This window comes from Ctenopharyngodon idella, chromosome 22 (assembly GCF_019924925.1).
Source record: "Ctenopharyngodon idella isolate HZGC_01 chromosome 22, HZGC01, whole genome shotgun sequence".
Taxonomy (NCBI): Eukaryota; Metazoa; Chordata; class Actinopteri; order Cypriniformes; family Xenocyprididae; genus Ctenopharyngodon; species Ctenopharyngodon idella.
The window spans coordinates 23,568,523-23,640,611 of record NC_067241.1 but is presented as its reverse complement, the minus strand read 5'-3'; the positions used below and the strand labels follow the sequence as shown (position 1 = coordinate 23,640,611).

The 72,089-nt window shown below is 37.1% G+C and overlaps 1 protein-coding gene across 5 annotated transcripts; it reads left to right on the top strand.

The window, feature by feature from the left end:
* The first annotated feature begins 25,635 nt into the window (after positions 1–25,635).
* slco4a1 (solute carrier organic anion transporter family, member 4A1) lies at positions 25,636–71,001 on the top strand. 5 transcript variants are annotated; one of them, XM_051880045.1, is made up of 13 exons: positions 25,670–25,835; positions 52,834–52,872; positions 57,537–58,130; positions 58,222–58,594; positions 60,027–60,117; positions 60,929–61,050; positions 61,145–61,256; positions 63,707–63,861; positions 63,979–64,231; positions 65,738–65,900; positions 66,280–66,455; positions 67,834–68,047; positions 69,207–71,001. In XM_051880045.1, the coding sequence occupies exons 3-13, from the start codon at positions 57,723–57,725 to the stop codon at positions 69,366–69,368; spliced, it is 2,229 nt and encodes a 742-aa protein (XP_051736005.1). In that variant the 5' UTR covers positions 25,670–25,835; positions 52,834–52,872; positions 57,537–57,722; the 3' UTR covers positions 69,369–71,001. The 5 variants fall into 5 exon arrangements, with proteins under 5 accessions (XP_051736006.1, XP_051736005.1, XP_051736007.1 ...); XM_051880046.1 differs by lacking the exon at positions 52,834–52,872 and having other exon boundaries at positions 25,636–25,835; XM_051880047.1 differs by lacking the exons at positions 25,670–25,835; positions 52,834–52,872 and adding an exon at positions 38,016–38,394.
* The last annotated feature ends 1,088 nt before the right edge of the window (positions 71,002–72,089 follow it).

Below are 72,089 nucleotides of genomic sequence, written 5' to 3'. Positions count from 1 at the left end.
ACAATACAGGGCAAATTTCATTGCTTTCTTTAATAAAGACTTTAACATGCCCTTTTAATGATTTGAAAAAAACAATTGTTTTTCAAAAACGTTATTTCTGTAATATTTAATAACAGAAAGAGAGATATAAACAGCATTTTCCCAATAAAAACCTTTAAAATAACTACTATGTCAAGAGGGAAGCATTTTTCCTATCTACAGAGTGATAAAGTGAAATGCTGGCACTGAGTTGAGTGGATATTTAAAAGGGTTTTGATGATTTTCCTCCAGCACTGCAAAATAAAATTTAGCAAGTACTTTACTATAGCAGGGTTTCCTCAACCCTGGCTGTAATTTTCAAGAAAACACAAAGAACTTGATTAGTTGATTCAGGTGCTTTGAATTAGAATCAGAACTAAGGGGCCATTTACACGACACCGTTTTCAAAATGGAAAACTTTTTATGCATTTTGGTCATTCGTTTACACTACATCGGCATTTTGGTGGCCTGAAAACGCAAAAACGGGTTTCAGAGTGTAAGTTTTTGAAAACGGCAAACAACAAAAACGTGTATCTGTGAAAACGATGACGTCATGCAAATGCGTATTACATGTTCAATCTGTAGTATTTCATCGCCACCTAATGGCCTGCCAGCAGAATACAGCATTTTTAGACGTTTTCATGGATTCGTATGAATGAGGATCATTTTGACAATGGTGTCGTCTATACGCGGAAAACTCAAAAGAAAAACTTCTCCATTTTAAGCATATCGTTGTCGTGTAAACATACCCTAAAAGGTGCGTTCATGTCCTTGTAGTCATTACAACTTGTAAGCTGGGAATTTTCTGAGAGCTACTTGTACCACCTGACTGCTGCAAATTCATTTAGGCGTTGATAGTGTTGCCAAAGAAATGCATAATTCAGCTCAGAGTAGAACATCACATGCTATCATCTTGAATTTACGGTAATTACATGGCGTGAACGCAGCAGGAAAATGGCTCTCCAGGACGAGGAGTGAGGAACTCTGGGATATCAAGTTTGAGATCAGGATCATGTAAAAGAATTAAGTTCAAGTCAAGTAAAGCCAACCTGTTTAATCCCCTCACAGATCCCAACCCAAGACTATAAAAGAAATTTAAACTGACAGTTCATCCTTTACTTCCAATTTCCATGAGAAACTTCTAATTATTACAGTACCCATTTACTATTAGACACCAGTGATCGATCACAGACTTACAAAACCAAACTGATGAAGGCAGCCATATACCTTCTTTCCTTAATATTGATCATTACCTTCAAGGAAACACCCAGATCAAGAGGTCCGCACTTTCTCCTTCAGATTCCTCTGTGTAATGGCTTTGAGAACTGCTGATTTTATTAGCCGTGATCGGCTCACCCACTCTGAAAATTACCAATTGAGTTTCTCCAGACCTGGGCAGGGATTCAAACCCGCAGCGGGTCATGGTGTGTGTTTAAACTTTGTCACCCATGCGCATCACAATCACTAATCTAATGATAAATTAATCAAGATTTTAAACTGACCCACTATTTTAGCAGTTTTACCACAAGACTGCTGACACGGACGCTTTAACAGGCTCCACTTTCTTCCATCAGGGAACAGGCCTATTACTGAACCTTTTCTTTTTGAGACAATTAACACGATAAATTAACTTAATGCTCACGTCAGCCTGTTTTACAACTTCCTCACACCCTCATTGTCTTTTCCCTTCGGCTCATGTCAACACACCCATAACCAGGAGATGTCTTGTATGTTAGCGGTTTTCTTGCCATGCAACTGTAAGAGGACAGGGGAAGGAGAGAAGCAGAAATCGATAGGGAGCCAAATTGGAGAAATTCCTCCCATTACTCTCCCTGTTTCCCATTCCATACACCGCATCACAGATACAGCATCTGCCGTTGCTCTGGTCGCAGTTCATCCTCTTCAGACACACACAAGCACACACTCACTGACAGGTGGTACACACAAACAGGCAGTTCGCATTGATATGTTGTCTCTTTTCTTTTCTTGTACTGTGATTGTATTTAGGTTTTTTATGTTTGTGTGACAAAAAACATCATGATTTATTTTTTATCATAGTTCTCTCTTTCTCTCTCCAACAGACATCAATTGAGTTTGAACCTGCCGTAAAGCCACAATGATGTGGTTCATACTGAGATTTATGACTTCAGCTTGTCCGCATGCTCACCCACAGCAGTTTGACTCCATCAGTCAGCCAGAACAATTCTAAAGCTCATCAATTTCAATCTGGATAGATCTCCAGCACCAAATTTAATACATTATGTGAGTTCGATAATGCAGAGACTCCAGCTTCGCATTAACATGGGCCTAATGATGCTGATGAATTTAGCGAGTACACATAAACAATATGAAAGGAGGAAGTCATAAGTGATTGAATCGACGAGGCTGCTATTATGTGGATGATGCACAAGTTAAGGGCTTTAACACCGGGTTACCGGTAGCACACTGTGCTTAATCCCGGGTTACTGTTGTTCTAAACCTCGCTTTAACCCCGGGTAAAGGAATGTAATTTAGAAGTGGGGTTAGCACCACTTTTTACCCAGGGGTTATGAAACACTGCTCCAGAGCAGGGCTAGCACTGTTAACCCCGCATTGCGATGCCAAACGTGTGTAGTGTGAAAGGTTGCGGTGTTACTAGATGCTTAACAATCGACAACCAATCAAATGCCTCATATTCGCATGGTTTAGACAGTCATTGAAACACCACACGTTTTATAAACAGTATCAGCGTTTGAGGGGAAAAAATGTCAAATAGTGATAGAAAACGTGACAATTGAAGTGAAGAAACCATTTCATTCTTACCTTTAAAGTCCATTCAGGATAAATTTAATAGTACAGTCAGCAATAGGGGTGTAGTAACGAAACAATAATGTCATGATTCAAAACAAATCGAGATACTGAACTCACATTACTATTGTGATATTTTAAGCCAAAATAAAGAGTTTTTTATTATTATTACCAAAATTAATTTTATTATTTTATTATTATCAGGACCCACAAATATTCCCCCATTGCATTATTATTATACATTATTTTCAACATTATATATAGTAGTTTAATGTAGTACTGACACTGAAACTCCCTTGATGAGTGACAGTAATGTTTGTGCTGGACTTTTGTGAAAGTTATATTAAACTGTCTGAAAACAAATCATTGTTCACAAACTGTCTAAATATGTTCACCATGGTCCATTTCTGTATATAATAAAGGGTATAAACTACAACCCGAATTCCGGACGTTTTTTAAATTTGAATAAAATGAAAACTAAAAGACTTTCAAATCACATGAGCCAATATTTTATACAAATGTTTAAACTGAGAAATTTTACAATTTTATGCCCAAAATGAGCTCATTCCAAATTTGATGCCTGCTACAGGTCTCAAAATAGTTGGGACGGGGGCATGTTCATCATGGTGTAGCATCTCCTCTTCTTTTCAAAACAGTGTGAAGATGTCTGGGAATTGAGGTTATGAGTTTCTGGAGTTTTGGTGTTGAAATTTGGTCCCATTCTTGCCTGATATAGGTTTCCAGCTGCTGAAGAGTACGTGGTCGTCTTTGACGTATTTTTCTCTATAGGTGAAAGATCTGGACTGCAGGCAGGCCAATTCAGCACCCGGACTCTTCTACAACGAAGCCATGCTGTTGTAATAGCTGCAGTATGTGGTTTTGCATTGTCCTGCTGAAATACACAAGGCCTTCCCTGGAATAGACATCGTCTGGAGGGGAGCATATGTTGCTCTGAAACCTTTATATAACTTTCAGCATTCATAGTGCTTTCCAAAACATGGAAGCTGCCCATATCGTATGCACTTATGCACCCCCATACCATCAGAGATGCTGGTTTTTGAACTGAATGCTGATAACACTCTGGAAGGTATCCCTCCTCTTTAGCCTGGAGGACACGGCATTTCGTGATTTGTCAAATTTGGACTCGTCTGACCATAGAACACTTTTCCACTTTGAAACAGTCCATTTTAAATGAGCCTTAGCCCACAGGACACAACAGCACTTCTGGACCATGTTCACATATGGCTTCCTTTTTGCACGATAGAGCTTTAGTTGGCATCTGCAGATGGCACGGCGGATTGTGTTTACCGACAGTGGTTTCTGGAAGTATTCCTGGGCTCATTTAGTAATGTCATTGACACAATCATGCCGACGAGTGATGCAGTGTCGTCTGAGGGCCTGAAGACCACGGGCATCCAACAAAGGTCTTCGGCCTTGTCTCTTACGCACAGAGATTACCAGTTTCTCTGAATCTTCTGATGATGTTATGCACTGAAGATGATGAGATTTGCAAAGCCTTTGCAATTTGACATTGTGGAATACTTTAAAAACAATGTTCCTCAGTCTTTTTACGCACTCTTTCACAGCTCTGCCCATCTTTACTTCTGAGAGACTCTGCCTCTCGAAGACATCCCTTTTATAGCTAATCATGTTACAGACCAATTAACTTAGTTGCTAGATGTTCTCCCAGCTGAATCTTTTCAAAATTTCTTGCTTTTTCAGCCATTTGTTGCCCCTGTCCCAACTTTTTTGAGACTTGTAGCAGGCATCAAATTTGAAATAAGCTCATTTAGTGGATAAAAGTGTAAAATTTCTCAGTTTAAACATATGTTATGTTATCTATGTTCTATTGTGAATAAATATTGGGTCATGTAATTTGAAAGTCTTTTAGTTTTAATTTTATTCAAATTTAAAAAACGTCCCCAACATTTCCAGAATTCGGGTTGTACATATAATCACATCTTAGTCAGATATAAGTCAACATTTGAACCACTTTAAAGTTTTTTTTTTTATTATTATTTTTACATTTTGATCATTAGATATTAGGTTGAAACCCAATAGTTACGTTTAAAAGTGTAATTCGGAAAAAATCCTGTCGTCACAAAAATGTAAATTCTGTATGTACTCACTCTCATGTTGTTTTCATGCATCACGCAAACATTTGAACGTCTATGTTTACTACAGTATGCACGTAGTTGTAAATCTGTTCATAATATAAAGCCATCATGTATCTTCATAAGACTTGGATTTACATTAGTCCACTCGATTGATTATTTTTAAGATGCCTTTATGGATTTTAAATAAAGGGACAGAAATCTCTTCAGTTGTGTTTGGAAGTTGAATGAAAATCTTATAGGCATGAGGGTGAATAAATGATGACAGAATTTACATTTTAGGGCGAATTAAACCTTATAAATACAGTAAGCTGAGTCTTGGATAAAACTAACTCTATATCGTGAATCACATCGTTTACATCATAAATATCGTCGCTTTTTTATATCGCGATATCTTGATATAACGATGTATTGTTACACCCCTAGTCGGCAATATATAACATGCACAATTCTAGAGCCTTTGTGTTAACATGTTGCATGCGGCGTTTGTACACTCAATGAAACTGACACTGTAAATATGCAAATAAGTATGTTAACCTTTTAATTATTATTTGTTTGCACAGAGGGCAGAATCTGAGTAAATTTCCATTTACTCAACCCAATCTCGTGAGAAAATGTAACCATTTTTTCGTTGGTGGCGAATTTATATGAATTTGTACGAGTATATTCATACAAAAACATACAATTTTTAGAACAAAGTAAACAAAGATCCATCCCTAAACCCAACCATCAGTGGGGCATAAGCAGATCATACAAAAATAATTTTGTGTTGATTTACTTAATTGTGCCTAGAGGACAACTTTAGTAAAAGTGGCACATCTTACCCCATTCTCACTATATGCCATGTTTGAGAGCAGCCACTTCCACTCATCCATCCGGGAGACGACTGTGGCCATCTGCCTATTAGTTCAGCCTGAGGACAAGAAGAACTAAAAAAAAGAGAGAGAATTAATATTTAATTTGCAACTCCTGCAAACACATTATCAATACAGTTAAAAATATGCAAATATATTCATGTTTATTTAACAAAATATAATTTGAATACCACAGAGCAATTTTGCTCTTTTTGTGTTTTGCTATAAAGTCTCATGAACAGGATCAACTTCATGTTTGTGAAGCTTTCTATTGATGTTAAGAGGAATGTCACATCAATCGTGCCATTTCAAAAGGACTGCTCCACTGAGCCTTTCTTATTTGGGAATCCAATCTACTTCTTAAAAAGGCTAATGTGTCCACTGGAACAAAGTGAGCAGGGTTTTCCAATTCAGGTATACAGTAAGGACAGTGGGATTGAAAGCTGAGCACAGCAGAGCAAGCAGTGTGAATGGTTTGAGTTTCTTCTGCAGCAGTACACTTTCTTCATTTACAATAGAACATAACCATAATTTCAGAACATTGGCAGCATTTTGTGAATTACTAGAAGAGAAAGAAAGATGACAATGATGTTTTGAGACAAATTCAATAAACACGTGTTGCTTGTGTGTGATATTTCAGCACAAGTTGCACTCAGAAGCGATTTACAAGATAAATTGTGCAGTGCAAATTGAATTCAGTTTTTGGTCATGTTTACTGCTGATTTACCTAATTCTTTTAGTGAATAAGGTGCTGAAGCAACAGAGACATCACGAATAAACAATGCTATCAGTGGGCACAATTCATAGTGATTTACCCCTGTCTGAACGCCAAAGAGAGAAAGAAAAGAGGTTAAAAAAAAGGAAAGGGAAGAAAAGTCAACTGGATTATGGAAAATTCAGCAAGAGAGGCTAATTTTGGAAACACTTGATGGTAAAGTCACTGGGCGCTGATCCAAACTCACAACAACTCTGCCAACTAGATGACAAAGTGTTGCATTCCTCTCCTCCATTCTTTCACTTTCTTTCTAGAAAAAATTTAAGTAATATTCTGTGCTAAAATACAATTTAAAGCACACAGAATATAATTTCAAACCTTAAAACCCATTAAAAATGTTTACTATGAAAATGTGTAAGCCAATAATATTAGAGGTTTAAAGAAAACTTTGTTTTGTCTTAAGATGCACACCAGTAATGTTTTTTTTTTTCTAAGGCACATTTATGAAACTTAAATGTCCTAATTGAACTAAGACCTAATCTAAGCCCTGTCTGTGAAACCAGGCCCTTAAGATCACTACTATTTGAGTAGTTTAATTTTCTTTTAAGCTGGGACAAGTTAAGTTCATATTATATACAAATGTGACGAACAAAAAAGACAATTTCAAAACAGTAAAGGATCATGGTAACTCTTATGTTTCTTTTGTTAAAACTAGTTAAAAACATTAGTTAGCATCATCTAAGAATGAACAATACAGTATTTATAGTTAATGTTAGTTTATGTAAATGTTAACATTTTTAAAATCAAAAGTTATATCTGTTAACATTAGTTCATGTACTGTCATGCACAAAATGAGGAATTGTATTTTTTATTAAGTAACATGAACAAAGATTAATAAAAAATATTGCTCAGTGCTCAGTTCATGTTAGTTAATACATTAACCAATGTTAACAAATGAGACCTTACTGTAAAGTGTTACCAAGACTGTATTTCAGGATAACCTTATTAATATTCATGAGCTGTGAGCCAGGCAACATCACATCCAGCATGTTTCAGAACTTTTTCAGGAGCCACTGTTACTTTTTAAACCCTAAACGCTATGGAAAAAAAATAAATAAATAAATATATATATATATATATATATATATATACTATTATGAAATATATATGTCATATTTCAGCTCACACACAACAAAACACAGAGAAAGTAGAATCTAATAAAATCATTTAGTAATAATAATTGTTTCATTTGCACTATCGGCAGGAACATAAATGTGTGTGAACAGACTTGAATTAGCACAGGATCAATGAGCCTGGACCATGAATTAATTAAACCAGCTCAGCCTACATTCCCACACACACACACACACACACACACACACACACACACACACACACACACACACACACCTGATTTATTCACAAATACATGGATGGACAGTTATAGAATTACAAGACAAACACACATGCTACACAGTGTCCTTCAAACCGCTCTCGGAGTGTAACACATTAGTTTTAGGAAATGACAGGGGCAATAATCAGACAGGTGGATGTTTGTGCTGACGGTGCTGTCCTAAAGGTCACAGTGTACTCACACACTCAGACAAATCAACATGCTGTTAGAGCTAAATAACATCTAAATGCCTTTGTCTTTATAGAGAGAAGTGTTTACACTCAACTACAGTACATTGGTTAATTTACAAAACAAATAGTTTCAACTAAAATGTGTTCAAAGCCTTTGAAACAGCAGCAGCACACACACACGCACGCACACACACAAACACACTAGATTAATGTTCCAAGATGCTGCAATCTGCAAAAACACTGCAAACAACCAACAGTTCTACTAATGATTGTCAGTTTTTACTGTATTTTTGTTCAAATAAATGCTGCCTTAGTGAGCAGAAGAGACTTCTTTCAGAAAAAATCTTGCTGACCCCAAACTTTTGAATAGTAATTTAATAGCCAGTGCTGATATTAATATCCAGAGAGCTGGGAGACAAATGGCTAATATAATGTTAACACAAACCAACAATAACTAAATGTATTTATTTATTAAACTTATTTTACACAACATTGACACAAAATTCATTCAAAAAATGTTAAATTATGATTATCATTACTGATAAATGTTATTATTTACCATTAGTGTCTTTAATAATATTTTTATTTATTTATTTATTTATTTAATATTGCATTTTATTTAGTTATTATTATTTTTATTTATTTATTTTTTTTTTCTTGTTCTAGACATCAAAATGTAAGCTTCTCATGCAGAGATTGTGGTCAAGATTATCAGTGATGGCATGAGGATAAAAAACACCATGAGGATGAGTAAATAATGACAAAAAATTCTGTTTCTGGTGGACAATCCAAAACGCAAAATACAAAGCTTTTGTCTGATTATTCTGCTTCTTTTTAGTCTGCTGAGCATTTATGCTTAAGGTCACTGTACAATAGTGTTACTGTTTCACTACATCCACACAAATTACTACTGGTACACTGCTGCCATAACCAGCAAATGCATTATTCACTTAGTTAGTCTGTCAGTGTATTTGAGAGTGTTTAGTGTTTGCATGTGTGAGTATGTTTGTGTCATCCTGCTCTTTATAGAGCCCAGTGTAATCTTTTGATTTGCTGGATTGACCCCACTTAATTCAATGGAACAGAATTGCTGTGACAGCAGCACTGAATGGATTTTCAATGCACTGCACCTGCACTAATAAGTTTAAGGATAACCTCCTTCTTTCAGTGCAGAGAGACCGGGAAAGACAGAGAGAGAGAGAGAGAGAGAGAGAGAGAGAGAGAGAGAGAGAGAAGAGAGAGAAAGAGAGAGAGAGAGAGAGAGAGAGAGAGAGAGAAAGAGAAAGAGAAAGCAACAGCGGGACAAGACAAATTAGCTCACAAGTCACTAACACACTTTACATAAGCAAGGGTAACACATGCTTCAAAGAGAAACAATTGAATTTATCCATGCAAAGACTCTGAGTCCCACACTCATACACTGGTCAACATACACTTCTAGAGGCCAGGACATAAATTCTGATGTAAAGGCAAACACAGTTCTCTCAATATGTGTTACTGAGGGCCTATCAGTTTAAAAGACTGCAGCAGAGCTCTGGATCAATGTCTGCCTTTAGCGGCCTGTCTGCATACCGTCTGGCCTGGGAGAGGACAATGTATGCTTCTAGCACACCCGCCTAGTCTGTAAATGAGAAAGCGATAGACAAATACAAAAATACAACAGCCGAGCTGAGCACAGACAATGCAATCCGAACACAAAAACGTGTGATTTGTCACGGTATACGATGTCATACTCCAATTACTCCAATGTGATATACTACCATATATGCAGTACAGTAACAGTAATATTATATTATAATTATTATTATTAAGCATATTTCTCAATGTTTAAAAAATATTTTATGGATAATATTATAAAAAATAAAACGAATTATTAAAGGATTAGTTCACTTTCAAATGAAAATTAGCCCAAGCTTTACTCACCCTCAAGCCATCCTAGGTGTATATGACTTTCTTCATTCTGATGAAGACAATCAGAGAAATATTAATAAATATCCTGACACATCCAAGCTTCATAATGGCAGTAATGCGCTACCAAACGAGTATGAGCTGAAGAAAGTGTCTCCATCCACATCCATCCATCATAAACGTATTCCACACGGCTCTGGGGGTTTAATAAAGGCCTTCTAAAGCGAAGCGATGCATTTGTGTAAAAAAAAAAAAAACATCCATATTTAGCAAGTTATGAAGTAAAATATGTAGCTTCCGCCAGGCCGTCTTCCGTATTCTTCAAAAAGCTTATGCTGTATGTCTTACGCCTTCCCTATTCAACATATGGAACTGACACAATGTCAGTTCCGCTTTTTCTGTAATCTGAATACGGAAGGCGGTCAGGATATTTATTAATATTTCTCTGATTGTGTTCATCAGAAAGAAGAAAGTCATATACACCTAGGATGGTTTGAGAGGGTGAGTAAAGCTTGGGCTAATTTTAATTTGAAAGTGAACTAATCCTTTAAACACAGGGTTTCTACTACAGTCCATTCAGAAAGTAGATAAACATCATTCCAATCGAAGGAGTCACTGTTATTACATAATATCACCAATGTTGTTATTGTTAGAAGTAAAACTATTAAAAATCGTTATTGTAAGTGACATTAAGTTGATATATAGGCTATATAAGTACTAAAATTAGCCTACTAAAACTGAAGAAATAAAGCTAATTAGAAATATTAAAAATTATACAGTATAAATAACAAAAGTATATAACAAAATTACTAAAACTTAAATTAAAATAAAAATTGAAACAAAAAAATAAAGGCCAATTCAAAATAATACCAAAAAAAGATGGATGACGCACCTTCACTCTCTTCCATTGTAGTACATGAAGCCACCAGTGTGCCAATATGGCGCTGACATCTTGAGTCTGCGCAGTAGTGAGTGAGTGGAGCTCCACTCTCGAACAGGAAATACGTCACCTCCACCTCCACTTGAATAAATTTGTCTCAGCATAACAATTAATAATATTACTACTTATCAGATTTTGTTTTACTAACGTCTACACCTACACCTACCACAACCCTAAACCTACCCTTACAATAAAGCAAATACAGTAATTAAATGACGAAATATTGATGTACGCATGCCCAGTGGTCTAGCTCCACTAGTGGAGGTGACGTATTTCCTGTTCGAGAGTGGAGCTTAAGTCTGCAGCCAGACCCTATTGCCAATAGTGAGCGCGTGGAGCCGCGATATCAAGGTCCCGCCTACACTCCCGCAAAATCGGTTAATACAGTTTACTGCAGAACAACACATTATGTCGGTGTGAAATAAACAGTTCTGGAAATGTAGAAATTAAAGTTAAAGCTCCAATCTCCTCCCAAAGATCCAGAAAAAAGTCAGTTGGTGCTTCAGTGACTACAGAGAAGCTGTCAATCTCAGCTGTCAATCATGACGTCAAAACTCACGTTTTTATAGCATCAAATAACTAACGTCAGTGTGATTAAAAACTGCCTAAAATGACAGAAACCATCTTTGGAAAAATATATTTGACGTGTAATTTAATTGTTTAGTTTGTCCCTCGTCCCACATTAGATGGAGAGGGCGGGGTTTATGACCTATACTGCATCCAGCCACCTGTGGGCAATCGAGACGCTTTGGCTTCATTTGGCACGCTTGATTAATATATAAGGTAATAGCAGACCTATATATAAATAATACTAAAATAAATAATAACTTACTATAATAGATCTTATAGGTCAATAGTTCAACACTACCTGTAAACAAATGATGATCAATTATAAAATAAATTAAATGTCACAAATGGTTCTCACAGCTTTTTATTTAGTTCTAAGCTGAGCAAATCAGCAGACCATGTGGTTTAATTTCCCAAGCTTCTTTAGAGTGGTTGAAAACGCACTGCGATTGTATCATTCATGCTGTTTGAAATGCTCTGAGAGTCTGTGCAACTGCATTTTGGCATTCAGTTGGTGTTAAGCAGGAGTTTATTAGCATGACTGGCAACCCCTCAATCTTCTATTAGTTTATCACAATGACCTGGGTTCATTTCGGCCTCTAGTTAGTAATGCAGCCACTTTCTTTTTACACAGATCAACTCCACAACAGTGTTCCTTCTACTCAAAACCTACGTGCAATTTAAAGATGGATTTCTGAAAATACTCACAAGTCATCAGCTATGCACATCTTCCATCCAGTAGCAGCGTAATGGGCAATGGAGTGTGCCCTCTAGTGGTAAATAGAAAATACAACACAACAAGGTCACAGGTCACAGGCAGACTGCAAACTACTGCTGAAAGCGGTTATTCATACATATTATTAGACATATTTGGTGGCAGATATAAGATATGTTTAACTGCGACTAATGTCTTGTACAAGAAAACAAACAAACAAATGAATAAATATTAGATAACAAGCCGCTTGTCCTTAATAACATATTGATCAGACAGAATAACATTTAATGTGACCAGTCCTAAATGCTCCCAAGTTCATTCCTGGCTCTCTATTCACATTTAATTTCAGAATCCAGAGACGTATTAAGTATTTATACAAGTAATACACATTAATTAATACACATAGGCTATTCCAGAACACAGGTCGTTTTATATAAACATCAAATGCCAGCACTAGCAAACTGACAATCCCGTGCTGATAACACCCTCTAGTGGTGAATAGGTGAAGCGCAATATCACTCATCTAAAGATCATCTCGGTGACTCAGGTACAGGTACTGGTCATATAATTAGAATTTCATCAAAAAGTTGATTTATTTCACTAATTCCATTCAAAAAGTGAAACTTGTATATTATATTCATTCATTACACACAGACTGACATATTTCAAATGTTTATTTCTTTTAATTTTGATGATTATAACTGACAACTAAGGAAAATCCCAAATTCAGTATCTCAGAAAATTAGAATATTACTTAAGACCAATACAAAGAAAGGATTTTTAGAAATCTTGGCCAACTGAAAAGTATGAACATGAAAAGTATGAGCATGTACAGCACTCAATACTTAGTTGGGGCTCCTTTTGCCTGAATTACTGCAGCAATGCGGCGTGGCATGGAGTCGATCAGTCTGTGGCACTGCTCAGGTGTTATAAGAGCCCAGGTTGCTCTGATAGTGGCCTTCAGCTCTTCTGCATTGTTGGGTCTGGCATATCGCATCTTCCTCTTCACAATACCCCATAGATTTTCTATGGGGTTAAGGTCAGGCGAGTTTGCTGGCCAATTAAGAACAGGGATACCATGGTCCTTAAACCAGGTACTGGTAGCTTTGGCATTGTGTGCAGGTGCCAAGTCCTGTTGGAAAATGAAATCTGCATCTCCATAAAGTTGGTCAGCAGCAGGAAGCATGAAGTGCTCTAAAACTTCCTGGTATACGGCTGCGTTGACTTTGGACCTCAGAAAACACAGTGGACCAACACCAGCAGATGACATGGCACCCCAAACCATCACTGACTGTGGAAACTTTACACTGGACCTCAAGCAATGTGGACTATGTGCCTCTCCTCTCTTCCTCCAGACTCTGGGACCCTGATTTCCAAAGGAAATGCAAAATTTTCTTTCATCAGAGAACATAACTTTGGACCACTCAGCAGCAGTCCAGTCCTTTTTGTCTTTAGCCCAGGCGAGACGCTTCTGACGCTGTCTGTTGTTCAAGAGTGGCTTGACACAAGGAATGCGACAGCTGAAACCCATGTCTTGCATACGTCTGTGCGTAGTGGTTCTTGAAGCACTGACTCCAGCTGCAGTCCACTCTTTGTGAATCTCCCCCACATTTTTGAATGGGTTTTGTTTCACAATCCTCTCCAGGGTGCGGTTATCCCTATTGCTTGTACACTTTTTTCTACCACATCTTTTCCTTCCCTTCGCCTCTCTATTAATGTGCTTGGACACAGAGCTCTGTGAACAGCCAGCCTCTTTTGCAATGACCTTTTGTGTCTTGCCCTCCTTGTGCAAGGTGTCAATGGTCGTGTTTTGGACAACTGTCAAGTCAGCAGTCTTCCCCATGATTGTGTAGCCTACAGAACTAGACTGAGAGACCATTTAAAGGCCTTTGCAGGTGTTTTGAGTTAATTAGCTGATTAGAGTGTGGCACCAGGTGTCTTCAATATTGAACCTTTTCACAATATTCTAATTTTCTGAGATACTGAATTTGGGATTTTCCTTAGTTGTCAGTTATAATCATCAAAATTAAAAGAAATAAACATTTGATATATATTAGTCTGTGTGTAATGAATGAATATAATATGCAAGTTTCACTTTTTGAATGGAATTAGTGAAATAAATCAACTTTTTGATGATATTCTAATTATATGACCAGCACCTGTATATCTCACTCTCTCTCTAACTCATCTAAAAACAGGCTTTGGCATTGTGTTTTGCATAGTTTTACATTTAACTGAGGACTTACCATTAAATTCAGCTACCTATATATGAGCTCGACCTTATTTAATCCTGCAAATGTCAACACATCGTTTGTGAAATGAGATCAACAAACTGAAAGTCAATCACTTAGCGTATAAGAGCTCCACAAAAAGAAACAAAGCAATCCATGAGGACAGCAGACTTATGTTCATTAGCAAAAGTTTCGTTGTGTGCACTAAATTAAAAAAGTTTAATAAATGTTTTACAATTAAATCTTACCGTTTGTTTGGTGATGGGTTGTTTGCGCAGAGTTTGCGCGGTTTGATTGATGATGATGTCATAAGATGGAGACATTAACACGTTTATTAAAAAAAAATAAGTAAATACATAAAAATGACAAATTTCATAAAGCTTCTTATACTGATGGACAGCGTACTGATTCATTACGCTCCGAAGCTTCCTGAAGCAGTGTTTTGAAATCGGCCATCACTAAATAAGTCGTTATTTTGTTTTGTTTTTTTGGCGCACCAAAACTATTCTCGTCGCTTTATAATATTAATATTGAACCACTGTACTCACATGAACTGATTTAAATATGTTTTTAGTACCTTTATGGATCTTGAGAGAGGAAATGTCATTGCTCCCTATGTAGGCCTCACGGAGCCATTGGATTTAAACAAAAATATCTTAATTTGTGTTCCGAAGATCAACGAAGGTCTTACGGGTGTAAAACGGCACGAGGGTGAGTAATTAATGACAGAATTTTCATTTTTGGGTGAACTAACCCTTTAAGGTTGTAGATGCTATGCAGTCTAGACCATGTGTCTTGTGTAAGTTAGAATAACTGAAGTACTGAAATTGTACAGCAATTTCAAGTTGCATGTGTGACTGGGTTGAATTTGTTTGTCTCCAAAGTGGAACACTCTGCTATTTTCCATATAGCTGCAGTTAGACCATGTACAGGAACATAGAACTGTCATAAGGCTACAATGTGGTTCACGATTGCATTTAACATAAATTGTTAAGAAAGAAAAATGGAAGGAAAAAAAAAAAAATCAAACTTCTTTATCTTCTCTCTGTGCAAGAATCTTCAATGAGAAAAATTATAATGCCCAGTATTTACCAACTAAAATGATCAACCTGAATGTCACATCTTGAATAGGCTAAATCCATTCAAGATCAAAACATGATTTAAATATGATCTCATTGATCTGCAACCCAGTCACAAGGGTTGATTTTCCCTTGCAACAAAACCATAAACAAAGTGGCGCAAGTGTTAGCAAACTCCTCTCTGGGAGAGCTAGATCACATGGGATCTGATCAAGTTATTTTACTGGACACATAATGAAAGTTGTGTGCAACGTTAATATCACGCAGAAACTCTATAGTCTTTACAGACCACAGAGATCCAAATGGTCGAGTGTTTGAATGGCACCATAAATACCAATTGCTAAACAAACAACACAGCACCACAAATGGTGACCTGATGCTCTGATCACAGATCTGGCTAGTGTAAACAGCATCATTTAAAGAGATTTCCCCAGCAGACCTGGGTGTCATAATGCTCACAACACAACAGACTGTGTAAGCACCACTGCAACAGTCAGGCTAAAATTATTCACATCTTCACATCATGCAAATCTAGCATACATCATTCACCTTCATACATATAGTACAAGGGAAATGATTTCTTTTCAACTGTGTCAAACAATTTTAAAGTGTTACAATCTTGTCAACTTCCTGTATGTAAACATTGTAAGTGCATAGGACATGTGCATGGCTATAATTACATCAATTAATTTCCAAGCATTCAAATTCCACATTCAAAATCTAAATGAGACCTGTTCAGCAATGCAACTGGTCTCTTTGGACACAATGTTTATTACATCCAGTCAGTCCTTAGCATTGTTGCAAACTAGGAGGGCCCCCTAGTTTCCAACATATGACTAATGACACATTTGTCTAAACAGTTAGAACTGAAATGCAGGCATTTCTGTAAATCAGTTACACAATTCCCAGTCAGACCTGCAGTATTGCGTGTGACTTTCTGTAAACATGACGATTGTAAAAGCTACACTAGAGATTTTAAATCTCTGTTTCTGTAAATCTCATTCTCTAATTGACCTGATTTAAACCTTATGTTTGTATTAAGGATTTCCAGTTAAATCCTTCACCTATGGAGATTTGACATGGCCGGCAAACCTTTGACGTGGCCGGCAACCAAACCTTCTACTTGAAGGTGACCGAGGACTTCTCAGAGGGTCAACTGAACATCCTGGGGAGGACACAGATGTTTCTGCAAAGTATAATGAGACTTTCCACTGACGCTTTCTGCTCATGCTGACCAACACAACAGACTTAGTACAACCAGTCATTCTACAGACTGAATACCACTACAACCAAGTGCAGGTGCAAGCAAACCTGACCAAGAGGATCACAGACATCATGTCCAGCTGCTACAGCATCCACTCAAGCACAGTAAACCTACACCTAAAAGGACTGTGTGTCACAGAGGTGCATTCTGCAGTACTTTCATCTTAATGTTCAACCTGCCTTAATGTTGTTATTTCAGGTGACGACTTGACTCCTGCACCCATCGACTAGCACTGCTAGCTACAGCCAGCCCTATGAACACTCCACCTCAACCCACCTCACCCCTTTCCCCATGGCTCAAGTCACTGAAAGTTCTCTAAGAATGCTTATGTACTATGTATGATGTATCTTGTGAATCTATTGTTTTTTCACTTTCATGTTTGGTATCATTTTAAATGTCTCAGTGCGATTGGTAAAATGGTTTCAATTTCACAGCAGTCACTTGTATTATGAGAAAGATTGAAAACTTGTGAGAATTCTGTTATCCTTTTTGGGTGTTGTCCTTTCAAGATATCTGATAACCCACTCCTCTCCCCCAAAAACAGGCATCAATGTAGTAAATATTCTGGGTATTTAAGGGAAAGTGCAGAACAGCCATTTGGGACATTCTGTAGCCAGAGACCCCCACGCAGTGATGTGTCAGTGTCTTAAAAACACTAACCACTGTGTGTATATGCATTTCTTACTCTTAGAGTCATCTTTGAGCAACTGATGTTATGTATTTATTATTTCTGAATTGGCTTATCATTGTCTAATTGTCTAATTGGTAATGATACAAACCTGATTCCAAAAAAGTTGGGACACTGTACAAATTCTGAATAAAAAAGGAATGCAATGATGTGGAAGTTTCAAATTTCAATATTTTATTCAGAATACAACATAGATGACATATCAAATGTTTAAACTGAGAAAACGTATTTTAAGGGAAAAATAGGTTGATTTTAAATTTCATGGCATCAACACATCTCAAAAAAGTTGGGACAAGGCCATGTTTACCTCTGTGTGGCATCCCCTCTCTTTTTATAACAGTCTGCAAACGTCTGGGGACTGAGGAGACAAGTTGCTCAAGTTTAGGAATAGGAATGTTGTCCCATTCTTGTCTAATACAGGCTTCTAGTTGCTCAACTGTCTTAGGTCTTCTTTGTTGCATCTTCCTCTTTATGATGCACCAAATGTTTTCTATGGGTGAAAGATCTGGACCGCAGGCTGGCCATTTCAGTACCCGGATCCTTCTTCTATGCAGCCATGATGTTGTAATTGATGCAGTATGTGGTCTGGCATTGTCATGTTGGAAAATGCAAGGTCTTCCCTGAAAGAGACGACATCTGGATGGGAGCATATGTTGTTCTAGAACTTGGATATACCTTTCAGCATTGATGGTGCCTTTCCAGATGTGTAAGCTGCGCATGCCACATGCACTCATGCAACCCCATACCATCAGAGATGCAGGCTTCTGAACTGAGCGCTGATAACAACTTGGGTTGTCCTTGTCCTCTTTAGTCCGGATGACATGGCGTCCCAGTTTTCCAAAAAGAACTTCAAATTTTGATTCGTCTGACCACAGAACAGTTTTCCACTTTGCCACAGTCCATTTTAAATGAGCCTTGGCCCAGAGAAAACGCCTGCGCTTCTGGATCATGTTTAGATATGGCTTCTTTTTTGACCTATAGAGTTTTAGCCGGCAACGGCGAATGACACGGTGGATTGTATTCACTGACAATGTTTTCTGGAAGTATTCCTGAGCCCATGTTGTGATTTCCATTACAGTAGCATTCCTGTATGTGATGCAGTGCCATCTAAGGGCCCGAAGATCACGGGCATCCAGTATGGTTTTCCAGCCTTGACCCTTACGCACAGAGATTGTTCTAGATTCTCTGAATCTTTGGATGATATTATGCACTGTAGATGATGATAACTTCAAACTCTTTGCAATTTTTCTCTGAGAAACTCCTTTCTGATATTGCTCCACTATTTTTCGCCGCAGCATTGGGGGAATTGGTGATCCTCTGCCCATCTTGACTTCTGAGAGACACTGCCACTCTGAGAGGCTCTTTTTATACCCAATCATGTTGCCAATTGACCTAAGAAGTTGCAAATTGGTCCTCCAGCTGTTCCTTATATGTACATTTAACTTTTCCGGCCTCTTATTGCTACCTGTCCCAACTTTTTTGGAATGTGTAGCTCTCATGAAATCCAAAATGATCCAATATTTGGCATGACATTACAAAATGACTTTCAACATTTGATATGTTATCTATATTCTATTGTGAATAAAATAGAAGTTTATGAGATTTGTAAATTATTGCATTCCTTTGTTATTCACAATTTGTACAGTGTCCCAACTTTTTTGGAATCAGGTTTGTACATTTTTACCTGAAAAATAAAATGTTATATTTGATTCATTCTGGATTCTTCTGAAATCATTATGACCAGTAGATTATGAGGAGGCTGATGCTACCGCAAATCTGTGTTCAGGATAGGTCATACGAAAGGCTCAATGAATGGAGCAGTAGGCACGTCATCTGAAGACCTTTTGATTTCTGTCTATCACTGGTTTAGCAAGATGTGTGGAAGTGGCTAAACAAACTACACTTTTTGTACGAGTGAGCAGTAGGCAACCAACTAAAACGTATTGGCTAACCCTACAACCTCTGACGAAGATCAGACTGGCAAATTTGTGTCCGTGAGATTATCGCAAACCTGGGGCGTGTATCTCTGTGCGGCATCGGGTCCCTAATGAGCAAATAATTGAAAGTACAGGATACCCAGGATAATCAAATATCTAAATGGATACATAACCAATAGTTATGATTAATTTCTAATTGGAAACACGATCTAAAAGTAATAATAATTTGAAATTGGAGTCAGATTAAGCGAGCAGCTAAAGTAAAATTTAAACTAAATTCTAAAAATTAAGTGAACTTCACAGGTGCACTGAAAAGACATACACACATTATACTTTCGCCCAGGCTGTTGGATTCCGTTCTTTGGGCCGACGGGTGGTCCTTACATAGGGTAGATCATCCCATTTAACAACGCTCGGTTCGACCTTCATAGTCTTCGAAGGCATGGACTTTGAAGTCCCCATCCTTCGAGGGATGCAGCCTCTGAATTGGGACACAGCTCATGTCTACATGCCTAAATGCATGAAGTTGCTGCCATGTGATTTTTCTTACAAAAACCCATCACTTCGCTTCAGAAGGCATTTATTAACCAACTGGAGTGATATGGATTATGAAAAGGAGTAAGGGTGAATGCTTAGGTAAGAACAGGTCCAGTCTAGTCAACTCAACTGTGTGTGTGTGTGTGTGTGTGTGTGTGTGTGTGTGTGTGTGTGTAGTTTCTGCAAGGGAACAGAGAAATCCTAATAAACGACAAATCAGGTACAAGGTAACTACCAATGCTACATTGAATTCACAGGCAATAAATTAATTTAAACAATACACAAGGCTATCTACTCATACTATAAGTCTACGTTCACACTGCAGGTAAATGTGGCCAAATCTGATTTTTTTTTTTGCCCACATGTGACTCATATGTGTTTTCTCATGACAGTGTGAACAGTACAAACCACATGGAATCTGATCTTTTCAACTCTGATTTGTGCCACTTCCATTTGTGGTACTAAATCCGATACAGGTCAGATGTTTTTAATGCGTTGGCAGTGTGAACAATCATATCAGAATTCATGTGATTTTTACATCACTCGAGATCAACATTCGTCACGATTCTGCACTCATGGGAGTTTATTCAAAGATTTTACATAACCAACGTTATCAAGACAGTTGTGAAAGGTAGTCAGTAGAAGGGCAGTGATGTGTCAGAACTTGTAGGTATTACAGAGACATCTCTATAATACAAGCAAAACATTAGAGCTCGTATCATAAAAGTTTTAAAACTCTGCTCTCTTTTGTCACATTGTCTTTATTTTTTATATTGTCTGCGCATAATTTCGGTGGCTTCTACGGCAGATCAAACTATAAATATTGCATACTTTAATGCCCTCCATGTTTACTTCCACAGCACGCTATGTGTGTTGCCAAGTCTGCAATTTTCCCGCAGAATTGGGTTACTTTTTCACTGTTGCCGTGGGTTGTTTTGCAACTCCGTGGGTTGAAGCGTCGCACCAATGTGATACTAAACCCCTCGAAAATGCAGTTTGTGTATCTTTTGTGCATGTAGGTCAGTTCAGAACCATTATCTGTTCACACTGGAAATCTGATATTGGCAACATTTAAAACAACAATGTGAACAGCTATACAAAAAAAAAAAGATCTGAGCAAAAATAGGAATTGAGCATTAAGGCTCGCAGTGTGAACGTAGCCTTAGTCCTCTGCATGGTACAGCCACATGCAACACAAAAGGAAGAAGCTGTGGGCACAGGTGCAGCTAATAAAGCCTGAGAGGGTCCTAAGTGGTGTGAGATTGGGTGGGTGGAGCTTAGGGCTAACAGGAAAATAAACAAGCCAAAAGGGGTGTGGCTCTTTCAGCTTAGGGACAAAAAAAAACAAAAAAACTTCCCAAAAGAATATGTTTACAATAGATGGATGCATTTTTTGGAACTTTAAAAACTCGAGCACCATTCAATCCCATTACAAAGCTGGGAAGAGCCAGGATACATTTTAACATAACTCCTATTGTGTTTGGCTAAAAGAAGAAGGGGATATACACCTAGAATGGCTTGAGGGTGAATAAATTATGGGATCATTTTCATTTTTTGGTGAACTATCCCTTTAAACTTGCACTTTGCTCACCAAAAAATGGTAAGGTATTGTCTCCTCTTTTTATGACAGTCTTGAATTCATATATTCATATATATATATATATATATATATATATATATATATATATATTAATAAATAAAAATCATATAGGCGTAAATAATAAGCTAATTCTAAACCACTTAAAGGGGGGGTTGATTATGATTTCACTTTTTTAACTTTAGTTAGTGTGTAATGTTGCTGTTAGAGCATAAACAACATCTGCAAAGTTACGACCCTCAAAGTTCAATGCAAAGGGAGATATTTTCTTTTAAAGAATTTGCTGCTTAAGGACTACAACAAATGGCTGGTAGGGGACTACAACGAGCTTCTTCCTGGGTTAGTGACATCACTAGCCCTAAAATTTACATAAACTCTGCCCCCGAGAACACACAACAAAGGGGGTGAGGTCTTGTCGGGCTGCTTTAGAGAAGAGGAAGAGTTGTTGTAGTAGAGTGTTGTTGCCATGCCGTCATTTTACGCCGGACTGCTTCACAAATGAGGGTCAATTCAACGCTGAATTTGCACAAAAGATTAACATGACGGCACATGCTAGTCGATGAGTTGAATCAACTCCACAGCAACTACATAAATTTATCCACTAACCATTTAGTTGCATTCTAAAAGTTGTAACTTCTTCCTGAGTCTCTCCATCAGTGTCCGACTCCGGTTTGAACAATGTAAGGCTGAACACCTTTACTGACAATCCTCGTTTTGGCTGCGTGAGATTCTCCAGCTTTGTTGTTGTTGAGCAACCGAAGCGTGAGCAGTTAAAGCTCCGCCTTTTTCTGGAAAGGGGACCGGGAGCAGCAGCTCATTTGCCTTTAAAGGGACACATACAAAAAGCGTGTTTATGCTCAAACCCAAATAGGAGCAAATTTGACAAGCTATAATAAATAATCTGTGGGGTATTTTGAGCTGAAACTTCAGACACATTCTGGAGACACCAGAGACTTATATTACATCTTGTAAAAGGGGCATTATAGGACCCCTTTAACAAATACACTCACTGGCCACTTTATTAGGTACACCGTGCTAGTACCGGGTTGGACCCCCTTTTGCCTCAGAACTACCTTAATTCTTTGTAGCATAGATTTAACTAGATTTTGGTCCATACTGTCAAGATAGCATCACACAGTTGCTGCAGATTTGTTGGATGCACATCCATGATGCAAATCTCCCATTCCACCACAAAGGTGCTCTATTGGTTTGAGATCTGGTGAATGTGGAGGTTGTGATCTGGTGACTACTCAATTGCGTAACCTGTTTTAAGAAAACAGTTTGAAATGATTTTAGCTTTGTGACATGGCACATTATCCTGCTGGAAGTAGCCATCAGAAGATGGGTACACTGTGGTCATAAAAGGATGGACACAGTCAGCAACAATACTCAGGTAGGCTGTAGCGTTGTTTAGTTGGGGCAATGTTTAGTTGGTACTAAGGGGCCCAAAGTGCATATCCCCCACACCATTACACCAGCAGCAGCCTGAACTATTGATACAAGGCAGCATGTTTTTATGTTCATGTCAAATTCTGACCCTTCTTATCTGAATGTTGCAGCAGAAATCAGAACTCATAAGACCAGACAGTGTTTTTCCATTATACTATCAGCTCAAACAATTCTGTCCATTCTCCTCTGCCTCATAAACAAGGCATTTTCACCCACAGAACTGCTGCTCACTGGATATTTTCTCTTTCCATTTACAGTAAACAATAGAGATTTTTGCTCTTCAAAATCCCAGTAGATCAGCAGTTTCTGAAATACTCAAGCCAAAACAAGCCAGTCTGGAACCAACAACCATGCCACATTCAAAGTCACTTAAATGACCTTTCTTCTCCATTCTATGTCCCAATTCAGAGGCTGCATCCTTCGAAGACTGCATTTAAAGGCAGAATGCATCAGAAGAATGCCTTAATGCATTCTTTGTTTCCTGGGCTGTAAAGGATAGAATGAGTGGATGATTAATCTAGCATTTTCACTTTTACTAAAACGGCTATCACACTTGAACGGAATGAGATAATTTCACCAAACTTGGTACACCTATGTACAGGCTCAGTCTGTGGTCGTGTGAAAAAGGATACGGCGACTGGCCACTTGGTGGTGCTATAAAATGAAAAAAGCTTGAAAACTGCTATAGCTATGCAACAAGTCAGTCTGACTGACTTGAAAACTGGCATGTAGTGTCTTTTTCCAAGGTGCCATGATTGTCTATGAGGACATTTGCGGATCTCGAAAAACACGGCTGCCATCGGCCAATGAAGTTTGAGCACCTATCTGACAAGGTCAGCAGAGGCCGATCGGAACGAAACTCACTGGTCCTGTTTGACTCACAGCCCTACAGGTCGAAAGAAATCAGCCACCGGGGGGCACCATCGCGTTTTTCAGGTGTGTAAATGATTGTATATTTCGTGATTTTTCACACATGCACACAATATTCATACCATATGATAAAACTCCTCATTCTGAGCAAATTTGCCCTAGGACCACTGCTGTCAAAAAACTACTTTTGTGAACTAGTCCTAGGTTTTTTGCTCAACTTCAATAAAACTACTTCAGTAATTCTCTGGACTCTCTAGGTCAATAATTATCAAAAAATGTTGAACTTTACCCTTTGGATAGCTATAACACAGGTCACATTTAACAATGGGTATGGCAAAATACACCCCAAAGCCTATAATTCCTAAACAAAAACTAAAAACTTCACAAAATCAGGGTGAGCATATGCAATATATCAGGGGTGGCTAATGTCGGTCCTGGAGAGCCACAGTCCTGCAGAGTTCAGCTCCAACCCTAATCAAACACACCTGAACAAGCTAATCAAGATCTGAAGGGTTGCTAGAAAGCTATAGGCAGGTGAGTTTTTATCAGGGTTGGAGCTAAATTGGGACAGCCTTTGTCATGCCACTGCAACGCAATCGGCCTTCGAAAGGATGCAAACTCTGAATTGGGACGCAGCTTATATGTTTCATGCTGAAAGAAACTACCAAAATCAAATGTTTTAGCTCTTTTTGTCAACATATATTATGAATATTTTGATTTTTAAGCCACATACAAACCCATAGTTTTTGTTGTCCTATCAGCGGGGGTGCACTACGCGCTTTGGTTTTAGTTTGTATGACTGTATCATTAATGTTAATGGTCATGGGCCCATATGTTTTTCAGCTAACAATTTGCATAGGCATATCCTGTATTTGCAATTTGCACCCCTGCTTGTCAGTGGTACAAAGCTGTTATTGCTAATAAAAGTCTAATCAGCCCCATGGTAAACCAGACATTCTTTTCCTCCCTTTGCAATGCAAACTAGATATTGACAGGAAATACTCAGACAGCATTCTCCAACCAGCATTCCAACCTTCACCTGCTTGACTTAAGTCATACTGGTTATATAAACACTGAGAATAGCTCACTTCCTGGCAAAAGCAACACCTAGAGACAGAAGCAGTGAAACCACTAAAGACTATAGTCAGACATCTCTTAGACCACATATACAGGTCATGAACCCACAAAAAATGAGCAACATTTTGAGTTACAACTGAACATTAAAATTAACAGGAAGCAAAGGCCACCAATGAGAAATGCAATCTGCTACTGCAAAGTAAATGTACATGGGATATTATTAAATGGTTTAGATTAGCATACTACTTTTCAAATGAGGATACAAAAACATTTTGAACAATTTATTTTAAGGAGGCATTAAGATATTAATGTACAGCAGATGGATGAATATAGTTCAAATATCCATTAACTGTTGCCAAAAATAATGCAACACAATAAAGACACGTTAAAAGAAAAACATACATTGACTTATAAATTATAATAAAAAGCCTACTTTTCTCCATACATTATAATGCCATTATATTTGTATATTACATGTCATTATATTTCTATATTATATGTCCTAATATTCTACTTTTTATTTATTTTATTTTTTTTTTACTGTCTAAACTTGACTAATTTTACATTTAAAACATGAATAACATGGAAACTTGCGATACGTGCATCAGCCAAACCATAAACCTTCTTGTTAACTGAGGATGCTGCTTAAGCGCGGCAAAGACAGTGTCACACGCGCAGCCGTTAGAACGGATGACACCTATTGGTCCAGCAGCATAACGCCATGGGGGCGGATTCTCATTGGATGAAACCTGCTTAATCCGAGAGCTGAACATTTTATAACATCTACAGCATAAGCGTTTATTCATGGATTTACGGAGGGAGAAACAATACACGCGAACTTAAAATGCAATGACAGATCTGTCGGAAATGGAGGAGTCATCTATATCCTCAGTAGCGTGACAACGTGAGTAGCTTTCATGACATTTCCATGTTGAGACAGTGATGAATGAACACCACATGTGAGAGTAATGATAACTGGGTATAATAGGATACAGTAAAGCAGCACTGGGCAGACAGTGTCCTAAACCACAGCGAGACATATAGCTGATGAGACGCTCGCTTATGTCTGCTTATTGTGTACTAAACGCTCAGACATCAAGTGCAGTGCAGACGACAAAGACTCATAAATGAGTCTGGACTGCGTATTTCCTCCACCTGTTTCCAGTATGCCAGTGGAGACACATGCTCATATAAACACAAACCGCGGGTCACTTCATGAGAGAATAAGGGCGTCCCATCCTAAAATATAGCTATTATTGTTAATAGCGTTTTACAGTATCTGTCTGTTCTGTCACGAAACATACGGTAAATGGCAGATTGTCTAATCATTAATAGCGTGGTTTATCCTCAACAAGCTCCAGTAAGGGCGCTGTACACAATATGTTTCTAACCGTTTGTTCCTCTAAACAGCACAACCATGCTCGGTTATTTGAGGACAACATTTTGCGATGTCCGAATCAAAACGTTATTTTAAGTCGAATCTTGGCTCATTATAGCCGCTCGATCGTTTTTGAAATGAACTGTTCGAAAGAATCGATTCGCTGAGATGAGATGAGCCGGAATTCTCATCACTATTCTGCTTTCCGGTGTGCTCGCGAACAACGACGTAACGTGAAAAACTCCGTGTTATGACTTATTTGTTCTTCTGTTATATTAAAACGACACTCTAGCGCAGTACTGTAACATGACTGGTGATTGGTTTATAAGTATTCTCAAATTCAGGTATGACTATGGCCCTGCGTGGATCAATGAAGGCGTAGCAGTTTTTTTTTTTTTTTTTTTCACAGGGCCCTGAAAAATGTATACATATGTGTATGTTAAAACACATGGAAAAATAGAGGAAATGTAGAATGTCCTGGAAAATTGTTTTGTTATCCTGGATTTTTTATTTATATTTTTTATAATTGTTCTGTTTTCCTTTAGCTAAGAAAGAAGAGTTTATCATAAAACAATAAATAATAAGTGAAGTAGCAGAAAGTACTATGATCAGGGATACTGAGTTTTTTTTTGTTTGTTTTTTTGACATGTGAGAGAAGTATCTTGAATGATGATAGTGTTGGCCCTTGCAGCAGTTAACTGCACAAATGTTTACTCACCCTCAAGCCATCCTAGGTGTATATGACTATCTTCTCTCAGACTAACACAATCTAAGATATATTTATCCTTGCTCTTCCAAGCTTTGTAACGGTATAAAAAATAATCCATATGGCTCCAGGGGTTTAATAAAGGCCTTTTGAAGTGAAGCAAAGCGTTTTTGTAAGGAAAATATCTAATTATAGAAAATATCATATTTAAAACTTTATAAATTCAAATAACTAGCTTCCGGCAGACAACCGTATACATAATGTGCAAGTCGACTTGCGACAAATGAGTAACCCCCTAACGCGATGTATGACGTAGCCTGTAGGAGTAAGCTTAGACACCCCTCGCGGTTTAAACAAATAGAGCTGTGCAACAAACTCAAGCTCCTCTTCTCATATCGAAATCCTCTGACTTTTCTCTTTAAAAATAATCGTTTGAGACTTCTAATTGGTGACTGGTGTTTTGTTTTGTTCTATCCTCTGTGCTTCCGCGTTCGTCATTGCGTCATGCGTCGGTCAGAGGTAGGGCTGCACGATTAATCGTAATCGAATCGAAATCGCGATTTAGCTTAGTGCGATTATGATATCGCAAAGGCTGCGATTTTTAATTTTATAAATATGTACACAGCATGTTAGTGAAGATCTGCTCTGTGATCAGTAGTAAACAACGCTCCATCTGAGAGCACTGCATTAGAAAAAGCAACACACGTCAAATATACAAACTTTCCAAACATGAGAAGCCTTTATGAACTTCTTTTCTAACAAAAGACAACATTTAATGTGTTTTTTTACTCCAAACTCTCTTCATAACATCAGTTATCGTTCAGTGTTTGAAATAGCATTTTGATTAGCATTGGATTATAAATATACTTTATTATTACGGAAATACCCGAGAAAGCCTTTTCCACAGCCGAGATGCATAAGAGGCACGTAGTTCATATTAAATACATGGACTCCATTTTTGATTTTGCATACCTCCATACAAAAATAAAGAAATTATTGAGACAGATTTTTATCATAATAATATAATATTTGATAATAAATCCTTAGACCTTTCTAATGATTTATAGACATACTGCTTGCATGTTAACAGGTAACCCCACATTTTGTCATACAAGTTTTAAATATTATTTTCTAATTATTATAGTTATATTTAAAATTAAATACTAATGCTAAATACTTTAATAATGAAAGTTATTACAACAGTAATATTTCTTATTTGGTTTAATATTTTTATTTAGCAATAATGATAATAATAATAATAAAAATAATTAGTCAAAATAATATATTAGCACAAAATTTCGGGTCAAATTCTGCAGCCCTACAAACAAGCAAAACAAGCCTGGTATTGTTTATCTTTTTTCTTTTTTTTTCATTTGTTTTATAAAATCGCATTTTAAATCCAAATTTTAACCAGAAAAATCGCAATTAGATTTTCTCTCCAAATCGTGCAGCCCTAGCCAGAGGTTGCCGCAAATTGATGTGTACGGGCGTTTGCCGGAAGCTAGTTATTATAGTTAATAAAGTTTTAAATATGGATATTTTTATTACAAAAATCCATTGCTTCGCTTCAGAAGGTCTTTATTAACCCCCAGGAGCCGTATGGATTATATTTATGATGAATGATGCATTTGTTTTTTTGCTTTAAAATGTCAACCCCCCCCCATGAGTAAATCATTGGATAATTTTCATTTTTGGGTGAACTATCCCTTTAAGGGTGCATCTCAACCAGCTCCCTAGTTCAGTAGTCAGGGCACTGATCGGGGAGTCAGCCATTTTAAGGGCTGTCCCAATCACAGAATCCTTCCAGGGCACTGAAACGTTCACTCCCTAAAAAGTCCCACAATGCACCGTGAAAACCAGGGAGCATCAATGCTCACTTTGCTCCCTTAACGCAAGTTCTGAAGCGCGAAACTTAAATCACGTGAGCAAACTCACTACACATAACGACGCACAATAGATGTTTTTAAAAATACAAACCATTATGTTATTGTATTTCAGCATAAACATACGTCGCTGGACAGGTGAACATAATCTAGCTAACATTTATAATTTATTTATGCCTGAAATGTTGCACCGTATATGTAACAAGCAAAGTATTTACCATAATGTGCTTTAAATAACATGTCAGAAAGATATCAGCTCTGCTGTTGTTCATAAGTACCAGTAGTGATGTTGTACAATGTGGACGTTGTCACGTGTCATCAGTGTCCCAGTGTCTAGTGATCCAGCTACATATTTACTGTCCTTACCAGTGCCCGAATTTGTGTACACGATATACTGATTCACCAGCTAGGGAGCTGATTGAGTTTTTTTTGTTTTTTGTTTTTCTTTTGCAAACAAAGCATTTGCGTCGCCTTCATAAAACTGAGGTTAAACCACTGGACTCACATGGATTACTTATGATGTCTTAACTGCCTTTCTGGGGCTTGAAAATGGTAGTTGCGTAGGCTGTCAATGGAGGGACAGAAAGCGCTCAGATTTCATAAAAAAGATCTTAATTTGTGTTCCGAAGATGAACGAATGGCTTACGGGTTTGGAACGACATGAGGAATTAATGACAGAATTTTCATTTCTGGGTGAACTATCCCTTTAATTACAAAATATTTGAAGGCTACATGTTAATGTTTTTATGTATTATATTATGTATTAAATTATCATTAGCATTAATAATTTATTGACTTTAATATTTTTATTTTTAAATAGTTAAAATATTTAAATGGCTCATATTAATAAACTAATTTTAATGGCCATAAACTGTACGTCTTTTAAAGACTTATGGAGAGAGGAATATATTACTATAGGGCGATCTTTGTCTTTTATTTCCGAAATTGAAAATGTCCTGGAAAATTATAACTGAAAAGGGTGGGAACCATGTTTTTATCTACACAGTAAACACAGAACATTTACTTAACATCAACCTAGGGTTCCTGTTTGGTTATTTTTGGGGAACCAAATACAGTAATAACGTTCTAAGAACATTTTCTGGAGGTTCCTTTTACAACCAAAAACGAATGTTCCCAGAATGTTCTGGGAACTAAAAATTGTTAGCTGGTACATTATCAAAATTCAAAATTCCTTAAAATCTGTGTTGACCGTTGCGTTAATTGTTTATAACTTAGTTTACAAGTTTCAGAAATGTGACTGTTTAATTACACAATATTTAAAATATTTGGAAATGTTTATAGTTAATATAAACTCCCTTTTCTACATTCAGAATTTTGATGTTGATAAAAATTGTTCATAAACAGCAGTCACTCCTTGTGACTAAGCCTTGAACACACTCTTCTCCTCCAGAGACAATCCAACAGTATAATGATTAAGTGAAATATGAATCACCTGACATATTGCAAATGTGATGCAAGAGATTCAATTAACTGGAAATCCCTATTTACTCTTTGTGCCCCACCTCCTCCCACTATACTACCTCCTCTGCTAATCTGTAAGCCAGTTTAGACTGTATGTATGATCACTGGTAATCAGCTTTTTACCTTTCAGCCTTTTAGTCATTATAAAAAGACACTGTCATGGAGCCATAACACATTTCCTCCCCCCCCCCAGCTTTTTTATTGATTATAAACACAAATAAGAGTGTAAACAGTGACAAAAATCATAGATAAATACAGTGTGTTCCAATATTTAAAAAACAAACAAACAAAAAAACACACATTTTGAACAAGCAAACCACAGTCAGAATATAATGTCACTTGTTCAAGCTGTTTATGACATTTGTAATACAACCATCATACAACCACCATAATTTTGATACCCAAATTCCCGAGATGGGGATAAATGCCATAACTTTAAACATGGTGGAGGGGAGAACTACTGCTGTGACAGGTATGATTTATTAGTCCCCATCTTGTCATTAATGTAGTGCGTATTTACATATATGAATAATCATTTGAAGCATATTGTATGTTTTATACACATCGAAAATAGCTTGCATTTGACTGAAATTACAGAATCGTCAGCAAGCGGACTATCTGGATAGCATTGTGAATGTTTATATGGTTGCCAGTGCATGGGACAATACATATAATTTTGGTTTTAATAAGATTTTCACAATAAATAGGCAAGAATAAACCTGACGTCCTGCATGTTTGCTGTTCATTCCCACAACAAAGCACTTGAATGCAACAAGCTCGTAATCACAACTTCTGAAGTGGGAATTATGACATTTCCGATAGCACGTGAAGGCAGCATAAGTCTTGTTTTCTGATGGTCATGTTACAAATGTTATTCCATACCCGCCAGGCTCTAACAGTCCTAATTAGGACTGGTTGAGAAATTACTCTCATTAATATATTGAAAGAGTGGACTCCACAACTTCCAAAACTTATTTGAACATTTCTTGAGGGAAAATCATACCTTTTCTAACTAAAGAACATCTAATAGCCAATGAGAATTTGAAGGGGGCATTTTGGACTTCCAATTCCTCAATATTAAGGCCCTTTCACACTGAATGCGAAAATTTGGCGCGAATGTTCGGTGCGATGACACTCTTAAATCAAAACAATTGTTCTCTATGGAGACTTTCACACTTTTTTTTTCACCCAGTGTGCTGATTTTTTTTCCCCCCTGTCGCTCCACGATGAAACGGGCCCTAATATTTTCTATAGTCTCTGGACAAAGACTATACATTTGAAAGTATATTTGTGAGATTAGACCTTTTATTGTACAAATTGGAGTAAAAAAAAAAAAAAACTATTCAAAGGAGTATCATTAGGCAGGAGAGGAAAATCTGGGAATGTAACCCAAGCAAAACTACGAACTTGTAAGTATCTGAAAAAAAATGCTGCTTCGGAAGTGAAAATGTGTCCCTAAGCTGTTGAAAAGAAGCAAACGTGCCATCAATATATAAATCATGAAATTTATTAAGGCCACAACTAGACCAAAATAAAAAAGCACTATCCAACAGGGAGGTAGAAAAGACATGATAATTGGCTATCGGAGCATGGATTGAGTATGACTGTAATCCAAAAAAGTGCTTAAATTGAGTCCAAATCTTAAGAGTGGTCTTAACTATCAGATTCATAGCAAAAGGTGAGGTAGAAGACAGAATGGGATAATGTACTAAAGCATTCAGTGAGCTGGGTTTAGTGGAATTTGCCTCCATCTTAAGCCATGAGGGAGGAGACTCTAAATTCTTATTTTGAAGCCAGAATTTTAAAACTCTAACATTGGAGGCCCAATATTAGAACCTCAGATAAGGTAATGGCTTGGGTCTCTGTAAATATACTTTACGTAACATGACCTGGGGATCTTTTTATTCCAGATAAAGTCCAGCATATTGGACTCTAAATCTCCAGCCAGTGGGGAAGGATAGAGCAGCTTAATCCATGAAATAAATTTCTTTCCAAAACCAAACTTATCCAAAGTATAAAACAAATAGCTCCACTGCACTCTATCAACCGCTTTCTCCGTGTCCAACGAAATCAAAGCTTTCTCTGTATTAGCCTGTGAAGTATTACAAATTGTATTAAAAAGCTGCCTGAGATTAGAGAATAAGTGACGATTCCAAATAAAACCTGTTTTGTCTAATGAAATAATAGTCAGAAGAACTTTTTCCAGTCTTAAAGCTAGCAATTTTGATTTCAGTTTGAAATCTACATTTAGCAAACTTATCGGATGGAAGGAGGTACAGTCTAATGGGTTCTTGTCTTTTTTCAAAAGAACAGAAATAGAGGCCTGATTGAAGGTCTGATAGAGATGGCCTTTTTCCAATGATTCATTAAACATATCCAATAACAGAGGGGAAAGTTTTTGCCAAAACACTTCATAAAATTACACCGGGTACCCATCTGGTCCTGGACTTTTCCCAGACTGTAAGGAAGAAACTGCTACATAAAGTTCTTCGATAGTAATTGGCTGATCTAATTCCTCCGAAGATGATTGTTCAATGGGAGGCATAACTAAATTACTGAAAAAATTTCAAAACTACAGTTACAAGACAGCTCAGATGAGTACAAGGACATAAAATTCTTTGAATACAGAGTTAACCTGTAAAGGATTTGTAGTAATAGCTGAGTTAGTTGGAATTTGGGGAATTTGATTGGAAGAGGCTGCCTTGCATAACTGGTGCGCAAGCAGTCTACTAGCTTTATCACCATGTTCAAAATAAGTAAACCTTGTTCTGAGCAGAAGTTCAGTTGTGCAGTCATAAGAATATCAAACTCAGGTTGTAAAGACAGGTGCTCTTTGTATATATCTGGGGACGAGGACTTGGCATATAAATTATCAAGCTGAGATATTCGCTTTGCCAATGTAGATAACTTTTCAGTCCTCAGTTTCCTCTCGTATCCAGTATATGAAATTATTTCTCCCCTAATGTATACTTTTAGACTTTCCCACAGAAACCTCTGGAGTTTTGTTTACACTAATAAAAAAATCAATTTGCTGAGATGAAACGGATGAAGTCCTCATTTGAAAGAAACCTTTTATTAACTTGCCATAGGGTACGTGACTTAATGAAGCTTTCAGAATGAATGTTCAAACAAACTGGAGCATGATCACCAAGAACAATAGCTTCATATCTGCAGTCAACCAGATTTGGAAGAAGCCTATTGTCCACCAAAAAACAATCAATACGTGTGAAAGTGTAATGAACGTGGGAAAAAAAAGAATATTGCCTGATAGAGGGGTTAAGAAATCGCCAAGCGTCAGGAAAAGATAATTATTTCATAAATAATTGGAATACTTTAGAGGGTTTTGACCATAGACTGTAAAAAAAAGATGGACGACGCGACGCCGCTTTCTTCTATTGTAATGAACTGAATGTAAAACGTACGACGATGGGCGTTGACATGTTACGCAAAAATGTCAGTTTGGAGCCTGGGCATGCACAGAAGTAATCGTCAGTGGAGCCTGGAGGCGGAGTCGCGGTATCAAACTTCCGCCCAGACGACTGCGTCATCATTGATGTATTTTAAATAGGCTATATAAATTATACACAATTTAAAATTCTACCTACAAAATAATAGGCTATTCTGTTTCTAGAGCAATAATATTTTTGAAACAGCAAATTCAGTAGATAAACTCAATACAATATGCCACTAGAAACAACTCTAAAATGTCAGAAACAGTCCTGCCATTTTAAATAAAGTTGAACTAACGTTACAGGAGATCGATCGCTGTAGACAGTGCTCTACAATTAATTAGAGTAGGCTATCATTAGTTTTGTTCTGCTAATTATTAATTTATAAAAATAATTAGTAACTGCCAGATAATGATCACCTGCTTTTTCCCGTCATGGCTAACGTTTGCCGTGTTATCTTAGCTAATAACATTTATTAATTAACTTATAAAGCCCACATTTAATGTTACCGAAAAAAGTTCAGTGATCCGTCAGATCCTGTAGGTCAGTTAGTACAGTTTACTGCTGAACAACTCATTTTGTCGGTGTGAAATAACACAGAAATCGAAAATTAATAGTTAGTTATATATCTTCAATCTCCCCTCGAAGCTCCGACAGTCCTCAGAGAAGCTGTCATTCACAACTGTCAATCATGATGACACGCCCCTTTTCTATAGCATCAAATTGCTAGCTAAAATCAAACGTATCACAAAAACGAACAATTGAATATATATCAGCGTGATAACAACTACCTTAAATGACCAAAACCATCTTTCGGAAAATTTTATTTGAAGCGTAATTTATTTTTTTGTTTTGACTCATTCGTTTCGTTTGAATGGAGAGGGCGAGGTTTATGACCTGTACTGCATCCAGCCACCAGGGGGCGATCAAAGAGCCCGCAGCTTCACTTTTCAGGACGTATGAGGCACACCCGGTTTTGACAGAGGAGAAAAGTTAGAGGAGGAGCGATCCAGCTGTGGATTAAGACAGCAATTAAAGTCAGCATTTTGAAATAAAAAAAAACACCTGACTGCAAAACAAAACCCAACGAACTTGCATTTAAAACAACCCCATGTACATGCCCCTCAACATCCCACCCCTCCTGGCTGAAGTATCTCCCCAAATGAGATGTGCACTTATTTCCCCCACCAAACAAAATGTCTTGCCACATCGTAGCTGTAAGAGCTCACAGAACTTACAACTAATCCGGCGTACAAGGCATTGCGACATTTCCAATCTATAACTTTGTGCAAAGCATTAATTCAAGTAAACCAACAGAAATAAATCCAGTGTACTGAGTTGTGTAGTATTAAAGTTTCAACAAAGGCTGAAACAGCTGCCACAGTCATCAAACATTAAAACAGAGAGGGGAAAAAAAAAGAAGAAAAGAAGGGGAAAAAAAGCGTTGTGACTTTCCATTGTTGCTGAAAATTTAGAACATTGTCAGATCAAGCAGTGTGCTGTCAAACAGCCTATTCAACAGTGCAGCCATACACACCTTTTTTAACGTTTTTTTTCTGACAAAGTCTAAAGCCAAACTGGGATCATCAAACCTGCGCACTTCACCTCCGGGTAAAGTAATCTGTAAGGTCGCTGGGAAACAGAGCCCAAATTTGATGTTCGGACATGAGTGAAGTCGGGGGGGATGGAGAGCTTCTTTTCATTGTAAAGAAGAGGCGATGACTGCCACGCACGATGCAGAATTTGGTTTCGAACTTGAAAGCTGCTGACCTTGATATTGATTGGCGAGGCGGCTTTCCTGCACTTGGCTTTTCTAGAAGCGAGCGGTGGGCCCGATCAAGTACCGGCTGGCTGTCAAGTCCCAATAATTCCTGAAGAAGTTGCGCTATGAATTCGGTGGTACGCGAGCCCTCGGACCCCTCAGGTAAGCCCACCAGACGGATATTATTCCATCTTGAACGCCCTTCCAGGTCTTTGCACTTCTTGGAAAGACTTTCCACCTGAGCAGTCAGCTTGTTAACATTAACTTGTAGCTCGTCCAATTGGTCGCTGTGATTGTTAGCAGCCCGTTCAAGGCTCGTAACAGTCTCTCCCAACGAACCCATCTGTCTCTCAAAAGGCTCCAGAACTGCAGTTATCTCTCTTTTTACAGAGTCGGACACAATTGAGTTGAAGTTGCTTATAATGTCTGACCGCATTTCATCCATCATTTACCTTATGCTCGACACCAAGTCCTTGCAAGTCTTCGATACCCGTTCAGGAGATACTCGATGCTTTGCACGGCCTTTTGCCAGTGTCCAGTTTAGCTGCTTTGCCAGCCATCATGAAACTCACAAGCAAATCGATAAACTCAGAAATAACCCGAAGCAGCAAGAAGAGCACAAATAGAAATAAATTATCAAAAAAATAACATTAAAAGTCGCAAATCTGAGGAGCCACCGCAAAACACGTCTCACATCCTCACACCTCCACACCCCCATAACATTTCCAGGGTTCCCAGAAGTGGAAGTCATCATAGATGGGTACATTTATATAGTGGTGATGAATGGAAACTTTAGATTACACTTTATTTTAGGGTTTTCTAACTAGTTGCTTATTAGCATGCATATTATTAGAATATTGGCTATTTATTAGCACTTATTAAGCACATATTAATGCCTCATTTTGCATGACCATATTCTACATTCTTAATCCTACGCAATTCATAAACTAAACAACTACCTTACTAACTATTAATAAGAAGTAAATTAGGAGTTTATTGAGGGGAAAAGTCATAGTTAATAGTTTATATGTGATCCCTATACTAAAGTGTTACCAATTAGGCTAACACTTTAGATTAGGGAACACATATTCACTAATTAACTAGGGGTTTTCCCTCAATAAACTCCTAATTACTGCTTAATTATAGTAATTCAATTATTTGTTGTAGTGGTATATTTTTCAAGATGCACCTGACTTAAGTTTACCTGTTCCTGGGGCGTCTCCTAATTGACACCCGAGCGTCTCCTAATCGACATTCAATAAATTTCCTGATCTTTCGGAGCGTCTCCAAATCGACACTCAATAATATATGATCTTTTGGAGAGTCTCCTAATCGACACTCAATAATATCTCAGTCAACGTCTTGACCCCCTTAAAAACCTAGTGTTCCCTAACCTGACTTGCTGTGCAGCAATAACCAGAGACTCCAGTTTTTGTCCTTCAAAGCTTTAATCACGGCCGGGAGAATTCCCATCAATCCCAGAGAATCTCTCTCCGAACAAAGGAATGCCTCAGCTCGCTACGTCACGTCACTACTAGAGCAAGCTCCTGATTGGTTAAGGCGGCGCGAATTTTCGACAAAGTTCAGATTTTTCAACTCGGTTTGGGGCGTCAGACGCTCGATTCACGCGTCAGACATGTGAACGCTCAATTCGCGCCGCGTTTACATTGACTTAACATGTAAATCAGACGCCCCAGACGAGTTCGGTGTGAACCCAGCACAGCAGATTTTTCCACTTGTTACAACACTCAGTCCTAGTGACTATTTCTCTATTTCAAAGTTAGCTTATTAGGCCTGTAGAAGAAAAGAAATGTTAGTTCATTACTAATTAGTTCAAAATTTCCATCACAGTGGTTACCGGTATGTTTAGGTATGGGGTCAGGTTAAGAGATGTAGAATATGGTCATGCAGAATAAGGCATTAATATGTGCTTTATAAGTAGTAATAAACAGCCAATATGCTAGTAATATGCATGGTCTGTAGGGGAAAAAAGTCTGTGGAAAAAGGGTCCGTTATATTGGCAACTTCTTTTTTCAGATGCTTTATTGATATCACAGTGATATTAAATATGATATAAGCATATACCTTGCTGCACTTCCTTTGAGTTTCATACCTAGCAGATATATGAATTTGTAGGCATTATATATATTGAAAAATCAATAGAGTATCAATATCTCCCTATCAATAACAATAATATTTGTACTTCAGAGATGAGGTCAGGATGTGTGGTCTTGTTTCTATAGAAACATTCTGTTGCTGCTGCTTGTGAGGGACTGGTAATGATACCTGTGCATTTATAACATTTGAATGATGGGAAGGAGTTTGCATGGCTGTGGTGAAACTATTGTAAGACACTTCAACTTCTCTAAATTGCACTTCCTTCCACTTCCTTCTCCATGTATAATTCTCTGTACTGACCTGTCATCTGATAGTAATTTCTAGCTCACAGTCATTGTGTCACGAATACGGCTCCCGCGGCTCCTCCTCCCGGCCGCCGGAGGGAGCCATCACCTGAGTTCTGAGTCACTTCCTTGTGGACTACGTTACCCATAGGCCCTCATTCCTGGGACTGATTGCACACACCTGCATTGCATCACACTCACACTATTTAAGACGCACACACGCATCCATACACTGCGAAGTCTTGATTTGCCCCGGTGATCACTACTGAGCGTTTTCTTGTGGACTGTTACCTTGCTATCGATTGGACTGTTTATCTTTTGTGAACCTCTGCCGCCTGCCTTGAACCTTGCCTGTTTCCTGGATTACGTTTGTCTGCTGCCTGCCCTGAACTCTGCCTGTTGTAAGTTTCTGTTTGTCTGCCGCCTGCCTCGACCCAAGCCTGTCCCTGTTACTGCTACTGTCTTGCCCTTGTCTGCCTTGTGCTTTGTTGTCACAATAAAGAAACTGCAAATGGATCCTCACGCTGTCAGCCCATCATTACACATTGACTATAATAGAGAATAACATTAAATAATTCTAGAATATTCTAATATAGAATATTCAGACATATGTTTTTTATTCAATAATGATAACATGCCAGACTTGCCTGTTAAATTAGAACCTGCAGATTTATCAGTTTCTGTATAGGGAACTGATATAGTCTTCTGTTGCCACAATGGAATCTGTTATTTAATGAACTTTTCAGCTAAATTTAAACCGTAAAATGATTTATGAAACAGAACAGTTCGTGAAACTGCAAAAGTGTAAAATATTAAATGACAGTCTTGGCCAACAAATATTGTAATTTATAAATTGTTTAAATCAGGGATATTAATAAAAACTAAATAAAAACTTACATGAAATCAAATAAACTTTAACTGAAATAAAATACAATATAAACAAAAACGTACATTTCTTTTATTTCAGTTGCCAAGGCAACATTAGGTAACATTTCTCATTTTCATTTAGTCTAACTTAATGTACTAAAAGAACTAAAACTAAAATAAAAATCAATAAAAAGTTTATACTGTAGACCAAAAACAAAAACTAATAATAAAAAACAAAAACAACTAAATTACTAAAACTTTAACTAAAATTCAAATGGAAAAAAAAAAAAAAAAAAACAATAAAAAACCTATAACAGTATCTAAAATAACTAAAATTATACTAAAATAACACTATATAAATTTAGAACATTTAAAACAAAATCAAAAAAAATTTCACCACATTTCTGAAATATGAAAAATTTGTCCTCAGAACAGTTTGATATGATGATTGGAATATGCAGCTGGAGTGGTAGTTTGGAGGATGAAATTCACAAAAATTATTCTAAAGCCTTTGAACTGGTTATTTGACACCTACCTACAAAACATTGATAGAGAAAACGGATCGTACTGTATGATACTTTGATCTGGACTCTAACCTCATAAATGTAATTTTCCAGTAGACTTTTCAGGTTCCAGTAGACAGTTCAGGTCAAAGGCTGGAATTGAATGTGGTCACATGGCAATCTAAGCAAATCTAGTTGTTACTGTCTTGTTATGACAGTCTATTAACCCACATTGCCAAGTGCCCAGTGCCAGAGGCGAAACCTGGAGTGCAGAGAAGCTGATTGGCTGCTACTGTAGGTCATTCATTCCACTTGGTTACACCTACAAGTTTACAGCCAAATGATGAGACAAGCCCCTGGAGATATGGGACATTTAGTCTGCTGCACACATGATACCAAGAAAACAACATATAACAACACACATGTGGTAAATGAAAATCATCTAATCCATCCAACCAAGCAGGCTCAGGTCAGGTGATATATTATAGATACATATATAGTGTAAAGGACTTGTTTTTGTAGGGTTTTGTAGCTGATAGTTTAATATGGTTTCCTGGTTTGCATGCATGACTTTATATTTGCATATGTATGTCTGATTGCATGTGTGCGTCTTCCTGTGTGGTCAATGCATGGGGAAAAATGGTTTCCTTATCTATACAGGATGTAGTCAGACCAGCAGTCACTACGTCCCTTGTCTGGTCCGATCACATCACTTCATCCCACAAGGCCATGCAGCAAAACCCTGATGATGCAGGGCTCAGTGAAAGCTAGATACATTATGTAAAAAGATGAAAAAGGGCATACTGACTCGGTGGCTGGTTACTAGAAAACCACATTTTCGGTTAAGTTTCTGGACTGGCTACAAAACTTTCACTGTTTTTTCTAGTACCTGCAGGCTGTTTAACTATCAGCTCCCAACTGATATTGAGTTTTGTATTGAGCCTCAGTATGGGCTGGTTTTTATAGCTTTCCAGTCAGTGACAGTTGCAGTAACAGCAACTCTGATAGGTTGACCTACTTTGACTTAATTTCAGAGAGATGAACCTGTTGTATGGAGCTTTATTCGCTGGAGAAAACATGCCTGCACTTTAAGTTATCAGGTTTGTGATTATCATATTCTTAATTCACTGTTTTCAAAAATGTTGTATGAGATGATCAAGTTTAACACAAGTTTAAATCACAGTTTTCTTGCATTATACTACTGTCTGCTATAGGGTTCATGTTTTGCTGCTGTTAATGTAAAGAAACCTTGATGAGTCTGATGATATTTAAAAAATATCATTCTGATCTATAGAAGTCAGAGTAACATTACATGCATATATATATATATATATATATATATATATATATAGAAAGAGAGAGAGAGATTTGTTAATTGATTAAAAATAATTACATGATATGCAGATTAAATAATTAGTATCATTAGTTAGTATTTAGTATGAAAGAATATAAATTTTTGCTAAGACCCATATACATTAAATGAAAATGAAAGCATTGTGACTATTGTGACTATCACAGACCTAAAAATTGCATAATTATTATTTTTTGTTCTTAAATAAATTTTACAGCCCTAAAATATATATATATATATATATATATATATATATATATATATATTAGGGGTGGGACGGTTCAGATTTCTCACGGTTCGGTATGTTTTTTGTATCATGGTTTTAGTGTCATGGTTTCGGTACAGTTCGGTATGTGCTATGCTCAGTAAAAAATAGGACAATTGTCAAATAAAGATAAAGAAAATAAAAACAAATAATCTAACTACAAGAAACAGCACAAATAAATACATGAGAGCTAAGATACAAATAAAATAATGCTTTACAGGTTTTTCAGGTATCTAACAGCTTTCAGGTACAAAAATTGAATAAAGTAATCAAATATAAAATAACCACTGCATATAAACTTCTTCGAATAGTTAAATAAAGATGAAACATTATTGAAGTTACAAAAGCTATTCAGTCAAGAGTGATTTCTTCGTGCTTTGTCATTCGATTAATATTAAAACACAGAGAGCAGGAATATTAGACTGCTGTCCCTTTAAGAAATAAATTCTCCTAAGTCATAACCTACTATGTTTGTTAGGATACTCGCTAAGATGGGCATGTTGACATTCGCGCGAGAGTTCTCTTTAGCGTCTTACGGATGAATGGTTAAATTGGCAAGGTTTAAATGAGTTTAGTTTAAACACAGATAGCAACGTGAGATGTTCAGGTCTCACCTGGGCTCGTGTTGTGTGCTATCAACACCCGGGTGATGACGGCGTAAATGACTGGTCATAGAGCTGTTTTGCACTTTGTTTTCGACAAACCATATTATAGATGCGTCGTCAGATTTTGGATGAACCACGGTTCTTCACGGTGGAGAACCACACGGTTCGATTTTTTGCAGTTAACCGTCCCACCCCTAATATATATATATATCCAAGTAGCCGTGCGATATGGCTGTATATCAGCACGGCTGTGATTCGGCCATCGGTAATCATAGCGCGCTGATATACAGCCATATTGCACGGCTACTCGTGTGATATTGCGTTTATACAACAGTTTGACAGTACAAGTGTGTAAATAAATAAGAAATAACAACAGAGTGTCTTTAAAAAACATCTTTTGTGCAGAACTACTTTCTTCCGCCACAGATTCAAATCTCAAGTTGACAGTTTGACCAAGCCTCTGTTACTAATTGTAAAACGTCACTTCGTAACGAAGGAATGTTGAGTCCCTCCATTAAAACTTGTTGTATTTTGTACAGTATTATTGAGAGAGAAAGAGAGAGAGAGAGAAAGGAAAAAGAGAGAGAGATCGCCTGAGCGAGCATTACCTGTGTCTGATATAACATTCATTCTTCAGGTCGATGTCCATAATATTATATCCATTATAAAAATCTGTTTGTATGTCCGCTGAGGAAAGCGATCTTTGTATTTGTCTTTTTAACAGTTAAGGAATTTTTCCATAACAGCGCTAAGCAATGTCCTTTGTTTACAAAAGTCCCTTTCAATTTAAAAGTCTCTTGTGACTGACTCATTCACTCGTAAAGTTTGCCACCATCTAATGGCGTATTAATGTAATTTTCACTCAGTCCATATTATGTACTAATGGACCCTTTCTTAACACCAAATACAACATATTATTTATATAAAATAATATTTATTGAATAACAGTATTTAAATTAACAACAACAGCCATTATAAATGACAATAGGAAATAAACACAATTGTACAATTCAGTCAAACAAACAAAAGCAGTGCTCTACAGCAGGCATATTCAAATGGTGGACCCGCGGTCCAGGTCCGCGAGACATGACAACTGTAGCACCATTTTATCGTTTCTAGTTAAAGTGAGCAGCGCATCAAAACAACAGAGTGGTTCACACCACAAGCGCTCAAGGTGGTTTATGGTAATGATCTTCCGGTGCTATATCCTCTAAAATTTTTATCTAGAGGCAAAAACACTTTTAATTCCACCTCTTTCCATGCACGTTTATCCGAGATGCAGATGATGTGGTTATTTTAACAACAGTAGCAGAGACACAGTGAACAGTAAACTAGATCGATACTTTCGCTAAAACACTGGAGAAAACAACAATGCTGCAAATATAGTTATTTTTATCTGACATATATGACTCTGACCATTCAAACCACGTTTGTGACAAGACGTTTTTTCATGTACATTTAGCATTATCTGCTCATGATGATTTTGATTATTAAGTACATTTTTTTTTTTTTTTGTTGGTAAGTTGGTACATATTTTAAGCAAAATATAAAAATGGTCCAAACTTCAAGAGGAACAACCATGAACCAGTGGCGCCTGCAGCCGTACGGGTGTACGCACTGTGCATACCATGAGAGGGTGCTAAATAATGCCATTTTTATTTTTTACATAATTTTTAAATTGATTATTAAAATCTATCTGCATACACTCATGACATATTAAAAAGCAAGAGAGAATGAGAATAAATAAAGGTGTGTGTTTTGTTTGTTGTAAAGTCAGATGTGTGTATGTGCATGCATGGGTGGGCGTGGAGATATGGGTGAAAAGAAATCTGATTGGCTAATTTAGTTTCGTCGCTTTTTTTCACACATGAAAAAAGACATTACAGATAGTTAATGTTTAAATAGAGGCTCAAAATGAGTAAACGCTCTCTAAAACAGCTAAATTCAATTGAAATATTTGCAAAAAGGCCTAAAACTATTGAGTAGGGATGGAGAAATGAAGTCTCTTAAATCTTTAAAGCTTTTCTCTAAATGTTTTGGGAAAAGTTTAAAACTTACAGCAGCCATAAACATAAAGTGCGCAGCTCCGTTGAAATACGCACATTTTGGGACAAAGCTGCTTAGAGATAACATAAAAAAACAAAACAAAAAATTCATGAAGCATCTATCTACACAAACACATCAGAGTGCAGTTACATGCATCAGAATTTCTAAGTGCGTGAGCAGGAAAGAGACAGTCGATTAGTCGATTTGTACAGCATTAGATCGTTCCCACCAATGCAATAATTGATTTAATCGCTTTTTGCGGACAGGGTGGGGACAGGGTTGGGGGGTACATACCCTGAGATCAAATCCTGCAGGCGCCCCTGCCCTAAACCACCATACAGTATCTTTTTTGTCACATGGCCTTCTGGCTTACATATATATATATATATATATATATATATATATATATATATATATATATAAAAATGTAAAAATAATAATAGCTTGATAAAACATCTGATTTTACCTTTTAATATTCATATCTAGCCTAATTAGGCTCAACTGATGAAATATTTTATTTATTTATTTATTTTTTTTTTTTTATAGAAAAATTCTCAGACGCCACTGCTTTGGCTCTGAGGGCCCAATATCTTCTTCTTTGATGACTATCTTGACTGGATAAGATTGTTTTTATTTTACAAAGCACTACTGGTGCCAAGATGGAAATTTAGAACTATTCCTTAGACTGACCTTCGCTGGGAAGGAAATTTAGTGACCGGACCTCTTGGAACTTTAATTGAATACCCCTGCTACAGAATGCAAGTTAAATATAGCCTTAATATTACATTATTAAAGGGAACCCCTGGTGTTAAGACTTGTATGGCTTAATATAACGTAAATTATGTCTCTTACTGAAACCCATGAAAGATTTACGTTATTTAAAAAATCCATGACATATTTGGACAATGGGCGGTGCCATTTTGTTTGCGTTCTATGTCGGTGACGTCAAATGGTTGCACTCACTGCTCTACTGACACTGTCCTATTGCTATTTTTAACGCAACCCAAATCGGTATATAATATACGATGCCACATTGTGTGGCTTTTGGTTGTAATTTTCAGTCGATTAGCCACAAGAGAAGTGATGTAAGTCTTTACTGCTTTACTAGCGATAAGAGGAGAAAAGAATAGGAAGTTGTGCAGAATCTGGACGAATAAAACTTCCTAACTGCGTCTTTGTTCTCTTCACTTTAGCCCTGATGACTGAGGCTTTTTATCTGTATGTTTTTGCGCAGCGGTAATCTAGTAACACATACAGGTCTTAATATCCACGGGGTTCCTTTTAAAACACGATCAGCCTTTTCGATTTGAGCCAGAGCGCAAAATTAGTGAGGATGAAAACATCGAAGCTGTGCAATGTCTCTGTGGCTATTCGAACTACTGTTGAATGATTGACGTGTTAAAATCGTCTGATCACCTGAATGCATTACACAGAGGCTGCATTTACACTTGGCATTAACATGCATCCTGTATCTGGATGTTGTCCACATACGCATTGAAAAGACAAGTGTAAACGCGTTTGTGATCGGAATGTTATCCAATCAATGTGTCCTGGTTCGGAGGTAGTCGACGCATTGTGGTCGGATCTCAGTGTAATGTAAACGCGATCCAGGCATCGTATCTACATTCAGAGGGCGGCGTCATTTAAATCCCCGCCCAGTCTCTCCGCGGGGCTCTCAGAAAATAATGGACAGACGCAGTTTTGACAAGAAATTAAACTTCTTTGAACTTTACAATAAACGTCTCTCTTTAAAACAGTTTATTTAGACTTACATGATATCTTGTGTGTCATTTTTCATTTTAATTGTGCAACATTATCTAAACGAGGCGATTGCGTATGTTTTTATTGTTTCAGTTTATTAATCTCCCAATATTGCGCGCTATAACTTTAAACCTGGATGATGTGACTTGTTTAACATGATCAACCCTGTTATTTTTCAACTATGGAAGTATTTTTTAATTTTTTAAAAAAATATTTGATCTAAGACTGGAGATTGCATCGGAAAGTAAAGCAAGTGAGTAAAAGCAATAGGACATGGCTTAATTTGTATCGACTTTACTCTTATCTGATGTCGTATAGCCTAAGTCTACCCCTTGTTTATTTCTAATTAATGTGATGTGCATTCTTTTATTTCTTTAATACAAAGTGTTTGGATTCTGCCGTTACATATTACACAAACAATACAAATGCTTGCGCGCTCCTTTCAATCATGAAATGCGTCGAAATAATTTTTTTCATCATACAAGATTAATGTTGGAAAACTTAAATTGGTAGATTAAGTTCTCTATTTGTGATTGATTGTACTTTTGTAGAATAAATCACAAAGATTCTATGCTGTGTGCACTGCATTGATAGAGGCTAAAGTGAAAGTTGTTTTACGCTATGAAGCCATTTGAAGCTTCTGCCTTTCGAACACACCTAATTTAAATATTCTGCTGGAAACAGAAATCCGATCAGTTATCCAGATACAGAGGCCACTTGATGTGAACAAATGTAAATGCGCTAATGTATATGTAAATGTAAATGTCCTAATTGGCAAATGATCTGATCTGCTTGATTGAATCACGGTGACCACAGTTAAACATGCTGAGAAGATGCTGCTGTTTTATGCGATCACAGATATCTTGTGCATCAAAGCGCATGTGAGCTTTGAGGCAGTCTGTCTCAATCGAGATGTGTTATAGGCTTACCTTCGTCAGTCTCCACGACAGGCGCGGCATTTGGTTAAAGCATACACTTATATCCTTAGGCAACTGTAAGCTCTTTCAGATGTGGTGTTCTAAAAGCCTCAAAGGCACCAGGGCTTGTGAAGAGAACAAAAACGCAGATTTTTAGCAAGTTTTATTTGTCCACATTCTTTTGTCCAACGTAAATCTTTCATGGGTTTTCTGCTACATATTTCAGTAAGAGACATCATTTACGTTATATAGAGCCATACAAGTCTTAACACCAGGGGTTCCCTTTAAATTTAACATAGCCCATTTCGATTGGCTCAGGAACAAGTAATAGATTAATAAGACCAAAGATTGCCCGATTTATGTACCCAAAATAAATTATATCTCATGTTTAACTAGATCTCATGTTTAAGAGACAGTGGAAAATCACCAAAGCACTGGCTGAGACGAAGCTGTTCTCGGCGGGTACACGAACACTGAATGGCTGCTGACGGCCTAGAGATCGCATCTCCGAAAACATCTAAACAAATTGTAAAATAGGTGCAATGATTTAATATGAGTCATATATTTCAGGTCTAAACAACTACATTCTTGCCTAAAAACTCTTAAAACTACAGTTCGTGGTACAACAAGTGTAGTATTTGTAAAAAATATGGTGGATTTGCTTGGCCGCCATGGCAGTCGCTTCAAGTGGAGTGATAAAAATGGTGAAAAGGTAGGAGTGATGTTATCACTAGAATATCGCAAGGCTCTCAGCCAATCAGATTTGAGAACCAGACAGAACTGTTTGATGTATATTTACATCAAAAGTCATGGGCTTGATTCCCAGGGAATGTTTAAATTAACTGATAAAACATGTACCTTGAATAAAATGTTTTAAGATAAAAGTGTCTGCCATATCATCCTGAGGCCCAGGCATAGAATTTTATTTTAGCGGATATTATATTTTAGCAAATTTCTCTGAGACCATACACACAGTCACAGTTTTAAGTCTGTCCTGTAAAGAGCACATTCAGGGCTTTTTTTAGAGATACCAAATGTTTGGAGGTTTCACCATGACAACTCACTCTCCTTGGTCTTTAAAAATGACTGACATTGACCGAATGATCAAATTTAGCACTCTTATGGAAATATGATAATATTTTGTATTTATCATTCATCAAATCTGAAATTTTAAAATTGTTTGTCATAAACATCTCAGGAAAACGTTATGGGGTTTCAAATCAGAATATGACTTTCTGTTATGAAACAGGCCATCTGTAGAAGACACCAGGACTTACAGCATGTTTATCAGGCATTTTGGGACACACAACAAGTGAATAGGGAAATAAATTATATATCAAATACATTAATATGCAAATTAGATACAATGAATAGGCACATTATATAGAATTGGACTACCTATTTATGGCCATTTTACACACATATTGCATAAAGTAAAATAGTATATCAAATCATTCTGTTATATCTTTCATAACATAGTTGAGAATTGGTTAAAAAATACCCTAAACCTAAACATTGATTGGTAAATTAAAAAATAAATGAACAAACAAACAAAAAGTTGTTTTTGAATTGTCATTTGTTACGAGCTCTGACAAAATTGCTGCGACACAGTTTCCTCTAACACAGCAAACTAAACAGAGGTGCCCGTTGTCTCATCTCCCACACTGAACTTGACTAAACAAGGAAGAAAACCTCAGGACACAAAATACAATAAAAAGGATGTTTTTATTTAGACATGACTTAATTAGAGACCAACGAAAAGCTTTGGGAGGGAAAAAGCCAAAACAATAAACAAATGAAGCCAGCCAACTAATTTAACCTCTTACCTTGAAAAGAAACAGGACCAAAAATAATCAACATAACCTTACCTCCCTGGCTTACCACAAAACAGGAGAAAAAGGGGGAAAAATAAACAGGCATCCCACTACCAGAAGGATAGCAGACTTGTAGTCAACATAAATCAAAACAGTTAAGGATTACACACAAGAAATGATTGGCAACACAAAAACAACTGATCATTTGAGCTGGGAGATGAGAACTCGAGGAAAAAACACTCCGCAGGAACACTGAGCAAATGACTTTTTTTGCGCCCTTGGAGGGCACTTTGAGAAGGGGACAACCATTTGTAGGGGTGTTCCAAACGAAAGTGAACAACTGGATCCCTTCACGAAGGGCCCTACCACAAGGCGGTTAGCGAAAGGTACATGCGATGGTCACTTTGAGGAAGAAATTTTATTATTTATGGTCATGTGACCCAGCAAATACTCGTGATACATTTTTTAAAGCTACAGTATCTCACAGAAGTGAGTACACCCCTCACATTTTTGTAAATATTTGATTATATCTTTTCATGTGACAACACTGAAGAAATGACACTTTGCTACAATGTAAAGTAGTGAGTGTACAGCTTGTATAACAGTGTAAATTTGCTGTCCCCTCAAAATAACTCAACACACAGTCATTAATGTCTAAACCGCTGGCCACAAAAGTGAGTACACCCCTAAGTGAAAATGTCCAAATTGGGCCCAAAGTGTCAATATTTTGTGTGGCCACCATTATTTTCTAGCACTGCCTTAACCCTCTTGGGCATGGAGTTCACCAGAGCTTCACAGGTTGCCACTGGAGTCTTCTTCACTCCTCCATGAGGACATCACGGAGATGGTGGACGTTAGAGACCTTGCGCTTCTCCACCTTCTGTTTGAGGATGCGCCACAGATGCTCAATAGGATTTAGGTCTGGAGACATGCTTGGCCAGTCCATCACCTTTACCCTCAGCTTCTTTAGCAAGGCAGTGGTCGTCTTGGAGGTGTGTTTGGGGTCATTATCATGTTGGAATACTTCCCTGCGGCCCAGTCTCTGAAGGGAGGGGATCATGCTCTGCTTCAGTATGTCACAGTACATGTTGGCATTCATGGTTCCCTCAATGAACTGTAGCTCATGAGTGCCGACAGCACTCATGCAGCCCCAGACAATGACACTCCCACCACCATGCTTGACTGTAGGCAAGACACACTTGTCTTTGTACTCCTCACCTGGTTGCCGCAACACACGCTTGACACCATCTGAACCAAATAAGTTTATCTTGGTCTCATCAGACCACAGGACATGGTTCCAGTAATCCATGTCCTTAGTCTGCTTGTCTTCAGCAAACTGTTTTCGGGCTTTCTTGTGCATCATCTTTAGAAGAGGCTTCCTTCTGGGATGACAGCCATGCAGACCAATTTGATGCAGTGTGTGGCATATGGTCTGAGCACTGACAGGCTGACCCCCCACCCCTTCAACCTCTGCAGCAATGCTAGCAGCACTCATACGTCTATTTCCCAAACACAACCTCTGGATATGACGCTGAGCACATGCACTCAACTTGTTTGGTCGTCCATGGCGAGGCCTGTTCTGAGTGGAACCTGTCCTGTTAAACCGCTGTATGGTCTTAGCCACCGTGCTACAGCTCAGTTTCAGGGTCTTGGCAATCTTCTTATAGCCTACGCCATCTTTATGTAGAGCAACAATTCTTTTTTTCAGATCCTCAGAGAGTTCCTTGCCACAAGGTGCCATGTTGAACTTCCAGTGACCAGTATGAGAGAGTGAGAGCGATAACACCAAATTTAACACACCTGCTCCCCATTCACAACTGAGACCTTGTAACACTAACGAGTCACATGACACCGGGGAGAGAAAATGGCTAATTGGGCCCAATTGGGTGTACTCACTTTTGTGGCCAGCGGTTTAGACATTAATGGCTGTGTGTTGAGTTATTTTCAGGGGACAGCAAATTTACACTGTTATACAAGCTGTACACTCACTACTTTACATTGTAGCAAAGTGTCATTTCTTCAGTGTTGTCACATGGAAAGATATAATAACATATTTACAAAAATGTGAGGGGTGTACTCACTTCTGTGAGATACTGTAGATGGCGGAAGAGTTCGAGTTAACCTACAAACAAAGCAATTCAAGATGAATTCTAAATCCTCCATTTCCTCATTAAAACTCAACTCTTAAAACTTCACTTCACTAATATATTTAAATGCTTCCCAATTTGCCATTTTAAATTTCCATCTACATATCTCATCCTCTATAATTTCACTAACATCCATGCCTATTTTACAACAAATCACTTCCTATTGTAGAGTCCTCTCAAACATCCCACATACAGATCCCTGCTAGACATTCCGACACCAGTGTTAAATCTATAGAAGAACAACTACCCTGGACAACATCAATTCCAGTAGCTCTACCATCATTCATACATACCAGACCCTTCAGCATTTCTCTATTACCTTACCATTATGATCAGTATTACCACTTCCCTACAATGTATTATATGTATTTGTATTTTATAATACTATTATAAGTATTATAAAATCCCCACCATATCACTTTTTGATTACCCATTCCCATTATTTTATTCCCACTTCAATACTTAACCTATTGCAAGGATTTTAATTACCTTAATTACCTTAACACTGTTCTCTTAAAAATATAAAAATATATTATTTTATCGCTGCTGCGATATTATATATTAGAATATTAATCACTCAATTCTATAATCCTATGTGTACTTTCATTTTTTTAATAAAAATAGCCACCCCTTTACCATTCCCTGTCTGTCTATCCCTTCTAATACTGACCAAGAACTGAAAGAACTAAAGGCTTATATATACAAGGAGCAATCAAAGGAAAACAGAACAGGTGTAGTACTAATTTAACAACCATGGAGACTAACTAGGAACACAGGCAAATAAGAACAGGAAAAACAGAACCAAAACACAATGAAACTAAACCTAACCCTAACCCATCAAATGAATCACCCATTACACAACTTTTAAAAATAGATATTTGTTTGAATGCTTTACTGCTTCCTTCCCAGAAATCCTTAGTAAAAGTGCTGTTCTCGTGTTCTTTGTTTCCTTTTTTTTTCTCTCTGAAATTTATATCTCACCGTATGACCATCCAGCATGGTTCAAAGAAAAGGGAAGGAACCTGCACTCCACAACAAACACGTTCCCACCCTGAGACTCTAAGCTTTCACTGATGTTATCATTCCCTCCGTTTGATCACACGTTTAAAATTAGAAATGAAAGAGTTCATAGAACACAATAACAAATAATTAGGCTTTTTTATTAATCTCATTGTAACAAAGCATGAACCACAGAGCTTTGAAGACAGAACTGAGAAATGATTAACTCACAGAGCCTCAGCTGCACCACAAATACTCTTAATGCTATAGTCACACCACAACTTTTCAACCATGTGTTCATTATTCATAGATGCATGCAAATGAGTCAGAAATGAAAAACCAGGGATTGCAATGGTCATTCTCATTTTTCTTATGTTGTTTGATGAAACCTTAACCAAAACTGAAACCTTAACTAAGAAACTGTGATGACACCCATCTGCCCCATTCTGATGTTTGCCTTCACTGCATGATTTATATGAAGAGCTTGTGCAGTTAATAAACTCGGATTTCATCTTATTGTATCCATAATTGTAATGTCTCTCTGCATGTGGAGAGTGTTATTGGGAAACCCTGACAAGTAAGTCTGTAATACCTTTTAGCATTTCTATTCTCAGCTGGCACAGGACTCATGGATGTTACACATCCTGGTTGTTTTTTAGCCAATCAGCTGAAACATAAGACAAATCAGTAATGTTTACATTTACATTTGGCAAACGCTTTTATGACTTATGATTCAGTTCTTTATTTCCCTAGGAAATGGACCCTTGATCTTGGTGTTTCTAGTGAAAAGCTCTACTGTTTGAGCTACTATGTTTTGCACCATATCCTTTCCTTTCAAAACAAAAAAGTATGAATCCTTAACATTCATGCAGTTACATTATAGTTGTATAATTTAACACTATTTTTGCAAAAAAAAAAAAAAAAAAAAGGGTAACACTTTATTTTATAGTGTCATTGTTACATATGTGACATGTAGTTACTATAGTAATAACTATAAATTATGCATAATTACATGCAACTAACCCTAAACCAAACCAAACCCTAATCCTAACCCTATAGTAAGTACATGTAGTTACTTAATAATACGCAGTACTTAAATGTATAATTACAGTGTAACAAAGACACCCTAAAATAAAGTGTAACCAAAAAAAATAGTATTTTTCAAACTTCGTTTTTTTTTTTTTTTTTTTTTTTTTTTTTTTTAACACATTTTATTTCATTTTATTATATTTGTGGTAGGGTAAGTTATAGTGTTAGCAGAACAAGTACAAATCTGACCATGCCTACAGGTCCTCTTCTTTTTCCGTGCCATGCTGGACAAACACATTAATGCAATGTGAATGAAGTGTGATGAGTTAAGAAGAGGCATCTGTGATGCTTGAGGTGCTGATCATCATGTCAGTTAGATATAGTGGACAGGACTGTGTCAGTGCTGCTTCAGTGATAGATGTGAAAGAGTGAGAGGTTTGAGTAACGCCCCATTTGGGACTGTCTTGCTTGCTCCTAGTCTCTTATGCTCCTTGTTCTCTTCTCTTTTCTTCTTTCTTGCACAATCAAACTCTTAGACCTTTTTAGACCAATGAAGCATGATCAGAGGAACCAAGGTAGGCAAAGTGACTTTTTTGTTATTCTTTCAGTGTGACAATTATAATGCCGTTCTGGGCTGTAACATGATACATTTGTGATCAAATCTCATGTTTTCTAACATTCAAGTCATGAGGTTTATTTCCAGGGAATGTATGTACTGATATAATGTACAACTTTATTGCACTGGAATGTACTTTAGATAAAAGTGTTTACCAAGTTTGCATCTCTCTTATCTTTGTGCAAGTAATGGTTGTAAATCATTTTTCAATGTCAGTGCTTGAACTCAAACCTGCAGGTAATTATGTGTCAAAACAATAAAATATGAATCTGAGTTGACAGTGGCAAAATGAAAATTACTGAGAAAAAATTCAAGTTTACTGAGTTTTAGTGGCAAGACTACATTAAACTACTATATATAATGTTGAATATATGTATAATAATGCAATGGGTGAATATTTGTGGGTTCTGAAAATGCCAAATGTCTTATGTTACCAGTAAAAAAGTGGCCTACATTATTTCTAAGCATATAAAGCATATTCATTTAAAATAATTCTGTATTTTCAGCTACAGAATCATGAATATTTTTATTCTGGGGCCACCATTGTCCTGTGCGATGGGTTATCTGTATGAAGTCCAAGCCTATTCATTTCCACGCCCAATGTAATACCAAATTTAGCTTTTTAATCAACAGTACATAATTTGGTTAACCTTTTACCATATGTCTTGGAGTATATATATATGTAGTAGTTTAATTTAGAACTGATACTAAAACTCTGTAAACTTGATTTTTTTCTCACACAGTAATTTCCATTTTGGGTGAACTATACACAATACATATTGTCACTATCTATGACACATGTTGCATTTTTGTATCGTGATATATTGTGACACGATATATTGTTACACCCCTACTACACATACTATAAACCAACACACAGGCAGGTCTAGATCTAAATTTGACTATAGTGTGGAATAAGTGCAAATTAAATACACTGTAAAATAATATACAATTGTATAGTAATGTGTGTTAGCTTGAATTGAAAGTCTTTTAAGAAACAGGCTGATATTATTAACTTAAATTGAGCTTAGGGTTAAAGACAAAGAAGCCTGAAAATCTCTTAATGGTTTTACGCAGGTAAAACTTGCCTAAAATAGCACTTCTTAGCAGGCGTACAAATGTTGAGGTTGTTTCTTTTAAATTAAATGGATAATGATGTTGAGTTTGTCTAATGAGATTTTTTTTCCCCCTCCTAATTCTTTAATTTGAACTTATAAGTGTGGCTCTTAAAGACAACGAGGCCAAATTTGAGCTTGTGGAGTCCTTCCACATACTTTATCACATGTAAAGTTTTTGTATTATATACGCATAATTCTCAGATTGAAATATGTTAAATTTTGCAAGCGAATGACTGCTGTCCATCATTTGCACAAAGCTGAGCATTTCTTGACCTTTGTAGAACCACTTAGGTGTCCATTCCACAATCCTTTCTGTGAATGTGCAACTCTGCTGCATTAAAGAACTGAAAATGCCCAAACTCCAGTTTCCCCCCTAGGATGGGACAATACAATTTATAGATGTTCTTTAATGTTGCGAATGCATCGGAAAAATAACGAAGGACGCATCGTTAGCTGCTGCGAGAAAATTGCCGCTAAGCAAAACAAATGAACTTATAAACATACAGTTTAAAGCGGCTTGCCCTCCTGTGTGCTGTTTAATGCATTTGAGATGTTTTCCTCAGCACATAACTTAATTCCTTATCTGTAAACCCATGGGGCATCTTCCCCCGTGTTACCTTAATGTGGCTAAAAGGTGTGTAAAATTTACCTTACAGTAGCCGCTGTTCAGTTTGCATACTGCTGCTCTCCTTCTACTCTCTTATAAACTCATTAATCTGTTCATTATAGCTCCAGTAGAAGGGTTGCCAGATATCACAAAAAAAAGCAAAACAAGCCCCTTAATTTCACTGTTTTGTTCTATGTATTTTGGGACTCTTAAGGGGGGCGCACACCAGACGCGAAGCTCAGCGCCAAGCAGCGCCACGCCGCGCCACGTCTTTAAAATTCGAACACATTGTTTTCAATGAGTGTACGCACACCGGCGGCGACATTCAGAGCCTGTCCGCGGCGCCCAGCTACGACTCAGGAGGTTGTTCAAAATCCTGCCGCGCCACAGAGCGCCATGTACATTGTTTTACATTAAATTTATATTATATTTCTCTCAAATCGTCGTTAATGTACATACTGACTTCACCCTGTGCTGCAAGATACATCAGTTTTACATTCTTAGTTTAACAGCTTGAATAAAGTCTAAAAATGTATAATAAACATAGCTTTTTCTTTCATTTTGCTCTGTTGTGCCATTTTTCTATGTACACTAACCTCAGTGCGAAATATTAAAGCATAGGCATATGTAACGTTTCCCCGTCGACTTAAAACTCACCCATCGTGCAGCTCTTCTATCAGGAGTTGATTCAAAATTGAGCTCGCGCATATATAATGTGCACGGCCGGTGTGCGAAACCTGTGAGTTGTCCAAGGCGCGGCACGGCGCTGAGCTTCTCGTCCGGTGTGTGACCCCCTTTAGTTTGAAGTTCTTTCTGTTCCATTTTGCCTAGTTTCTCTTTTTTTTTTTTTCCTGTTTAGTTCCTGTTTCCTTGGTTGTCATAGTTATTCATTGTTGTTGATTAGAGTCTCACCTGTCCTTCATTGCCACTATGATTATTGACCATTTATATGATAATTTATCTAGACGTTTGATTATTCTATTTAACTATTTACTCTTATTGTACTCGTTCACTATACTGTTTAGAAGGCCGCTTTCATGCTTGCTCTATCTAAAAGTATTTTGTTTAGTCCCCATAGATCTGTATACACTTGAATTAAAGTTACACTATCTCTAGTCGGAGGTCACAACCACTACTACAGATAAGCCGACCAATATTACTTCTCTGATAGTAGCTTTGGTTTGGTCATGTCATGGTTTCCCATGTACACTTAGCTAGAGTAACATTACATTAAACAGAGATAAGGCTCACCCTATTTAGGTTGGTCGATCAACATTTTGTTGTCCTAAACAGAAGTTCCCTTTTTAGCCTTTACAGTCTATGTACACTTGAACTAATGCCAAGTGTTAGCCGGAGCTCTAAAATCACAGCTGGTGTGCCCTATGCTCCACTCAAAACTGGACTTTAGTCCGTTACTAACCTGACGCAGATTTGTGGTTAACAATGGATACATCGTAATCTACTGGAGTCAATAATTTCAGAGGAAGTCAGAATAAAATCAAATGTAACAATTTATTAGTCAGGTAAATGTGTCATGCCAATTACATAATCGATACAAAACATAAAATGCTCAGAAATAAAGAGTAAAAGATGAATACCTGACATCATAAAGATACATAATGGACACACAGCATTAAGGGCCAACCTGGCTACAGAATCGCCTCTGACCCTCATGCAACATCTCTTTAAATACAGAAACTGACCAAGACAGAAACTTCTTTCACATGGAAACATGAGTTCACAATGGGAATTTGCATTAATCAGGATCCCAGATTGAGTAACTTACACTTTTTTGGGGACAGAAAGCCATTTGCATGAAAGACTCTGTGAAAGGGGACACACCCACTACAGAGAGCAAACTCTATCTCTAAACTCTTAAAACCTTTATTACCTTCTGGTTTACTTCAGTTGGAATGAGACCTTTGTACCTGTCGCACTAAGACATTTCAAATGATACCAAACATGTACAGCATTGTGTGATAATTGTTCACATTAAACCATATAGATTTTGGGTGAATTTCAGGTCATCTCCGCATGTATAGAGAAGAGATGGGGGAAGAGGGGGTGAAGGAAAGAAAATGTAGATTAAGGCAATGCTGAGGTGTGATCGAGGTGTGATTGTGTCTCGGATGGGGATGCTAATTTTGTAAGAGAGAGTTCAAATGTTAATTTCCTTTGTTTTCTCAAAGAGTAGCCCTCTCAGACAGTCCGGCATCAGTCTTACACATGCTAGCAAAATGTTTAACATGTTGCTAGCAGCATCATGTTAAATCATGTCAGCAACATTCTAAAACATGCTAACTAGTAACATATCAAAACATGCTAATAACATGCTAAAGTATGTTATCAGCATTTTAAAACAATGCTACCAACGTCAAATCATGCAATCAATGCCTATCTAAATAGCTGGTTGTTTTTCTTAATGTATCTATACAACCATCAAACCTTTAAAAAATATTTTAAACTTTCAGACAAGTCTTTGTCAAGCCAACATGAAAGTTTGTCCTGGCAAACTTTGCTTCTCTAGTTTGCATAGCTGTCTACTCAACTCAAGTCTGAATAAGGAATATTCAAAATGTCCCAACAGTCCCATGGGCTACTGTAGGTCATTGCACTCTTAAAAAGGAGACAGGAAGGCTTTGGCACAAAACAGGAGTGCAGTGTGAGTTTGGTATGTGAGGTGTTTTTTTTCTAAAAAGAGTGTTTAATGGGCAATGGATGGCATGCAGAACTAATCCCAGCTCATTACAGTTTTTGGGGTCTGTTTGGATGTCACAGTTGACTTCTTAATGAGAAAAAAACTTTGCTTTTGGAGCTAAATAAGTTGATGATATACTGAGGATTTACTGAAGTTGGCGACAAACTTATTGAGTGTTTCTTTCTCCGTCTTTTTTGCAGAATTAAGCTTTCCAAGATCTTTATGACTTCAGTTTAAACTCTACGAAACTCTGTAAAGGGATCCTTGTCCAAAGACTGCCATCGAATCACTCTCCAAAACTACACATAGAATCAGTGTTTCCTGTGGAAACGTTTTATTTTCTTATCCTTCACAAAGTTTGTCACAGCACCCCCCCTTTTGGGGCCATGCCCCACCTGTTAAACAATGACACGTCCTTCAGCTCCAAGCAAGAGCTTCTGGTCCTACATGACAGTCCACTGGGACCCGGTCCAGGCACTCCCAGCCCTGTGGAGTCCCATGACTCTGGGCCTGGCAGCCCAGCTGGAAATGCACACACTGTGTTCCACAATACAGGCAAACGGGGGCTTGAGCTCAAAGAGCCTCCCACTGGGGTGAAATTTGTCCCAACGGTCTCTGAGAATCTTTGTGGATGGGGTGCACTGACCCCACGGTGTATCCAGACCTTCAACACCCCACGCTGGCTTCTCTTCTTCCTATGTGTAGCCTCCTTCCTCCAGGGCATGATAATCAACGGCTTCATCAACACTGTCATCACCTCCATCGAGAGACGTTTTGATCTACGCAGCTACCAGGTCAATTTGTTTGTAAATATAAATGTCAAGTTAGTTTGACATAAAATATTGGTGCCATATTGCTTATATGTTATTTGTTTTGCCATTGCAGGCGGGACTTATCGCGAGCTCCTACGACATTGCTGCTTGTGTGTGCCTGACATTCGTGAGCTACTTTGGTGGTACGGGTCATAAGCCTCGATGGCTGGGCTGGGGTGTGCTCATCATGGCACTGGGGTCTCTGGTCTTTGCCCTGCCCCATTTCACCACACCTCCCTATGAGGTGAGAGTATCTGAGCGCATGGGATTGTGCTCGGCCAATCACACAGAGACATGTGTCAGTGACGAAGGTGGGCTGTCAGCGTACCGTTATGTCTTTATGCTGGGCCAGTTTCTTCATGGGGTCGGGGCAACCCCTTTGTACACCCTCGGGGTCACCTACCTAGATGAGAACGTCAAGTCAAACTATGCTCCTGTATATATAGGTGAGTGTGATGACATCATGAAAAACATATACTGTATGCAGGCTGATATTAAATATTTTATGCTGTCTGTCCATTTCTAATGTTTTTACATTTAGATTACACTTTTTGTCATCTTACATTCACTTATAGCAAATTATTAAAACACTAATAATTTAATAACACTGTTAAATCTGTAATCTTGAGCAAATCTCCAAAGGAATATAAATTTTTCATACTGTACATTATACTTTGTGATACCTAAATTTTCATTAAATTTTTTCATTAAAACCGATTTTTTTTTGTTTTCAGTATTTCATTTTTTTCATTAATTTAGACAGAATAGTACAGCATTTTATTACCGTAGGGCCCTATGATTTAAATATATATGATTAAAATGGAATTTAGGAAAATCTGGATTAATAAATCAAAAGAAGGTCTGTACAATTAATCAAAAAGGAACCCTATAAAGAAATTATGACACAAATATATTACTGTCATATAGTACAATATACTTCTCAAAGTAATAATAAGAAGAAAACAATTTATTAAAACATTTGTTATGGAATGTCCCACAATCAAGAGATTTTACAAAATTACAGTAAACCTCTGTAGTGCAGAACTTCATATGAAATGTTTAGTTGTAAATGAAATGTTGTATTTTGGTTTGATTTCAATTTTTGATGATAAATTTGTATTAAATCATTAAACCGAATTAAGAAAAATTTTGTTTGGGACAAATACTGTGAAACAGAATTCATAGGGCACTATTGTTTTTAAATTGTAATAAATTATTAATTAAAGTTTTATTAATTTAGTTGATTAGACATGCTTTTTTATGAAAACAGAATCTAGAAAAAAATAAAAAAACAAAATTCAGAAAAATTAAAATAGAAAACAGAATTTGGGAAGAAGTAACAGAATTTGGTCAAATATAAAATGGATTTCATAGGGCCCTAGTCATTGCTTTCATTGATTTCATTGATTGGACATCATATCGATATTCTCAAAAAATAAATAAATAAATAAATAATAATAATAATAATAAATAAATACAACAGCAACAATTGTCTTATAATTTACATGGAAAACACTCAAGAAATGATATTTGCCCTCACTGAACCCTGTAATTTTGTCCCACTCAGGCTTTGACACACCTAGTTATTTTTCTTTTGTCGTTATCAGGGAGCGCCACTAGTTTCCACCTCAGACATCAATAAAACCTCCTTCCATTGTTTTCCTCTCCACCGTCCAGTTATCAAAGGCCATTGAGGACAATCACTACCCTGCTTGCCCCCACTCCAGACAGACACTTTAAATTCAAACTGCATCTTACTGCACCTCTTGGTTGAGAACACAAAACATGAATTAGTGTGAACCCAAACCAGCTTTTATGTGACTCAGAGGGTAGTGGAGGGAGCCACAGAGACTTGATGTGCTTCTTCTGTTTTCTCAGGGATCTTCTACACAGCTGCCATTGTAGGACCTGCGGCCGGTTACTTGCTGGGTGGATTCTTTCTCAACATTTACACAGAGATCGACCAAACGTAAGTGGCTGAGTAGTAGTTCACCCAGAAAAGAAATTCATAATTTACTCCTCCTCATGACTTTCTAGTAGAAAAAAACAAACACAAAACAGTGATATATATTTATCTTCAATTTGATATAGCAATGCACCTACATTATATTTGTGGCCAAAACCGAAAGGCTGTTAATTATTTTCATGCCACGGTTGATAACTGTTCAACATTAAAAATGTATATATTTTTGACTAAATAAATGTCAAATAAAAAGCTGAAAACTAAAATCAGTCATTTTTAATGCTACAAGTGAATTTAGGCTATGCAAATTTATAATCTACATGTGTAGTGTATGAAAATTGGATATTCATTTTGAAATTTGGAAAAAAATAGCAGTATTAGTAAATTATTTGTGTTTTTAAAGGGGAACTTTAAGTGAGTGTTACTGTAGATGATTGTAAAGATAATCTAAATGTAAAAATAAGCAAAAGCAAACTTGAACAAGTAAATATATATTCAATATTGAACTACTATTGAGCTACAATCTACTATCGACTGATATGGTACCAATTTTGTATAGCCCTAATTTGTTGTTGAGATGCAAGATTACATAGGAGACAAGGTGAAGGCAAGCAAAAAAAAAAAAAAAAGTTTAGTGAGGGTTAAATTTACTAGGATCAATTTGGACCACCTTATGACTCCCATGATGCAGAATACAAACTGTAATGTGACACAAAAATAACAAAAATGGATATTTTGATTTTAAAACTACCATTTTTCCATAGTTTCTTTAGCACTAAAACTGTCTAATGATAAATTCTCTCTCTCTCTCCCTCAGGACAAAGCTGACTCCTGAAAACCCACTGTGGGTGGGAGCTTGGTGGATTGGTTTCCTGGCAGGAGGGGCGGCAGCTCTGGTTATCGCTCTGCCTATACTGGGTTACCCACGGCAGCTACCAGGTACTACCCACCAGCACAATTCAAAATAAGTCAAGTGACTGCAGTACAGTATATTATTAGTATAAATAACTGTCTCACTTTCTTTATCTTGCAGGCTCTCAGCGATATGTGGCCATGCGTGTCTCAGAGGCCCACCAGCTGAAGGATGGCAGTCAGGTCACTGCATCTGATCCTCAGTTTGGAAAAACAGTAAAGGACATGCCCAGGTATGAACACATGACCAGAGAGAGGAAGTGAGCCAAAAAGTGGTGTCCCCTGCTAGGTTTTTAATGGTATTGAGAGTCATACCAAATTTCACCACCTTTTAACATGCACCTACTGCCATGTTTATATTTAGAAACTTGGTTGACGGGAAGGAGCTGAGGCTGTAGTTTCCTAGTTTGCAGAGTTCAGCGAATTCAGATGGTTGATGGGTCCCTAGATAATTTTCTTAAGATTGAGGATTAGCACTTTTTCAAATTAGCACTTTACACTGACACTTTACTCTCACAGATCCAACAAACTGCCACATAGAAGTTATTTGGTTGTCGTTTTTCATTTGGTTTGCTAGTTTTTATTTGGCTGCAAGTTTCCACTAGATATCATTAAAACCTCCTTCAGTTGTTTTCGAAAGAAATAAAAGAAAAAAGCACAAGTCAATGCTGTCAATTGATGCTGTTGTATGTTATCCATAAATGGTCATCCATAGAATTGAAATGATGTAATAGTTGGCCAAAAGATATCAACTGAACTTCATGCATATTGTGACATTTAAAGGATTAGTTCACTTTCACGTGAAAATTAGCCCAAGCTTTGCTCACCCTAAAGCCATCCTAGGTGTTTATGACTTTCTTCTTTCTGATGAAAACAATCAAAGATATTTTAATAAATATCCTGACGCATCTGAGCTTTATAATAGCAGTGAACAGGGGTCACGAGTCTGAGCTGTTAGTATTGGTGAATTCTCTTTGGGTGCTGCTACTCTTACTTGTGGTGTCCCTCAAGGCTCCGTTCTTGTTCTGATTTTATTCTCGTTCTGTGTTTCCTTTAGGGCAGGGGTACTCAATAGGACTGTCATCCGGCCCGTCAGCATTAAATTTGTGGCCCACATCATGCTGCATATAAATGTATTTTTATTATAATTTGCGTTCAAAATTAGCGTGACTATTACACAATAGCCGACCGTGTTGAAGAGCGCTCATGTGAGGGGATTAAAAGATACCAGCAACTATATTTTAAACGAGTACAAAGACATTTTATTGTAACTGTTTGAGCGAAAAAGACTAGACAAGCATGAATCTCTGGTGCGCATGTGTCAAGCACTTGTGCTCGCGAACGCTATCAAAGGCTCGAGACTGTGCGTGCAAGTAAAAAACGAAGTAACCTTATTTTTCCATCATGTAATGCAGTTGACACTCCTCAAACTTTGCAGTGTGTATGTTGCCGGTAGTCCTCTTAGCAGCATGAAAAACAAAACTTTTATTCTTAATGTCAATATGTTATAAACAGAAAGCAAGCAGAGAACGCTCCCATCACATCATTGAGCTCACAGAGAATATCTTATTTATCATGATTACAATGTTGGCTATAATTAGAGAATTGATTTTTCGTGTTTTTGATGGCTAAAGGGTTATATTTTGTCCTGTTTAATTGTGTTTATTGCTATACCATACTTTATTTAGCTGTAGCCTACAGATGAAGCTAATACACTTAAAAGTCCAGTCATGGATGACAAGGACAAAAAAATGTTCATGTTTTTCAACTTCGAATCTCTTGTCGTCAATTTCTGGCCTCCTAGTGATGTGAAATATGAGCAGCAGTCTACACAGGGTGATTATTTTGACTTTTGTATTTGAGTTTTGTATTATTTTGTATTTGAGCTGCGTGGCTTGGACACGGCATCTGTCAAACATAGACTTGGTGCCTATCTTTAGTGAAGCTGCGTGGCAAGCCGCTTCTGGGACATTTCTGAAACGTGCTGCGGCGCGGCTGGTGTAAACACAAGCATTGACTAGAGTGGCCGTAGAGCTGTAATGCTGTAATGCGCCGCAGACGCGTGCAGTGTAAATTAGGCTTGAGCCTAGGCCTAACGGTTCAGGAGTTCTGAGCCATTTCGTGCTTTTGACTGCTGTGACGCCCCCGTCAGGCCTTGGTGATGTTGTAGGTGGTGTGAGTACTACCAGCCCTCAAAGTTTCAAGTTTCTATGACTTATGGTTTGGTCTGCCCGATCACTTCTAGGGGAGAATGCTGATCCTTGGAAAATTTAACAATTACAACAGAGTTTCAGCGCTATGCGCTTGAACCCCTAATAAAACCTTTGAGCAATTCTGAATATAAATAGGCACTATAAAAAGTGTTAAAAAGGTGCAATGTTTTCATCTTACTGACAAACTCTCATCAGCCAGTGAACAGCAGCCAGACCTGAAATTACTTGTACTTGAACTTGAGAACCCCTGCTTTAGGGTCTATTTTTAAGTAACAGAGTATCTCTTTTCAATATTATGCAGACAACACTCAAATCTATCTGCCCCTGGGATCCAACAAGAGGGAACTGAATACTCTTTTGGCTCATCTCGCTGATGTCCACTTGTGTCATGTTTCTATTCCATTCCCCCTTGCTCTACTTATAAAATCCATCTATAAAAGTTGGCATTTTCCTCTCTTTTTTTTCTATAGGTCAATGCTGCTTCTTTTAAAGAACCCTACTTTCATCTTTCTATGTCTTGCTGGTGCTACAGAGGCCACGCTCATAGCTGGGATGTCCACGTTTGGCCCCAAATTTCTCGAGTCTCAGTTTAGTCTGAGTGCTTCAGAAGCAGCAACCTGGTTTGGTAAAAAATCACATCAATCAAACTCAATGTCATACCCTTTTGCTCAAATTACTCTTATACAGTTTAACAAACAGCTACATTCTTTGAATTGTTTTTATCTCCATCTTCTTGTTCCAGGGTATATGGTGGTACCAGCTGGTGGAGGTGGCACCTTCCTGGGTGGCTTCATTGTAAAGAAGCTGAACCTTCGTTGCCGTGGTATAATCCGTTTTTGCATGCTGTGTGCAGTGGTCAGCCTGATGGCTATCTTCATATTTTTGGTACACTGTCCTAATGTGCCCATGGCAGGAGTAACTGCCCCATACTACAGCAACTTCACACACAACCACTACAGCGCCCCCTACCAGCAGACAGAAATCCACAACAGCAGGTACTGAACACTGTACTCATTACAGAACTACAGAACTACAAACAATATAAACTGCAATAAAAAACATAAAGACCCTCAATATTTGTATTTATTACAGCAAGAGGTCAAAACCATACCTCATTGTTGATTTAAAATAAATGCTTCAACAAAATTAACTACTTCATGCTAATTTAGCACATTTATTATTTAATGTAAAAATGCACCCTGTCCTGTTCCTCCTTAGTCCTGCTTTCCTGTCTGTGATCTACTGTCCTATAAAATGAAGAGGGGGAAAATAAATTAATTGATTGATGTGAATAAACATCTTTTCTTTTCTTTTTTTTTTTTTTTTTTTAATGAGCATTTATGTTTTTTTTCTCCCTCAATACCGGGAAATGCTACAGAGACCTACTTTTTCCTGTCAGGAGGTTTTGTCGTGATTTATTAAGTGCATGTTTTATCAATAAAGATCAAGGGGCTTGACAGATAATATATTATTATTGATTTGTTTGTCAAATTAATAATACAATAAAAAATGTTTAAAAGACTTTTTTGTTTCTTAGAAAAGAAAAAACAAAAAGAATTTTGTCTTTATGATATTAATAATGACTAAACAATGAATTAAAATTAATTCACTTTTTATTCACCTATAGGTAGGGCTGCATGATAGATCATATTTTAATCATGATCACGATTTCTGCTTCTCTAAATTAAGTATAAGCATAATCGATATTTGCCCATGGTTATTTATCCTGAAAATGTTTTATTTGACATTTGCGTTATCTTGCATTGGCAACAAAGCTTAAAGACCTTAAATATACCAAGACTTTGCACTCATATTACTATGAATGGGAGAAAGTCAATATTTTGAGTCAATATTTTGCTCAAATGAAAGTGTAATACAGCCAGTCATGGTCTACATACATGTAAACGTAAATGTGGTCATTTTCGCTGTTTGCTGTGACTTAATCTGTGATCAAACCTCAGTGATGAACTGTAATAAATCATAGAATAATCGAACATGAATCTCGGCTATATTGTTTGCGATTATGGTTGCTGAATACATGCATATGCCCCAGTACAAAATCATTTTTGTTGTTATTTTAATAGAAAAACTATGGAATTGTTGGAGTTAGTATTAGGAATTTCACTGGATTAGCTTTTTTAGAGAAGATTCTTGTTGTATTAGTTTTCATAATGTACAGTAAAGAGTGTTAATTTATATGACAAATATAATACATAAGGAAACTAGATGAGGTAAAAACAAAAACAAAAAAAAACTGCAAGTTGACATTGTTTTGATTTGTGTTCAAAGTGCAATAATCTTCTAAATTTCTAAAATGATAATAATTTTTAGCAAAATAATCATAATTGTTAACTATTATCATGCAGTCCTGCCTGTAGGTATTAATCTTTTCAAATCAAGGGTTAGGGTTATCCAGAGCAGGAACAAGGGGCTTGACTGACAGTGTTTATTGATTGAGATGAAACAAAATGTAAAACTAAAAACTGTCTCTCTCCCTTCAGCTCCTCAGATCTGGGCAATCTGACCGTAAGCTGTAACATTGGATGTCACTGTGTTGAGCAGTTGTTTAACCCCGTGTGTGGTGCGGATGGAGTGATGTATTTCTCTCCCTGCCATGCCGGCTGCAGCTCCCTCAACCACACATACAGCCCCAGAGGCAGAAAGGTACACAAACCTCACGTTCTCACACTCTTTCTGTGTCATGTACATGCATTTTACAACACGATCAGTCAATTAACTCCACATAACTGCATACATTTTGTCAGGTAATTGCATTAAAGGGGTCATATCCTCCCAAATATGAGCTTGTACTTTGAAGGCACAGTGTAAGTTTACTAAACTGATACTAATCTGAAGTATTAAAACTTGGCTGCAAAAATGTTTTTTAATCTTAGGTAAAAATTTGTTACAATAACTAGAAGAAAAAGAAGTGTACTTAAAGTTTACAGATAAGTGGATCTCAGATTAAAAATGTGAATAAAAATGAGTCTTATTCTTGATTATGAATTTGTCCCTGTTGGTGTGTGTGTTTACCCATGTATAGGTGTTCTCCAGCTGCAGCTGTGTGGTAGGGAATATATCATGGGGAGAACAAGGTTTTGCTGAAGAAGGGAGGTGTGTGTCATCCTGCAATCACATGCCAGCCTTCCTCACCTTCCTCTTCGTCATCATCTTCTTCACTTTCCTCTGCAGCATCCCTGCACTTACTGCCACACTCAGGTATGACCACTGCATATATACTACTGTTCAAATGTTTGGGGTCAGCAAGATTTTTTACTTTTACTAATGAAAATACTTTTATTCAGCAAGGATGCATTGAATGTTACAAAATATTTCTATTTCAAATAAATGCAGTTATTTTGAACTTTCTATTCATCAAAGAATCCTGAAGTATATATATATATATATATATATATATGTATGTATGTATGTATGTATATATGTATGTATGTATATATATATATATATACACACCTGAATATATATATATAAATATATATATATATATATCACCAAATATATATATATTACCAAAAGTGGGGACACCCCTCCAAATCATTGAATTCAGGTGTTCCAATCACTTCCATGGCCACAGGTGTATAAAATCAAGCACCTAGGCATGCAGACTGCTTCTACAAACATTTGTAAAAAGGATGGGTCGCTCTCAGGATCTCAGTGAATTCAAGTGTGGTACCGTGGTAGGTTGCCACCTGTGCAATAAGTCCATTTGTGAAATTTCCTCACTACTAAATATTCCACAGTCAACTGTTAATGGTATCATAACAAAGTGGAAGAAATTGGGAACAACAGCAACTCAGCCATGAAGTGGTAGGCTACGTAAAAGCACAGAGTGGGGTCAGCGCATGCTGAGGCGTACATTGCGCAGAAGTCGCCAACTTTCTGCAGAGTCAGTAGCTACAGACCTCTAAACTTCATGTGGCCTTCAGATTAGCTCAAGAACAGTGCGTAGAGAGCTTCATGGAATGGGTTTCCATGGCCGAGCAGCTGCATCCAAGCCTTACATCACCAAGTGCAATGCAAAGCGTCGGATGCAGTGGTGTAAAGCACACCGCCACTGGACTCTGAAGCAACACTACTGTTTTCAACATTGCTAATAATCATAAATGTTTCTTGAACAGCAAATCAGCATATCAAAATGATTTCTAAAGGATAATGTGACACTGAAGACTGGAGTAATGATGCTCAGCTTTGCCATCACACATAAATTACATTTTCGAATATATTCACATAGAAAACGGTTTAATAATATTTCACAATATTACTGTTTTTACTTTATTTTTGATCAAATAAATGCAAAAACATAAAAAAAATATGTTGGCGCCAAACTTTTAAACGGTAGTGTAGATTAAAAATGCAAAATAAATGTGATGAGGTCATGTGACAACACTTGAGAATACTACTGTTTCAAATGTATTGTGCAATGAAACAATGCCTACTCTTTCACTTTACATGAAAAAAATAAGTAAGAGCTAGTTAATAGTAAGCTAGTTTTTCATTCCAAATAGGATCTCTAATGGCATACATTATAATCTAGATGTTTGTCATTATAGCCTAATGTAACTGTCTTCTCCCGCAGGTGTGTTCCTGACAGTCAGAGATCGTTTGGACTTGGAATCCAGTGGATCGTGGTAAGGACTCTCGGTGGGATCCCAGGCCCCATAGCGTTCGGCTCAGTGATTGACATCTCCTGTCTGCTGTGGGAGGAGCAGTGTGGAGAATACGGTTCTTGTTACCTGTACCACAACTCAGCCATGAGCCAGTACTCGCTCATTGCAGGCATCATTTACAAGGTAGAGAAAAACACACTTGAATATATGTGAAAATTATGAAAAGGTTCCCTGAGAAACCAATGCTGACTCATTCCACATTAAATACACTTTAGCTTGAATGAAACTCTTGAAACTGACTTTACAGTGTACCACAGGAGGCCGTTTATTTTGCAGCACTAAATGGCCTCCGGTGGTACACTGACGAGATAAAAAGTTTTGTAAAAGCTAAAGTATGACACATCAGATGGTCCCCACAAAACTCTTGGTTACGGAAGCCCTGAACCGCATGGTGGGGGAAAAAAAGAAAACTTATGGTGAGGGGAGAAAAAAAAAAAACTTCTCTCGTTATTTCAACATAATATCTTGTTATTTTGACATAACTTGTTATTTTGAGATATTAAGTCGTATTTCAACATATCTCGTTATTTCGACATAACTCGTTATTGCGACGTATCTCATTATTTTGACATAAGTCGTTATTTCGAGATACCTGCACACCGACTTAATATGTCGAAATAACAAGATATTATGTTGAGATAACGAGTTATGTCGAAATAACGATTTAATATCTCGAAGTAACAACTTATGTCGAAATAACAAGTTATTATGTCAATAACAAGATTTTCCCCCTCCCCCACCATGCGGTTCGGGGCTTCCGTACTTGGTCTTGTCAGTGTACCACCAGAGGCCATTTAGTCTTAGACCACTAGTGAAAATGCTTCCATTTTACATTTTTCTAATTTAATACAAATGTTTTTGAATAGTTACAAATTATATTATCAGCTTAACAATTTGAGGAAAAGGTTGAATTGAAAAATTAACATAAATGCCATAATATCTTAATATTTGATTTGTCACCAATTTTGTGACCTAGAAGTGATCTAGAAAAAAAATTTAATTTCAAAATTTATTATATAAAATATATGTGCAGGAAACTACTGTTCAAAAGATTGGGGTCATAATATTTTTAAATGTTTTTGAAAGAAATGTCTTATTCTCACCAGTGCATTTATTTAATCAAAAATACAGTATTTTGCAAAATTATTACAATTATATATATATATATAAAATGCAATTTATTCTTGTGATGGCAAAGCTAATTTCCAGCGTCATTACTCCAGTCTTCAGAGTCACATGATTCTTCAGAAATAATTCAATCTAATTTTTCTCTTTGTCACAGGTTTTAGGCACTTTCTTTTTCTTGCTGGCTGCCCTGCTCTACCAGCCGCCCCCTGAGTCTCCTCAGAGCAGCTGTGAGAGCACAGATGTGGGAGGAGACAGAGACCTGCCAATCAAAGACCTCCCCCCTGAGATCATCTCCAACCCGCATGCCAAATTATGACCTCAGTCTTCAAATACACTGACACCTCACCTCAAATTGTGCATATATGCGTCTGTGTGTGTGTGTGTGTGTGTGTGTATAAGGTCAATACCATCACTGTTCACTGTGCCCCGTCCCTCCGGCTGTACATTGTTCCCAACGTGCATCTGTGATATATTCTCATATACTCTCATTGCTCACCAGCCTAAAACTCCCAAGAACTGAAAGCATCTATGTCACAATGAAAGACCAAAGGTCAGAGGTGAAATCAGAGCATACAGTATGAGTTACATAAACAGTACCTATCAAAAGCAAACATAATCTTAATTTGAGAATAGATTATGCATTCAAACTGATATTTATATAATTTAAATGAAAAAATCTGAGCATTTTTGCAAGGAAAAAGCCATAAACAATATATAAAAAGAGCACTCAATATAAATGTAATGGAAAGAGAGAAATACAGTAATATAACTGTGGAGAAATTATGACTAAAAGTGTTATTCTATGTATAAAAGATGTTGTATTCAAATGTATTCAAACTGACAATTAGTTACAAACTGTGCCTTTAAAGAGTTTTGCATAATTCAGCACAGTTAGAATTAGATATTGCAGAAAAAAATTGATATACATTGAAACACCATACTCACAAACTCTAAACTGCACTTTAAAACTCACTTCACTGATGGAAATATACATGCAAACCATTTACAGTAGTGGCCATTAAGCCAAGTTTTGTCCTGCAACACCATACTACACAGTTCTAGTCCACAGTCTGATACCATCTAAAAGCATGTAAGACTTGGATTCTTGTATTCATAAAATTCTGAATATTTTTAACATTTTAAAATGTGCCAAAATACTGAAGCTCAGGACAGAGAGGCTTCAAGGTGTGAGGTCACATAGAGGTGCAAGTGAGAGATGAAGAGGGAGCAGGTTTACAAAATGAACTTTTTGCAACTGTATGCCATGTTGTGAAATAACCCCCGAGACGGGATATTCCTGAAAAGCACTTCGCTTCGAGACTACACTGAAAATCATTCTTGCACTGATTGTCAGCCACATTTAGGATGACATATTGTCAAACATTATAAGACAGTTTCTTGGTTCTTCATAAAATAACAGAGCATGCTGCATTTCTTTTTGAATGTAGCAAGAGTTTTTTTTTTTTCTTTTCTGGTGGAACATTGAAGTACCCTAAGTGGCTTAAATCCAAATATAAGAAGCATAACTAATAACATAACTAAAATCTACTTCATAAACCTAATTTGTGTATATCAACTGCTACTAAAGACACCTGACCAATGATACTTTATGTTGAGGTTTTTATTTATTATTAAATGCATTTGTTAGGATTCATTTTCTCGTGTTGTATCAGAACTCTTTTTCTTTCCCTGATGTGATGGATTTTGATTGATTACATCGATTCTCTGATGGCAAACCCTGAAAGATTTGCACAATGAAACTAAATGCAACAACAAAGAGTAACATGATGTTTGCATTTGAATTTATGTTGGTTCATGTGTATGTTTTATCCCAAGGACTGAAAGAAAGGTGTCTTGTGAATGGGCCTGTTTTTGTCTTCATTGATATTTATTTGTGATTTTTTTAACCACTGTGTTTCTAATCACTTGCAATGAAATTAGTTTTGGTACTTTATTTGTCAAGTAATATTTTTATGCTGAAGTTTCGATAAAAGTTTTGAGTAACAACCCAATTACAAAAACAAAAAAAAAAAACTGTCATTCTATTTCTGTACGTACACACACACACACACACACACACACACTTTCTATGCAAAGAGTCATGCATTGTCACAAATGTTGATGATTAGTGACCTAGAAATCTGAAAGTACACAATCATCATTTCTTTGTTTCAAAATTCCCAAAACAAATGCATAAAAATCCTTTGTTTTTAAAATCCTAAAAACAATATTTCAAATTCAGTTTTAAATTCAGTTTGATTCCTTCATCTTTTTAACTACCCAGTATGGAAAGCATGTGTAATGGAGGCTAGTAAGAGCTGTGCAGGTATGATGGGAATAAAAATGATTCATCTTGTCCAAACACAAATCAATACATTTGTAAAATTGAAGTTTACACAAAATGGATTGAACATAATGAAAACACAAAATGCCCAAGAATTCTGTTTGCTCATTTTAAACAAATAAAATCGAACAAACAGCAAAAATACCTTTCAAGAGCACTCACATGCGTCTGGTCATTGTATTATTTGTTGGTACCACTAGATGTCACTGGTTATACAGTGTTGTTAATTTGGCTTGCCAACTGAAATGACTGACAAGAGGCCATTAGAAAAAAAAAAGATAGTAATAATATGCAATGTCTGAAAACACTGATAAAGACACTTTAACATTATGCTCTGAAGATATGTTCAAATAAGGATTTCTGCTGGAAATATCATGTGAAATGTCACAGGATCCGTCTGGAATTATTTTATCATTAGATTAGCAAATCTACAAGTATATCTTTCAGTAATTTTAGTGGTAAAACATAAATGAAAATGTGAATGCTAAAGATAAGAATTTAGGGTGGAATATATATTCTATGTGATGCGTTCTGAGAAAACCCGTCGGATGGTGCGATGGAGCATTTTCAGTATAAAGTCAAAAAATAGAATGTCATTTTTTTGTCAAAATTGGGTTTTCATTAAATTATAATATCTTGTCTATCATCTCTGAAAATATCTTGGCAAAATTCGCCTGTTAAGTGCAGAAAAAT

Coding starts and splice junctions, on each gene's coding strand:
- slco4a1 (XM_051880046.1), top strand. CDS start 57,723: ATGCCCCACCTGTTAAACAATGACACGTCCTTCAGCTCCAAGCAAGAG. Junction 58,131..58,221: donor TTGATCTACGCAGCTACCAG/GTCAATTTGTTT, acceptor TTGCCATTGCAG/GCGGGACTTATCGCGAGCTC. Junction 61,051..61,144: donor TTACCCACGGCAGCTACCAG/GTACTACCCACC, acceptor TTTATCTTGCAG/GCTCTCAGCGATATGTGGCC.